This window comes from Medicago truncatula, chromosome 4, assembly GCF_003473485.1.
Source record: "Medicago truncatula cultivar Jemalong A17 chromosome 4, MtrunA17r5.0-ANR, whole genome shotgun sequence".
Taxonomy (NCBI): Eukaryota; Viridiplantae; Streptophyta; class Magnoliopsida; order Fabales; family Fabaceae; genus Medicago; species Medicago truncatula.
In genome coordinates this window covers 61,917,068-61,988,923 of record NC_053045.1, presented here as the reverse complement: position 1 = coordinate 61,988,923, position 71,856 = coordinate 61,917,068, and the positions used below count along the sequence as shown (strand labels likewise).

At 33.6% G+C, this 71,856-nt stretch overlaps 7 protein-coding genes across 9 annotated transcripts; 2 read left to right on the top strand and 5 right to left on the bottom strand.

Annotated features, from left to right (window-relative positions):
- Positions 1–17,276: 17,276 nt before the first annotated feature.
- Positions 17,277–21,155, bottom strand: LOC11440790 (uncharacterized). 2 transcript variants are annotated; one of them, XM_024781408.2, is made up of 9 exons: positions 20,761–21,155; positions 20,509–20,644; positions 20,334–20,420; positions 19,669–19,796; positions 19,415–19,511; positions 19,234–19,311; positions 18,919–19,144; positions 18,301–18,524; positions 17,277–18,167 (listed from the first exon to the last, which is right to left on the bottom strand). In XM_024781408.2, exons 1-9 carry the CDS (start codon positions 20,835–20,837, stop codon positions 18,144–18,146), a joined length of 1,077 nt encoding a protein of 358 aa, XP_024637176.1. In that variant the 5' UTR covers positions 20,838–21,155; the 3' UTR covers positions 17,277–18,143. The 2 variants fall into 2 exon arrangements, with proteins under 2 accessions (XP_024637176.1, XP_003610210.2); XM_003610162.4 differs by having other exon boundaries at positions 20,524–20,644; positions 20,761–21,151.
- Positions 21,156–21,593: 438 nt separating this feature from the next.
- On the bottom strand, positions 21,594–23,243 carry LOC11423932 (F-box/kelch-repeat protein At3g23880). Its single transcript, XM_003610161.4, has one exon. It carries the CDS (start codon positions 23,064–23,066, stop codon positions 21,807–21,809), a length of 1,260 nt encoding a protein of 419 aa, XP_003610209.3. The 5' UTR covers positions 23,067–23,243; the 3' UTR covers positions 21,594–21,806.
- A 3,606-nt stretch (positions 23,244–26,849) lies between these two features.
- LOC11418669 (uncharacterized) lies at positions 26,850–30,402 on the bottom strand. Of its 2 annotated transcripts, XM_013603084.3 has the most exons (9): positions 30,255–30,402; positions 29,660–29,781; positions 29,491–29,577; positions 29,100–29,227; positions 28,286–28,382; positions 28,111–28,188; positions 27,794–28,019; positions 27,365–27,588; positions 26,850–27,220 (listed from the first exon to the last, which is right to left on the bottom strand). In XM_013603084.3, the coding sequence occupies exons 2-9, from the start codon at positions 29,759–29,761 to the stop codon at positions 27,197–27,199; spliced, it is 966 nt and encodes a 321-aa protein (XP_013458538.1). In that variant the 5' UTR covers positions 29,762–29,781; positions 30,255–30,402; the 3' UTR covers positions 26,850–27,196. The 2 variants fall into 2 exon arrangements, with proteins under 2 accessions (XP_013458538.1, XP_024636898.1); XM_024781130.2 differs by lacking the exons at positions 29,660–29,781; positions 30,255–30,402 and having other exon boundaries at positions 29,441–29,578.
- A 1,871-nt stretch (positions 30,403–32,273) lies between these two features.
- Positions 32,274–33,060, top strand: LOC112420979 (uncharacterized). Its single transcript, XM_024780840.1, has 3 exons — positions 32,274–32,335; positions 32,420–32,900; positions 32,992–33,060. Exons 1-3 carry the CDS (start codon positions 32,274–32,276, stop codon positions 33,058–33,060), a joined length of 612 nt encoding a protein of 203 aa, XP_024636608.1.
- Positions 33,061–35,697: 2,637 nt separating this feature from the next.
- LOC11421972 (F-box/kelch-repeat protein At3g23880) lies at positions 35,698–38,795 on the bottom strand. Its single transcript, XM_003610159.4, has 2 exons — positions 37,530–38,795; positions 35,698–35,833 (listed from the first exon to the last, which is right to left on the bottom strand). The coding sequence occupies exon 1, from the start codon at positions 38,742–38,744 to the stop codon at positions 37,656–37,658; it is 1,089 nt and encodes a 362-aa protein (XP_003610207.1). The 5' UTR covers positions 38,745–38,795; the 3' UTR covers positions 35,698–35,833; positions 37,530–37,655.
- Positions 38,796–43,137: 4,342 nt separating this feature from the next.
- Positions 43,138–47,534, top strand: LOC11425476 (uncharacterized). The gene is made up of 9 exons (XM_003610158.3): positions 43,138–43,283; positions 43,400–43,521; positions 43,612–43,712; positions 43,855–44,050; positions 44,175–44,267; positions 45,360–45,419; positions 45,588–45,662; positions 46,035–46,115; positions 47,036–47,534. The coding sequence occupies exons 1-9, from the start codon at positions 43,202–43,204 to the stop codon at positions 47,411–47,413; spliced, it is 1,188 nt and encodes a 395-aa protein (XP_003610206.2). The 5' UTR covers positions 43,138–43,201; the 3' UTR covers positions 47,414–47,534.
- Positions 47,535–51,065: 3,531 nt separating this feature from the next.
- Positions 51,066–59,543, bottom strand: LOC11441797 (uncharacterized). Its single transcript, XM_024780839.1, has 2 exons — positions 59,449–59,543; positions 51,066–51,774 (listed from the first exon to the last, which is right to left on the bottom strand). The coding sequence occupies exons 1-2, from the start codon at positions 59,541–59,543 to the stop codon at positions 51,066–51,068; spliced, it is 804 nt and encodes a 267-aa protein (XP_024636607.1).
- Between the last annotated feature and the right edge of the window lie 12,313 nt (positions 59,544–71,856).

Genomic DNA, 71,856 nt, shown 5'->3' with positions numbered 1-71,856 from the left:
GGTACAATTTTGTGGGTTAAACTACTTATTTTAAATTCAAGGAGTACAACTATTAATTTTTTTTTTTTGAAAGAACTATTAAACAAGATAAACCGTCCAAATCAGTAGAAGTTGTAGTACTACCACTGAATTATTCTCTCCTGAGTAGTGTCACAATTTTTTTCAAGGACGGCACAAAGTTTCAAATTCAACTTTTTGGTAAAACTATTTAAAAATATATACTGTAGTCATTTTGGTGATATTAATTAATAGTATGAGGTTAGCTCATGTGTTAAAGTTTAGATTTAATAAACTTATTGCATGACTTCATGTTTGTTAGGAATGAAAATGAAAGCCTTAACTATTGAGATAGACCATATATATAATCAGATACTACTATTTTTTTTTCTTAATTATTGTATATAATTGACTTTTGGCTTCAATTTGATACTAATAATATTGAATTTCGGCTCTTGCTTTACAGCGTTGATCAATTCATGTCTAAAATACGTAGTCTGGACCTAAAATTAACTTGTATAAATCACCATAATAGATGGTTCATGCTGATTTATAATTTTCTTTTATTCAATTGTTAACAGAGAATATTATTTAAATATTTGATAAAGATGTAAATGAGTTGGTTCATAATTTTCTATATCCGGGTCACGATAATATTTGCTCTTGAAGAATGATGGCATGGCAGAGATTTTGCTTGAATTTGAGTAATTCAAAGATAGTACTGTTCATCTATTTTAATTTTAGTACAAAGATATTTATATGCTACTACTATAAATTAATAAAAATAGTTGTCGATATCACTTTCTGTAATTTGTGATGAAAGAAGAAGTACATTAAATGCATTGAAAATGGTTGTGGCCTAACCTTCCGAGGGCCAGCCGCCCAATTATATCTAGCATTAAATTACGTGGACAAATTCAACTTGGTTTTATATGGACCGACCTTCATTGAATCCACAAAACATCAACCTTTATTAAAGAAGAAAAGGACTTCTTTAAATTTTTACTCCCTATTCCTTCTATTTTTAATTGTTTTAGAAAAATGAAATATTGTTTTGCATTTTAATCCATTTAGACTGAAAGTGACAGTTGGAGCTCATATTATATTACAAGTCAATCAATTGCAAAAAAAACGGAAAAATGTAAACGATTCTGGTGGAGTTTAAAATCTATGAGAGGCTATGAGATTTTAGGCAAAATTATATAATTAGTCATTTAACTTATTTTAAGTAACATTTACATCGTTTATTTATTTGTTTTTTTTTTTATATCAGACTACACTTTCATTTTTTATAAGATTTTTTTAATGACATTTGAGTTTTTATGTTTTTTTTTGACAAAAACAAAACGATATTCATTCATTTAAATCGATAGAGTACATACATCGCTAAAAACGTAAAGGGTGAATCTGCGAACAACTCACAACACCCAAGTTAATAGCATACAACGCCAAAATGCCTACAAATAATATGATAAAACTTAAGTCACCGAAATACTCATGCTTCCGGATCTGCAACGTTGACGTCCAAATCATTGGTTGAATTTGTAATTGACTGATGTAGATCTTTCAATAGGAACTGAACAAACCCCGCGACAAAACGCGAAATCAAACGCCGCACAAGACGACGAACAACAAAACGCCGCATTTAGATGACGAAATGACAAAAAACACAAAAGGAATAACTTGATAGATGTGAAAATCACTTATTTAAATTGAAAGAAAAGGGGGAAAAAGATGTAGAGGGGTGATTATAGGTCAAAAAATGACCTAAAACCACCCCTCCTCGATGAACGAAGGAGGAAGAAAGTTTAGAGAGAAGCTGGAGTTTCTCCCACTAGAAAACTAGGGCTGGCTAACAGACAATAATAACGTTGACATTTGAGTTTCTATGTTTGTATGATGAAAATTTTGGGTTGTTTCTAAGTTTGATGATTATTTTTATATTTTTTTATGATTTTTTTATTTTGTTTTGATAAAAAAAAATGATAACAACGTTGATATTTTTTTATAACATAAAAAACTACAAAGAAAAAGAATAAAGGACAAAAATGTTACTTAACTAAAATAAAAATAATTAAATAAAAATACTTGGATAGGTTGGAATACCTTGTGTTTTAAAAAAGAGCATGGAGGTTTGGTGGTTAGGAAATTGAAGGAGTTTAATATTGTTTTACTATGTAAATGGTGTTGGAGGATGTTAGTCGATAGAGAAGGTTTGTGGTACCATGTTTTAGTCGTCTGTTATGGCGAAGTAGGTGGGAGGTTGGAGGTGGGGGGCCGGAGTGATTCTTCTTGGTAGCTTGATATAGGTAGGACTCGTGATGGAGATGGTGAGTCTGGTGATGGGTGGTTCAGCCACAGTGTTATGTGGAGGGTGGGTGATGGGGCTGAAACTTTGTTTTGGTCGCATAAGCGGATTGGTGGTATACCGCTTAGTGTGCGGTTTCGTCGTTTGTTTGACTTGGCTGAGAACAAAATCATTACGGTGGCTAACTTGTTCTCAATGGGTCTGGCGCGGGAAGGGGAGGGGTGGACTTGGCGGCGCAGATTGTGGGCGTGGGAGGAAGATATGTTAGAGGAGTGTAGGACGTTACTATTTGATGTTTTGTTGGTTCCAAATGTTTCAGATAAATGGGTATGGCTTCCAGACATTGCTGGCGGATATTCTGTGCGAGGTGCCTATGATTTGTTACTTAATTGTGATACTCCTCAGATGGACAAGTCTCTGGAGTTAGTGTGGCATAAACAGGTTCCGATGAAGGTCACGGTATTTGCATGGAGACTCATTCGGGGCCGCTTACCTACAAAAGTTAATCTAGTTATGCGTGGTGTTATTGCAACGGACGACATTGTGTGTGTTTCAGGCTGTGGTCACGTGGAGACAACAGAGCATCTTTTTCTATCTTGCAAAGTGTTTGCATCTTTATGGCAGCAGGTGCACGAGTGGATTGGATTTGTTGGGGTGAATTCTAATAATATTTCCGATCATTTGGTGCAGTTTACGTATATGACAGGTGGTGGTAAAGTTAAACGCTCGTTCATGCAACTTATTTGGCTATTGTGTACTTGGGTTGTGTGGAATGAACGTATCAACCGTCTGTTCAATAATATTGTAATTCATGTTCCCTGTCTATTGGATAAGTCAAATTGTTATCTCTAGGGTGGCTTAAGGCAAAAAAATTCTATGTTTGTGTTCGAAACTCAGAGGTGGTGGTCAAGCCCTTTAACTTGACTGAACATTGGCTAATTTTTCTATTCTCTGCTTTTGTATACTGACTCTGTAACTTTGTAGTGGTTTCCTAGACACACATTGTCCTTGGGAACCGCTCTTTGATTTGATTATATAATTTCAGTTTGGTTTCTTCATAAATAAATAAAGAACAAAAATGTTACATGAAATTAAACCAAACGACGAATTATATAATTTTATCAAGATTTTACAACATAAAAAGTTTAGCTAAAAGAATAGTTCTATCCTACGCTTGCAAGACAAGTGGTGTTATGATATTTGAGGGGGGGTTTGCGATAAAATGCACATGAGAATAGGTGACTAGGTCACATGAAGTATTCCCTTAAAAAAAAAAAAAGGTCACATGAAGTATAACTTTCTTTTTTTTGACAAGACATGAAGTATCATTTGACATTTATTACTTTTTTCATATAATTTAACACACTCAAAAAATATATCAAAGTTTAACCCACATTTTGAGGTGTTAATTTTTTTTCTTAGAAAAAGATTAGCGGTGTTCTTCACTTCGACTTTAATGACTCTATTCACGTCTTTTTGTGCATAAGTGAAGCACCTTCTCAATTACGTTGTGTTTCGTTGTCTAATTAAAAGTGTGAATAGATTAAGTCGGTCGCAAAGAACTATAGCCTACATTAATTTTGGTGTTATCTATAACTATAACAAACAGTTTCCATGGGCATGTCTATTCTAATGATCTAATGAAGGGTACTAGCTTCCATATGAGGATGGTATAGTACAATGTAACACAATCATGGCATGGCATGTTGAGAACTAGTAAGGGTCATCAAATTAATTAATGACGTTGTAGAAGACTCTTAAAACATGTCTCTAAGGGATTAAATTGAAAGTATAAGTTGTTAAAATAAAGTGACTTTGATGATAGTGAATGATTAAATATAGGGATCAATTTGATAGTTTAATAGAATCAAAACCTCTTTAAAATGACAATTTGGTCAATTTAGCGAGGATAAACAGACAATTTGTAACCATCATCAATGAATGGAGAGTAAGAGGACAAATACTATTCAAATATCATTAGGATCAATGTTTAAGGCATGACAAAAATCAATATTAGTTATGTAATATAAAGAATAAATCAAGAAATAAGATAGTTCTCACTGCAATTCCCTTTAGGAGTAAGATAATTTTACTTTGAATATTTCACTCTCTCTTTTCAAGGATGTGCACAAATGTATGACAATTCAAATTCTTTTATTCATGCTTGGATGCATGCAAAATAGGTTTAAGACGGGTTTTAGGCCTTTGATTGAGTTAGATGGGTGTTTCTTGAAGGAATATGTTGGTGGACAACTTCTTTCTGTGCGACAAGATGGAAACAACCATATTTTTGTAATAACGCTTGTGAATGCAGAAATCAAAGAGTTTTTGAAGTGATTTTTAACACTTTTGTATGAAAATTTTAGAGACTATGTTCAACATGGATGAACATGCAAAATGTAATAAATAATTATGGGATCTATTTGATAGTGGGTGACATAATTTAGGGACCAACTTGTTTTTTAATGAATAATTTAAGGATCAATTTGTCGGTGTAACAATTTGTAACGACTTTCCTTTTAAAAAAAGTCTAAAAAAATCCAAAATTTTCGATTAAATTCATCCATGTACATAGGAAGCTGACTTGGAACTCCATGTTAGAGTTTAACGTAAATAAATTGATTCAACATTATAAAGTTCAAGGACATTCTAGCTATTTCGATTAATACCGGGATGAAATTGATCGATTTGTACAAATATGAAAAAGTCTATTCACAGTTGAGATATATTAAAAAATGGATTTGGGTATTTTTAATACCCTAGATGATCAATGTGACGTATGCAACATAGATTTTAATTTATATGCATGTTATTTTTGTTTTTTGTCAAGTAGCTTAGATATTTAAAATTCACCTTCTAATATGAATGTGTTTGAAATTCAAATTTTAATTTCTGCAACATATATTATGCAATATCCTTATCAATTAAGTTAAACTTCCGAGAATTGCATGCATGTAAGTTTATTTTATTAAAATGTGATTAATGTTTTAATTTGTGCATTGAACATGATTGTATATAATTAATTCCAACACCTATACCTTTTATTGGTCCATTCCACTCATTGTAAAAGTATAATTAACAACAACAAATAAAATTATAATATATACTCCACTACATTAAAATTTAAACACGACATAAAGGAGTATGTTTTTCTTTAAAAAAAAAAAAAAACTAACAATAAAAAAAGAAAGGCAGTGTATTTTTATATGAAAAAGAAAAAAATTGAATTATGAGAGAAGAATGAATTTAACAACTGAATGGAACAGATGGAAGGGAATCTATACAAAACAATGTGAATGGACAATAATGGAGAGACTGTACCAACAAAATTTTGTCCATTACGTATTGAAAATGAAAAACAATGTTTTGTCCATATTATCCAATTTTGGGCAACTTAATCGATTGATTTTGATAGCAAAGTTTACGGGGTTAAAACGGGAAGATGAGTGCAAAGTTTAGAGGGTAAGAAGGGACTCTATACTCTGGCCCAAAAACATTTTTACGATAAGGTTCTATTTTATTAATTTTGGTGTCTACAAATTTTTTTTTTTTTTTAGAGTAAATAAATAATTATCTCCCTGAAATTGTAAGTTTCATCAATTATAAATTAACAAAACTTCAATTACTCCCTGAAATTGCACAACTTTAATCAATTTACCGTCAAATTTTTCTGTTAATGAACATGACGTTCATCTAAAGTTTTGCACTTATGTACAAAATGCCTCCGAATTTAAAAATTTATATTATTTCATTTTTTCTATTGTGGCTGGGTAAAAAAAAAAGGGGTGAAGCATGGTATCAAATGTTTATATCTTTTCATTTTTTTTCTCACTCAATTTGTCCTAATCTATGCTTGGATCACATTTCATATTCCCAAGAAATCATCTTTTCTTGCAATTCTCCTTTATTTTTGTTGATCACGTTTGAATATTCTTGGTGATTATTTCCGCAACCGCAATATAAAAGTTTTAGATGTATCCACAACGACATCACAACCATAATTGTGGCAACATTTAACCGTATTTCTCGATAATATCGAGGTTTGCATCGTAATGGCAATCACTACTGCAACAACAATTTAAAATTTCATATTCCTTTTTCAACTTTTTTTTATATGTTGATGCAAATATGTGAAATCATCTTACTCTAGGAAAAACTTCTTTGTACGATCATTTTGTGATAGTAAAACTTTTTTAACCTCCATTTTATATAATAAAACTAGAATTACAATATTCATGCATTTTGAAGAAGTGTATTCTAAGTTAATATTCAATGTATTATACTTATATTTATTTTAGTTTACTATTGTTTAAGTTAGTTCATAACTTCTTATTTAGATCTAATCACAAGTGTCCTACATGTATTATTTATAATAGTGTATTCTTCCATAAAAATACAACATGGTTAAGAAAAAATAAGGATAATTGTTTGCCTTTAAAAAATATATATATATAAATTTTTAAGGTTAATTGTTTGCACATAAGTGCAAAATTTTAGGGGTATTTGCAAAATGTCTTGTTCACTAACAGAAAAATTTGACGAATGATGTAAATTGATTAACGTTGTGCAATTTCAGATGGGTAATTGACGAAATTTACAATTTTATGGGGTAATTGCCCATTTACTCAATATTTTTATTGATCCATTGATTCAAAAAATATTAATTTTGTTTAGTCCCTATTAATTTAGCTTTTGTGACAAAATATTCTTTAATTTAATTATTTCAAAGACTAGTAAAACCTGTAGATAGAAATTTTACCAAAATCATCAAGGGCTATAGGCGAATAATTTTACAAGAACAATTAAATTGTATTTTATTGAGTGGCGTCCGTTGCATATTCAAATGAAGTAATTATCTATAATACTTATTAATCTCTATATCTTTTTAATAGTTTTTTTGCAGAAATTCTTTCATTTCTTCATATGTGTGCATCCAATGATATAACTATCTTTATTTATTTATCTTTCAAAAAATAAAAAACTATCTTTATTTACTTTACTTTCTAAACCATCTAAATTGAGTTTTTATTTTATTTTATAAGCTATGCTGTACGATATCTCTCTTCAATGTTATTAAAGAAAGAGTTGCGGTAACATCATCGAAAACTTCACATGTCTGTCTCCAATGATATAATCTACATATATTTTGTATGTATGTTCAAACCATCTGAATTGAATTTCTATTTTATTTTATAAGATAATTGATATGATATATTTCTTCAATGTTATTACGGAGAGTTGAGGTAGCATCATCGAAAAATATTTGATAAACAACAAAATATTTTATAAGGATCATGAATTTATTTACCTTTCTCTTTTTACCCTCTTTAAATATGTTGGTTGTTTTGTCTCTAGTATTTATGTACTAGTACATCTTAAGCATGTTGCCGTAATTATTTCTCCATCCGAAAAGACTTCATCAGCCTAACACGACACTTTTCTATCTTTTTTCTTCACCAGCAGCAATTTACTTGTTCCCTCTCCCACGCATTCAATTTCAATGTTTCCATCCTTATTTCTCTCTCCAAATTAGTGTTTACCTCGTTGGTATGATTGTCAAAAGGTGTTGTTGTTGCTTAATAGTAGTTGGTTCCTTCATAAGAGAAAAGTATCTCCCACTCCCATGCCTTTTCAAATCCATTACCTTCCACACGGGTAATAGAGAACCTATATGATGATACCAAGACTCCCGTTACATTCATCTAAGTAAAGATAGCAACACCATCCTTTGATTCTATTTCAAGGATCCATCTAAATACTACATTCGTCTCTTAATTATCATAAACAATAAGATAAGATAATACTACTACACATATTTTTAAAATTATAAGCACCCTTCTTAGCAAAACAATTAGTGAATAGTGATCTCATTTCCTTCATGCATGGTGTGCTTTAACAATACAATAATGTTAGTTATCGCGAATTTAAATTTCACGACTTATCCCGATGTGTGTTATCCACCAAACTATTTTTGTTGACTTTCATATTTATATAATGACCCCTCATGAATTCCGTTAGGCCTCCTTTCTCATTGGTGCATTGGTGTTTCGCTGTATATTCGGGAAAACATCCTTCGTTGGATATAGCACTGCTCTTAACAATATAATCCACTATCTAGCCGTAGCTCTACGTGAATGCTATATTTGCATAGACTAATAATTCGAATCAAATATTAGCACACAAAACCAACAAAACTCTATTTCTAAAGCATTAATGATGATAACTAAATTTGAACTCCATATTAATCGTTAGAATACATGTCATTTCATTCAGACGTACGTTCTTTAAGAGATTTTTAATATTGGTTTACATTATGAAATTAATTATGGAATGAAGATGATAAACACATTTTCCATAAGTTAATGATTCTATATGATCAATAGGTGACAGATACAAGGTCTCCCACAAAGGGTAATTGATGGAATATAATGAGGCAAAAGGTCCCATAACACTTTTCAATATTGCAAGGCAAGCCCCACCTTTTAGCAGGTCTTTTATTATTATTGTTATTGAGATATGTAAAAAGTAGACTATAATCATGTCACCAAGGTCAAACTTTAAGCAAACAATGAAAAAAAGCAAATCATTCACAACTGAGAAGAAATTTGAGCCATCTCCTCTTGAAAAGTTTTTTGGTAGCTTCTTGCACTCAAAGCAAGTAGACTTTTGTACCTCCCTTTTTTCCTCTCCTTTTTCAAGTTTAGATTAGAATAAAAGAAAGTGGTTTTGCTTTTTGAAGAGAAGACGATATGAGTCGGCACAAGAGCACCAATCAAGCAAAAGTGGACCGTTGGTTCCCCCTTTTCACAATAGAAGAATTGTACCATCATTTCCTTTTCAAAAGAAACTACTGGCATGAAAGAAAATTTGAATACTATCTTCAAAAAAATGCTAATAAATGTCTTTAAAATATTATCATTAAAATCAAATGCGTTAAAGTTATGTAACAATTATGATGGATTGACAATTTTATTTTATTTTTACAGAAATTGTGTATATAAATCTTGTAGCCTTTTTTTTTTTTTACAAACTTGTAGCCCTCTTTTGATACCTTAATTAATTTTCATTTTTCTATATAAAATAGTTTTAGCACTAACGGTTGGTTTAACCACATATATTAATTCTCTCTCAAAAGTCATGTATTCAAACTTTTAAAAATGTCAAAATTGTTGTTTTCAATATAAATTTTTTATTTTTTAATTTCTTAGCTTGTGGCCTTACAACTATATATTTTTTCCTTATATAGAATTCAACGTGCATTTGTTAGCATTTTCCTTATTTATTTACAAAATCCAAATTTGTTTTAAGATGGATATTGTTCCAAATTGGGTCGATGCACAACACATAAAAGATTTTATCTTTCGCTAAGGTGTTGGGTCGTCAGTCCATTATAATGTACCTTTCTTAAAGTCAATGATCGTATGATTGACAACATAGAGATTCGTGAAATCACGTTGAGAGTCGCTCAATGACTTCAACCAAATTTACCCTAATTCACATGAAAACTTATTTATAAAAGGACCCCTTCACCAGAAGAAATTTGCACATTCTATTTCAATAATATTGCATTATATTTAATCAAATACTAACTTGAGCATCAAAGTGTTTGCAAATACATCATTTCTTTCGCAAAACTTCACTATTGTTCTTCATTGAATGTATTACTTCGATTCCCACCTCTTAATTCTTTATCAAGTCTTGATCCTACACGATGCAAAGAAGATGAGATGCTTGATATTATGATATAGAATACTTCACATGATATACTCAAGGTGAGTTTAAAATAAAAAAATCTCAAAAGTGAAAAACAAATTATTATTTATCAATTGTGGGTGTATCTATTATTCAACAGAATTGCTTTGTAGTATATATTAATTATGACTCATCGTTCCACAGGTAATCATAGATTATAGATTAAGGCTGGGTAGCTCCTTATAATGAGAGGAGCACCGCCCCATATAATACCTATTATTATATATAGTCCACTTAATTTTTCTACATTTGTTAAATTTTCATCATATAAGGGATACGGAGAAGATGCCAAATTCCCACCTCAAAAAGCTTTTGTTTGAATAAACACAAGGCATCTTGATCTTTACTTTAAACTTTTTGATTACTTTGGAATCCTTAAAGTGTTACTAACTATAGAAAATCCCACTTAGATGAAGCCAGATGAGAAGTTACTTTTTCTCCACTAACTAATGGTGATGAAATTTTGTTCATGCTCAAACACTTTACTTTACTAATCAATACTTTACACACAAGCTTTTAGCTATCTTTCTAGCACAAATCAACAAAAGCTCTTCTCTGACGTGAAAATGAGTCACCCGGTTATACATTGAAAAGGGAGCATGCTTTGCATACGTAATATCCTTTAACCATACCACCTAATCCTTTCAATTCAAGTTGTAGTAAATAACTTAAGATTCTTGTAAGCTTCAAAAGCCATGTTTTTAAAAATGTGCTCATTAAAGTTGTGACAAAAATCTTTTAGACACCCATTCCTTCAAGGGACCCACACCAGTTCTTTCAGAGAGATAGTAATATGAACAACCATTTTTTACAACTTTTGTGACAACTTTTTTTTTCATACTCACATTATCTTTTTACTTTCTCTCTATTGCTTTAGTTTTTGTGTCAATACCTCATTTCCTTTGTAAAATTTTGGTTGTCACAAAAGTTGTCACATATATGGATGTTCAAATAACACAACTCAATACCAAAGGCCCTAATAAATTTGACCGTACTACAAGAAAATTACTCTTCTCCCAAAAAAAAAAAACGTTCACTCTCAAACAAACTGACCAAAATACTCTCCACGTGAGTTAACTCACGTTCGATAAGCTGAAGTATAACCTACAAATGTTAACTCACGCTGAGTTATAACGTACATGAATTAACTCACGCCGGGGTTATAACCTACATGAGTTAACTCACGTTGGGTTATAACATACGAGAGTTAACTCATGTAGGACGTGTCAATGTAGCGAATGTGACTTAAGTCACGTTTTGTTTAACATCAGCATCACTTAAGTCACGTGGAGGTATCTTTGTTAGTTTATATGAAAGTGAGTTTTTTTTTTTGTTGGGAAAAGAGCAATTTTCTAACTACGATAGCGCTATCAATAGTTAAATTGATTGTATCCTATTTGATTATTTCACACATTTTATCGTATAATTTTGACTTTTAATATATTTAATTATCTGTTAGTAGAAATTATGAAAAATTGATTTTGAAAAATATTTATTGAAACAAATCTTACAATTGATACAAAAACATTTTTTTTTTATATTGTATTAGAAAAATATGATCAAAATATGTTATATAACTAACGTATATGGTCATTGGTCAAATTAGACCACCTAATATACAAATGAGGTTTTCTTTTTTAGGGTTGTTTAGATTATTTTTAAATAAAGTATTGTTTTTAATTAGGAGTCTAATTTTCTACTACTATTCAAATTTTGCTCTTTCATTTTAATTTTAATTAAACAATTGACTATGCATTCCCAATGATTGCACTAATGCACTTCCATTATTATTTTTTAAATCAAATATTCCATAGTGTACCTCCTTATAATAAATAAAAAAATAATTAACTTTATCTGAAAGACAAATATAATAAATAAATAAAGATCCATAATACTCGCTTTTGCTAATTGCCAGTGTCAATGGACTGGAGATACTCGCTATAAAAGTTGATTGAATTTCAAAAATGTTGGGAATATAGAAATCATTTTTCACATATTTTTTTTTTTGTTACATAGAGAAAATGACAAAATCATTATCATAATTCACACGCAAAAAGTGGAGGTGCCGAAGTTCGAACCACAATAAAAACATCAAATCTAACAATTTTGATATTTTATGAGTTAAGTTAGGATTTATGGTACATATCGGTGAACTTTTAAACTATCTAATAATAATATTTGTAGTGGATAATCAAGAGAGCGTAATTATTTTCCTAAAAAAAAGAGGGTTATTTTTTTTTTTTGAAGGTTCGTTCATTAATTGCATCGGCTAAAAGCATGCTAAGCGACTCAAAAGAAGTATCATAGGAGAATCACTTTTTGCACCCCCAACTTTTGGCCCGAATATTTTAGATTTTTTAAAAGTCACTCAAAAACTATTTTTTTGTACAAAAATAAATTATATATCTAGTAATTTAAAGTACACTAACATTTATAGATAAAATAGTTTTTCAAATAAGGCTTATATTTAGAGTACTAGGAGTATTTTAGAAGTTAGTGACCTAGATGACAGGTAAAAACATATATAGGCCATTTTTAGTAAAATGTACTGCTCAGGAAGCTAGCAATATTCATTGCTATTCTCATTCATTTTAATTATTAGGACCTACACATTAAAAATGCATGGAATATATATTGAGAATTAAACTACTTCCAACCAAATTCATAATTGCATTGGATAATCTCTGTCCTTTGCTATCACCATTGTTGAATACATCTATGGGTTTAGGTGTATATTTAATAGCAGGGATCCCTGGGATAGACGATAACGACATCACTGAGTTCAGTCAAATGATAGATTGATATAGTAAAACTAGTAGCACTCCTATTGTATAAGTTTACAATTTTCATTGTTTCATTTATTTATATTAAGTCAAACCCTTTTAAAAGAGAATCACTAAATGGTTAAACCATACTATTCTTTCTTTTTGAAAGACGATTGGAATAAAGGAAACTATTATTAGAATTAATTAAAGTGACACTGATATTTTTACGTGAGATTTGAAACATTGTTAATCAAGGATGCTAGGTTAAACTAAACCTCATGGACAAACCCCAACCATACTATGGTTCAAGCTATTCAAAATACTATAAGGATCACAATTCATTCGACTTGAAGATTAATATGTGGTTTGGATTGAATTGATTCATTGTGGTGCACTATATAGTTAAGTCATCAAAATATTTTCAACACGGAAAAAGGAGGATAGATATTCAAGGTCTTTGAATTCGTTTTTTGAAATAATTAGGGCAAGTCAACCAGTAGGGTTAATATGCACTTAGCTTATGTCATGCTCATGTAAGATCAGATAAATAAAATAGAGCAATGATTTTTCTTTAAAAGTATATTTAACTAAAAAATCTAAAAATCTAGACTTTCCGCCACCAAAAAAGTCTTTTAGATTTATTAGCCTGTCATACTTAAGTAAATATATGTCATAACTTTTTTTTTTTTATTACTATTATTATTGTATATATTTTGTACTTAAAGTTAAATCATAAATTTTCTAAACTAAGCATAGTATACCAAGCTCAGCTGTCGATATATTTTGTACTTTTATAGTTTGATAATTAACACGGTTTTTTTTTATGGTAATTAACCCTATGGCGTCAGCGTTTTGGTGATTAATTCATCTCACTTTCAAGTCTGACATTCTTTGGTTTCTTCTTTGAAATTTCCTCTTCATCATTATGCTTTGTCCTTAAGGCTGAAGGTATATATACAATTTGATGCCTTTGTCTCTCAACGCAGATGATTGGAATTAAATTAGTTAAGTGGTCGCAATGAGCATCCAATGTTATAGTATATTTTAATCTAACTTATGTCTAGAAGAGTATTTGTAAACTTAAATTTTATACTATTTATTAAATAAATAAATAAAGATCAAGTAAATTATATATCCCCTAAAAAAAATTATATGATACTTTTGTTTAAAAATCAGAAGATTATAAAAAAAAAATAGTATGTCATTGTTGGTACCTATATCACTAATTTTATGTTTTGATTCACGATATTTCTACACGTCCTCACATTTAATATAATGTACTTGTCTAAACTTTCTTTCTGGTTTTGTGATGTTACTTATACTTACTTATATATACTTTTCATTTGCAAATTATATATACTTTTTGTTGGAACATTAGTGTATATTGGAAAAAACTTGGAGTATACTAGTTGGTTTGTGGAGCCTTTGGAATGTAAACACAAGAATGGAGAAACTAGTGTAAAGTGTGAATTGAAAATTTTATGTCCTACATTGGGTAGATCACACACTCTAGTAGTGTTTATATATGTGGGATATCACTTCCAAGGGTGTGCCTTTGGGGTACACACTTTTGTGAACGGAGTGAACGCTTGCAAAAAATTATATATAAGACACACGCGCGCGCAACGCCACCGTCCGACCGGCTTGGGCTTGTCTATAAAGAAATATATTTTTTGGTGCTCAGAAAAATGAAAAATTATTTTTTATTTTTTTGCTCCGAGATTCCCGCCACGCAGAGACCAAGTCTCACACGTTTTCCACACGCGCATGCTTCAGCTCCACGTTTCCGCGTCGTGGGTTACCGTTACGGGTCGTGGGCTAACGTTGGCGGGTCGCGAACCGGGTCGGCGGATAAAACGAGGTCAAATCCCCTCTATAAATAGAGAGCTCGGGATTAGCATTCTTCACTCCAAAACCGAGAATCGAATCCTCTTCTCTGGTTTTCTCCCCTTCTCATCTCCCTCGGTTTGTGTTGACGAACTGTTCTTTTCTTCCTCCTTCTTTGGTTTTTTGAGTGGTCTACGTGCCATATTAGAGTGGTTTTTCGAAACCATATTGAGGTGTTATTCTCGAGCGATTTCTAGCAGTGCAGCCTTTAATCGTACAGAAAGAATCTGGGCTGTTTTATCCTGGAGACGGCGCGGTTGCTAGTCTACCTTGCACAATTTAGGTAGTGCCGCGAAACGTCTTAAAGAAAGCGACCTGGTCGTGACTCACCCCGGTAATAGTTTCAAAGCTCTGTCGTAATTTTAAAATCCAAAAACAACACTTTTCATTTGCAAATTATATATACTTTTCATTTGCAAATATTTGCATTCACAAGTTTTTTGCTTTAATTTATTTAAGAATTTAAAAGCAAATAAAATATTTAAACTTGTTTATCTATCAATATCTTTATAATTAAAATGAAAGCAACTTAATTCAATGTTTTCATGAGAAGTAATTTAATGAATTTGATATTGAGTAAACTATCAAATTAATCTTTGATTTTGTAGTTCACTCTCAAATAGGTCATTGACTTTATGAATATTTTAAAAAGGTTTTTTGCTAGGGACTAAAGTGATAGTAAGTGAATAAGCTTAAAAATCAAATTGACAGTAACTAGTTAAAATATGATACTAAATTGATACTAGTAAGTGATTAAATATGTAGACTAATTTGAGAGTTTAATAGAGTTAGAGATCTTTTTGATAGCGCGGTACAAATTCAAGGTCAAATTTTGTGAATTTTTCAATTTGATATCACTATAAATATTGAGGTTATTTAATTCTTTTAAACCCCTCAAAAAAAAAAAAAAACTTTTAATGTTCACTCTTTTATAATTGCTTCAAATTTTTATTTTTGCCACATACTAAATAGTACTTGAAATTTACAGAATTTATATTTGTACTCCCTACATATCAATGTCTTTGTAGTCACGAACTAAGTTGTCTTAACAAAGAGTAAGGATCTTTTCCATTACATGAGCATGCCCTTGACTTTTTTTTCTTTGATATAAATAATAAGAGCTGTGTTATTTGAACAACTAATTGAATGACAACTTTTGTGACAACCACTAATTTACAAAGGAAAGTAGATAGTGACACGGAAACTAAAACAATAGAGAGAGAAAGTAAAAAAATAATGTGAGTATAAGAGATAAAGTTGTCACATAAGTTGTTGGTTGTCAAAATATCATTTCTCAAATAATAAAGCCAATATTTTCTATTTATGTTGTTGCTCCTTTTGTTTTTCTGTGTAGTATGTTGGAGGACTCAAAATTAATTTTAGAGGTCGTATAATTGACTTTTTTATGTTTGAATTATTCAAGTGAAAATTAATTGTTTTCTTGTAGAATTGATTATAGTAGAAGCTAGAATTTGTAGGTTTTTGACTTCTACAATTGATTTTAGACTAATTTTTTTTAATGATTTAGACTTTAAATTTATTGTTAAATCCATTTTTACATAAATAATATCTAAACATAAATTATTTTGCTTTCGATTCACTTTTATCCATAGACGATTTTACAAAATCAATTCATTAAAAATAGAATTATGTTATGGCATAACCAAACACACCTTGAATCACTTTTCCATTCCATGTTAAGTAAAGTAGAAATTGGAGTGAAAGTATTAAATTCTTGATTCGAAAAATGAAATGGAAACAATAATATTGATTACGAGAGAATTATTACATTAAGTAGCTGTACATTAAAAATTATATAGTCAATTTGATCAACTTTAAAAAAAAAAAAAAAAAATTAGATAAACTAAATCCTAACTAATCTAACTAGGTGATAAAAAGAGAAAGAAAAGTAGGTTTTAGTTAATGCAAAAACGTGATGAGGGTTGCTGCTGGTGTAAATGTGAAAAAATGAAAGAAAACGACATAGATAAGAAAGCAAAATTGATTTGAGCCCTAAAAAATGCACTGTTATGTGGAAGTGTTGACCTAAATCAAAATCCACTCGTAACTGTTGTTTGCGCGTACTATATCAATGTCATGTCACGGCTGTGATTGGCAGATGGATGATTGATCACTACATGTTGCGTTCACATTCAACGAATTTTAATTTTAACTTTTAACTTTTAACTACAATATAATGCCACTGATTTGAAATGTTTATTTGTTTCTGCATCACCTGACAGGATATGGCCACCAGCTTTTATTTTCTTTAAGAATATCATTACTAGTCTGAAATTAATCTAACTATGCATGCATATGCAAGAAATAATACTTGACTCATGGGTGATACTTCAAAAATTAAAATTTCCTATCCATATAAATGAATATTTTCTAAGATCATAATAAATTGTCACCATCAATGTTGTATATAGCATAATAAGTTATACTCCTACAACATATATATAATGAACAACAAACCAATTAGTTCGGTTGTTATAATATTTTTTTAACTCGTAGCGAACAATTATAAGTTGCCAAGCTAGAAATCAGTTCATCTATATCCATGATAACTCAAAAGTTAACTTATGTATAACTATATTTCGTTGAACTTCTTTTAGACAAACTTCTCTTTAACCATTCTATTCTCGTTTAAATTTAAAGCGCAACTTAATTGGTAAGACAAATTATCTACAATCAAATGACAGTACTGGATATGAGTTACGAAGGGGAAGAATGGAGAACATTCTTGACCCCCTTTTAAAAAAATTGATCAAAATTTGAAGTTAAATTTGCATCATAATTATGTGGAGAGTCTAAGTAGCAGTGTGTGGTTGGTTCTGTAAGAATGTTGGCTTAAATTTAATGGAGATGGCGCTGTTACCGATTTTGGAGGTCGTGCAACGTGTGGTGGGGGTTGTCCATGATCAAGACGAAAATTACTCGTGTGGTTTGTCATCTAATTTTGGTGCTTGTTCTATCAGTGGCTGAACTTTGAGCTATACATTTTGCCTTTAAGCGCTCTGGAGTATAAATTTAGAAAGATAGTGGTTGGATCAGATTCTCAAGCTGCTCTTTCGCTCATTTTGAAGGGGTGTGGAAGAAGTCGTCATTGCTTCTTGGTTTCTCAAAATCACCGATTGCGTTTGAGATTTGTCGAGTTATAAGGTGCAACATATTTTTCGCAAGGCTAACCAAGTTGCAGATGCTTTTGCAAAATTTGATTTGAGGTCGTCTGGAATTGTTCCTAGCATTGTGTCGCAAGCCTTGTTGGCTGATCGTAGTTTTGTAACCTTTCCTATAGGCTTCTAGTTTTTCGTTTTTCTTTTTGTCGGGGCTTGCCCCCTTTTCATTCACAAAAAAAGGCCATATGAATTGCATGCATAAATTGTATAGTTTTCTATGCTTCTCTGTCTGAAAAAACAAGTTGGTCTGCATCACCTTGGCCTAACAACAACGTGCTGTCCAAATAAAAACAAGGAAAAAAGTTAGTCAAATCAATTATATAAAAAAATGCATGCCATCATCTTTACAGAATGATGCTAATGCCATCAAAAGAAGAAAGTATAACTGCCATATGCATAATATATATACCTTAATTTGAGTTCTATTATATGTATAGGTGACATGGACTCTCCCATCACTAGCTTGGATAACAGCAGGATATGAAAATTCCATTCCCACAGTATCCTCTAATGTAAGTGCCTGGTGCCATGAATCACCATCATCCTCAGAGAGAGCAAGTTTAAGCACACCCCTTGAAATTGTATTATATGCAATCAATAGACGACCATCTTTAAGCTTAATCCCATCAATACCTAATACAATAAAAGGAAATTTATATTATAAGCTATTAATGCAAGTCGGTCCAGTAGCAACAACGACGAATCACCCTCTTATATATCTTTCATTTAGGTCATTTTTAGTTAACGTGGGACTAACTACGTCTGACACCAACGCTAAACTAACCTTAAGACACCAAGTATATGAATCTTGTAAATCACGTCTCTTATATATGACTCGTTTAGTCAATTCTTAGTCGATGTAAGACTGACTATTCACATTTTCCAACACATGAGGATATTAAAAAATACACATCTTAGTGTAGCACATAACACATAGGAAAACTCACTTAAGAATTTTTACTTGTCATATGATGATAACTTCAACGATATAAATACAAGCAACATAAATAAATTGGAAAAACTTTACCTGAGTTTGGGTTATGAAGCTGTGTAGGTTCTGCGTACCCCCAAGTTTTGCCTCCATCAAAGGATTCTGACATATAAACTCTACCAATTCCAGTAAAGGATCGAAGCAAGACGCGCAGTGTCCCCTTTGCAGTCTGGTATGGTACAGGTTGAATCACACCTAGAGGATTATTCTTGATATAAATTGGACCATACTTTCTCCATGTCTTTCCAAAATCTGTTGTCACCTGTTATAATGCAACAACTAGTGAATATAATTATATTACGAGCTAATATCAGTATTAATTAAATGATTAAGATCAGTTCGATTAGGAACCTCTGCCCATGATCCCCATGAGTTCCAGCTTTCGACAGAAGATCCACAAAGTAAGTCACCATTTTCCAGCAAGATCGGCTAAACAAAAACAAGTTGAATTCACTACTAAGATCATAAATTTTTCATGACTATGAATTCAATACTCCTAGCTAAAAATTATTCTGTGTGGATTTTGTTATACCTTATTCTTTATAGGTCCTAATATACCAGGTGGAAGTTGTTCTCTTTCTGTCCAGGTAATTCCTTTATCATATGAGCGTTTTATAAATCCACTCCATCTAGAATAAAATAAGCCAATTTCTTTAGGTTCATATTGAATCCTCAATTGCATTAATTCAAAAGCACCTCCCTACCATAGATTGCAAAATACACGCGCGCGAGCGCACACACATGCATACATATATGAAAAATGAAATGCAAGGATAGAAATATTACTTTTGAAAATCTTGGCCTATTTTGTAGAACAAGAGTAACACATTTGATGGAAGTTTGAACAGTACAGGATTCCACATAGGAACATTTGGTTCTTCATCACCAATTACAGGTGCTTGCCATATTCCATTCTGCCAACCGAATTTCCATTCACAATATTAAAACAAGCAGTCAAAAACTTAAATTCAAGTAACAATCCCTCCCTCCCTCCAATGTTCTAAACTCCAAAGACAGGAACAGGAAACAAATATAATGCAGAGAGGAGATGATATTGAGCCTGCTCGAATTGGCTCATCTGAGCTTATCCACTGACATAAGTATTTGTGAGACTCTATCGGGAGAACGTATGAAAACAGTTCGACACGATGATAAGTTGTTTTCAGCTTATTTTCATAAACTCTCCAAGATAGTTTATACTAAGTGCTTATCACGATAAGCTTTTATCCTATAAGCTGCAAATGAAGTTATTTAACCAAACAGGGCCATTGTCAACAAATCTCTATTGGGGAATTTGTTGAGCACACACTGAGAGTCCTCCCCTCTCAACCAAGTTTTTTGCACACACAAAAGAGTCTGATTTCAAATCTATGACTAACCAAATGTTGGTTAATTACAGGTGTATATACGTGTAGAGACACAATCATGTAAATTTAACTGTTTATATGTACCTTGTAAGTCTGCAACCATATTTTCACATCAGGTGCACCCTCTGATGTGCCTCCAAAATAGGCAACCAAAAAATGACCCTTCCCAACCTAGTGAAATAAAAAAAAAAAATAAAAAAAAAAAAAAAGGTTTTTTATATTATTTACCTTAAAAATGAAAGGAAAAAAAAAAACACACTTTGTAATGAATGACCTCAACAATGGTAGAAGCATGACAACTATTGAAGGGAACTGATGATTTTGCAGGAAAAGTGAATTCTTCGACAACAAGCCCTTGTATGTAGCCTTTACCATGAGCTTCTGTAGAGTTTAGCCTGCAGAAATTTGTAATGGTTGCTTCTTATAGACAGTGTCAAGCACCTAGGTTAGTGAATATGAAGAAGAAAATTTTATAGATATAATAATGGATCGGCAATGTAAAAATATATACCCAGAAAATGAGTAAGCAGTGTGAATGATAGAAGAGATTAAGAAGACTATATGGAGAAAGGAAAGAAACAGAGACATGGTTGATGATTGGTTTGGTTTCACAGTTCAGCTTACTGAAAAACTAAAGCACCCGTGAGACAAACATGTGCAACGTGTACAACATTGGAGTTAAATAAATAAAGTCAAATAACTCATTTGTTCGTTTTGTATGCATACAAAACTAACATTATATCTACTCTATACTATATACAAAACTAAGTAGCTTTTCTTCCTTGTATTGTATTTAGCCTGGCTTTGCGTTATTGAACTAACTTTTTTGGAAGACACAAACATTATTTCTTGGAAAAAGACTTTCCATGTCTTGTTCATGGTATTGCCAAGATGAAAATAACAAGCCAGGGCAGCGTGGTTTTAAATTATTGATTGAAAACTTTTATGAGAAAAGAAAATACAGAAACTAGAACACAAGTCTATTTTAATTTTTAGTAAGGACGAATGTGTTCCAAGTTGGTACGTAATTCTCAAACACTATTAGCGGGCCTTTTTCTTTTGAAAGACTATAAGGAATCTTTACTCTATTATTTTTATGTTGTAAGATATTTATTAGAGATATAGTACGTGTTTGTTGTGGCGGTGGAAATAGAAAAAAACGCCGTTTGCACAAAAGCTACAAATGGTAGCTTCTTTATTTTCACTTTCAAAATGCCTCGGGACGTGGAAAATGCTAATACACCGCTGTACCAAACAGGTTAATAGTATTAACTTACGTAATACACGTAGAATTAAAATTAGAATTATTGTGGCATACCAACATGGTCCCAAAATGTGAATACATATGAATCATGCTAATCAGTACTCTTCACAATGTAGCAATGTATGCAAACAATTAAGCAATGGTAGTAACCCCCTCCACTACTCCAAAACGCCATTCTGAGATAACTACTGACCAGATCCCCAAACAATTGAGATTCACACTTAGAGGTGAGTGTTTGGTTACACGTTTGAATGCTCAAAGTCAAGCCCACCACATCATAAAGGAACTTCCTTTCAACGAATTGAAGCCAAACTTTCAACATAATCCTTGGCGAAAGACCATATCCTTCCAAGATCTTTAGTTCTCTCTACTCTATTACGTCTCAAATTATAGAGAATTACTTGGCATAGGCCTGGCAGAGAGCTTGCCAATATCAGTGTCTCACCATTCTCAGAAAGACACAATGGGAACATAAATGTCTGATACTGATTCCAGTCACTAAAATTATTATCTACTTGAAGATTCTGAAAACTAATTTTAAGAAATTGAGTCCAAGATTGTTCAAATCCAAATTTTGTCATCTTCCATATAATAAAATGAGTTCTCTTAACATAGTGAGAAAAACACAAACAATCCATTAAGACAGCAATAGTTGGCTCAAAACGTGGAACTACTAAATTAACACCATCACCACGAGGAGGCTGCAATTGTTTGTATGTCTCCGTACCAAGATCAAGCAAGATAATCATATATTGCTCAAGAGTAGTATCCCTCTGCATCCAAGAATAAGTACTACAACTCAAATCATCTTGAAAGGCAATCCAGTTAACAGTTCCATTCAAATACACTCCATTATTCACACGATCAGAGCCAAGAGAAACATCGTGGTCAAAACGAGGAAAACTTGAAATTTCAGTCCAAATATTATCACCTATATTGAAAATTTTCACCTTGCCAGAACACATTAACACTACCTTGTAAGATCCAGTGAAGTTATCATAACCAAATATGTACCTATGCCTATCATGTGCATGATAGTTAGATTGTTGAAAAGATCCTAATTCTTTTGATATTACCCTTGTGGCCGGGTTCCAGAAACGGAAATGAATGTTTGTATGGTCAGATGTGTAAGATTTACGGAGCAAACAGATCAAGCCATGGCAGGAACCAATGACTTGGAATTGGATATTATCCTTGCATATAAATTGGTGGGTGGGAATGGTGGTCGACGGGTTATGCAGTAAGTGATTCAGTGGGAAGGTTAAGACACGGCAATCCGGGCGATCATATTGGACTAGTGCTAGGTTCCTGTTCGGCGTTGATAGCTGAAGGTGCAATTTGACGAATTTGGGATCGGAGATGAGGGAATTCCAAGACTTATTCACACACTTTAATTGCAACAAAGATTTCACTGGAAGCAATGATAGAACTTCCACGATCAGGTCATCGGGGAGGTCTATGCCCCGCATTCTGATTTCTGAGTGCTTTTGGAGGAGTGCCGTGATCCATTTGAACTGGGAGAGATAGAGATGCAGAAACCAAAAAAGTGCCATTCAAAATATTGATGCAGAAACCAACTTACCCTCGTAAAAATTGAAAACAAAGGAGGAAGAAACTAGTGTTGTTGATGGTTGAGATAGTAGTGAACACGGCGGAACCTGAGTTTAGCGTTGGAATTTCATGACAATAAAACGGCGCATAAGATCAGATAAGATAAAGACAGGGAGATGTATTAGGGTTTTTGTTTTCTTCTTGTGAGAAAAGATGTATTAGGGTTTTTTTTATTTTTTTTTATTTTTATAAGAGGGTTTTTTATAATATGATTAATATTTAATATTTTTAATGGTCAATAATTATGATTAATAATTGATGAAATTTGAAATGGGCAAACCACTACATTGATCCCTAAAATGTCCGCTCTTCACTTTGTTAGTTACTTTAGTCCTTAACATTTTCAAAAGTGGTAACTGTTGCAAAATGAAGAAGAAAAAACATTAATTCTTCTTCATCAATATCATTTTTCAACTTCTATCTAATCAAGTTCTCCTTTTCTTTTCCATATCAACATAACTAAAATACTTATACCATCGTCTGTAGTTGGATTGCAACAATTGCACGTTGTCTTTTTGATGGACTCAGATACGAAATGTTATAAGAATGTATAATTGTATATGTAATTTATTATTAGCTATAGTTTGTTGCGACTTGTGGTATTATGAAATGAATGAGAGAAGTATAGTGGAATAATAGAATAAAAAGAAGACGACAATCAAATGACATGGTATGGTATTGATGAATCATACAAAAAGGCCTAGATGTGTGGGTGGAGCGAACGTGTAAGGAGATTCAAAAGTGTTGGGTCACGAGGAGGATAATCCTCCGGACTCCCCATCTTTTTGCAAAGGTGGTATCTTACATGATGATTTAATAAGAATTTGATCGGTTCTTTGTGTTGAAAGTCTTTCTATCACAGTGTTTTGATGGCGTGCTCCACTGAATGTCACACCAACGGTGCAAGTAAGTGTATGTAGATGAAAAAACTTCCTTAAGTGGGAGCATAATGAATTGACATACTTATATTTACACATGAGAAGAAGATTGTTGTGTAGAAAGTGTGAATTAAAAGTTTCACGTTACTTAGAAAAATGGGGATTGAATTTTATAAATTATAGGACCCATAAATCCAATATCTTAAGGTTTTAGGTTAAAGTGTGGTGTTGGACTCACTTATATTGGGATTCCCGGTTCTCACACTTCACATCATAGCAAAGATAGAGTGAGTGGGTACCATTACTCACCACGGTTTCTCAGCCAAAGTTCAACTCTATTAGTTTAAGATGATGAATGAAACACTGCAATACAACCGAGTACTTACTAGCAAATAATACTAATGTATTTCCATGGATTTATGTAATAGAAGAGAATGTTAAATTGAATCAAGATGCTGGAAGTGATTAAATATTGGGAAAAAAATTATTGCAATACTCAAATAATGGAACCGGTTGATTTTCCCAACAAGCATTTGCAAATGAATTTAACGAAGTCCTGGATAGATGGAATGTTTGTCGTGATTGTTGTTGGAATTTTAAAAATAGACCAAGATCATAGATACAAATTCAGGTAAACGTGTACTCGAATCCATTGGCGTTCGGAGTCCAAAGGTATGAGGAGTTTATTTCCCTCCTTAAAGAATGAATATGCAGAATTTGTTTTCTTTGTTGTTCGAGGAGGTCACTCACCTCCTAAGGAGTTCTTTCCCTTCAAATCTCTAATTTTTCTCTATTACTGCTTTGTAGTTGCAGACCCTTCCTTTTCTTTTGCTCCTTACAAATAGTTAAATGAGATTTTAGAACTTGCGTGTAATGATATTTGTCAAAGTGATATAAATAGGTTTGAAAGACCTTAGCATATGCATTTCAATAAACCCTGATTTTTATTTTTATTCAAGGAACTATTAAGTGCTCCCTTGGATAATACTGAAAGTCTGAAACAAGAGTTGACAGTGAAAATAGTTACGTTAGTGAGTAGTGTGTAATTCAGGTACATTTCAAAAAGAAAAAAAATATAAAATAATTTGTTGCGAGTTTAATTGATTTCGTTGTGGTGGCAACTTAACTAATTTAGGATTTGTTATAGTTTACCATTGATCGTCCATTATTTGTGAGCTACTCCCTTCGGTCACATTTATAAATAATTTTTGTTTTTTTTTCCTTTAGATTTATTAAATAACTGATGTATTTAGACTATATTATAATCAAGATACATACATTATTTAATGAATATGAAAAAGCAAAAGTTGCTTAGAAATATGACCGAATAAAATATGTTTTTTTTCTTCTTCCGAAATATACATATGAGCTATGTTGTTAAAATCCCATATGGCACCGTGTAGTGCCAAATCCCAAATACGGTATGGCGGATAGCAAGATGACCGCTATTGTGAAGACTAAAAAACAATATACAAAGTTAACATCCAATTTCGGTGGGCTAAGTCCATGCGGAGCTATGCTCTGGCTTTAAACGGAGCCCCCGCAAATGGGCGGTGGGATTAGTCCCCTCAGATTAGTCGGTTTTTGGATCGAATACCGGGTTTTCAAAAAAATATACAAAGTTAACATAGATTCCAATATGGTACCTAAATACTTGTCATTTCCCATCAAAAAAGATTCTAAATGTAATCAAAACGACATCCCATCAAAATTCCAAAATAAGGTTCTAAAAGTAATCAAAACCATGCTTTCCTATCTGTGTCTGCCTCATCTTCACTTCTATTCTAAGTTCCACCAAATCAATATTATCTTGTTTATCACTTGATTCATAACTCTTGTTCTTCCACATCCAACTCCTCATTTCCATTAGGCACAACTTTAGCGAGTCTAGATTGCTATAGCGGGATAGCAGAAGCAGGATTGTCGCAATTCGCGGTCGCTAGGAGGCGGCTTGTGGGGAGATGGTAATGCCCCAAACACTGCCACTGCTATGCTATTCTGCTATAGTGCGCTATTGATAACATAGCTTATGAGGATTCTTGTCTAGTTTACTTTGCTTGCCAATTATACAAGAGCTGCTACTGTTTTATTTTTGCTTAGTTTTTCTTTTTTTACTCTGGATGTGAAACCTGAGTTACATTTTAAAAACGATAATATCTGTAGTTCTATTTATAAGAAAAACATAATACAAATGTATAATTATTGAAATTCTTTTTATATTACTTTATTTTGAGGCCTATTTTACTCCTATCAAAAAAAAAAAAAGTTCACATTCTTGTACAAGTGAGTTTCATTTAATGAGTGTTAAGGATATCTCAGTGAAAAAATAATCAGCATTAACTCATTTGAAAGTACTCTTTTGGTCTTTGTGAATTTGCAAATAGGAATTGAGGGAGTACTATTTTATCATTTAACCAGAATCAGCTCTTCTAATCTCACTTATGTTAGCGCAGCTTAGAAGCTTGAAACTCAAGCAATGTTCCAGGGTTTTGAGATTTTGTTGTTTTAGAGAGAATGAGAAAAGTTGTCACATATATGGATGTTCAAATAACACAACTCAATGAAAAAAGAGAATAGATGATGAGAATTAAGAATGTGAAATTGTATTATTGATGTATATACAAATGTACAAAGAGGTAGCTTATATACTAGAACTAGTTAGGTTGCTTGAAGCACAAGCTATGTAACAAACCCTAACTATATAAGCTAGTTTCTAACAAACTTGTAACAAATTCTTAACAAACAAAAACACTAAATGTGATTAACCACTGAGTGTGATTATATCACCAAGTAAACTTGAATTAACAACTAAACTAACAACTTACAGTAAAAAAAACACTTCTAAACTCACTTTAAATTATTCTCAAACACATTAATTTTTCAATCACAAAGTTAATAGTTGGGGGGGGGATCCACTTTTGCAACTATATCCATGTATATATATAGATGTCTACTGTGTTCTGTGCAAGGATAATTTTTTGCTTCCGTATGAAATATTAGAAACAAACAAATGTGTGAAGACTGATGCACAAATGTTCTGCAAATATAACATGAATTTAAGAGTTTGTAGCAAACAAACAGTACCAGTAGGATAGTTCTGATAATGAATTAAAATACAGAAGAAATAAAAAACCATGTAATTAGAGACAGACAACAGTACTTGTCTCTGCTTACTTGAGAAAATTTACTCCACATCAATTTGGCCGAAGAGTAACATGCTGCCAAAGAAAAGATTAGGGGGTTAATATTACCAGGAAATACATGAAAGGAATCTCACATTAATTTATAGAAAGACACTCAACTATCTCCAAACTGAAACCTACAGTTTAAAGACAGCTACTACATAAATTTTAAGTGTGTACCTTAATTTGTGTCCTTTTATATGTATAGGTGATATGTATTAGCCCATCACTAGCTTGGATAACAGCAGGATAGGAGAATTCCATTCCAGAAGAATCCTCCAATGTGAGAGCCTCATACCAAGAATCACCATCATCATTAGAAAGTGCAACTTTAAGTATGCCCCTCGATGTAGTATTATAAACAAGCAATATACGGCCATCTCGAAGCTTAACCCCATCAATACCTAGTATACGAGAGTAGGTGGATGCGCCATTAATGCTCGAAACAAATTAAGTAGCAAAGAATTATAAAGGGATACATATGGTGAAGTAAAGAACGTCAAAATCAATCAAATCCATGATCAACCTAGTTCGTATAGTTATAGTTAAATACAACTGTCATAATTATGCAGCAAAAATAGCATGTAATATACAGCTACCAAAATTTACCTGAATTTGGGTTAGGAAGCTGAGTAGGTTTCGCATGTCCCCAAGTCTGGCCACCATCTGATGATTCTGAAATACATACTCTACCAATGCCATCAAAGGATCGTAGTAAGACACGTAGTTTCCCGTCTGCAGTCTGATAAGGTACTGGTTGAATCACACTTAGAGGTTCATTTTCGATGTAAATCGGGCCATGCTTGCTCCATGACCTGCCAAAATCTGACGTGACCTATTGCACACCAAAACAAAAAATGTAACCCCACTAACATTTCAGAGCATCTTTGGAACAACCGCTTAATTAGGATCAGTAAAGTTACAACCTCAACCCAGGCACCCCAAGAGTTCCAGCTTTCAACAGACGATCCGCAAATTAAATGGCCATTTTCTAACAAAATGGGCTGAGAAATAGTAATTAAATCCAGAACTAGTAAGTATTGCTATAAATTCCAAAACTCTTGATATAGATAAAATAGAAGGAAATAGATTCTGGTGTACCTTATTCTTTATAGGTCCTAATATACCAGGAGGAAGTTGCTCTCTTTCTGTCCAAGTATTTCCTTTATCATAGGAGCGTTTGACGAATCCACTCCATCTGAAATTGAACAAACTAAGTATTCTGATGTGAAAGGGAGACAAATAACAAACTCAAAATAACATGGTGCTAACAGCGGGTGTGGGGAGGGAGGTAAGGTGGCTTTTATTTAGAGATAAACAACTTCATTCTAGCCAAAGCCCTTGTTCAAATTGAGGTGTATTTTACTTACAAATATGAAATTACGTGCCGAAACTGTTCTGACATCAGTATTCTATAAATGTTATCATTATTGTAACTGCTGAGTTAACCACATTTCGTAAAGTAGAAGTAATAAGAGGCAAGTAACCCGTGAACTGAGAAAGCTAATAAGATACAGTATTGCAGAGTTTTATCTAGAGCCAAGGCCAGTATCATTAATAATTTCACTCAGGTGACCAAATTATCTTTGTCATATATATCACAAGATTTGCTAGCTGATTCATAATTTATAAATATGCATGTTTTCATGAAATCTCAAATAAATATAAAAATATTTGGAAGAAAAAAAGTCTAATGAAGAAAGCTACAAATAGAAATCTCACGAATGCATTTAAGTCTTTAATGCAATGCAGGATAGCGAAATTGAACAAAAAATATCATAAATGTATGACAAAGGAAAAATAGAGCAAACCCAGCCCAACTGTCTCAACTACCATACATAAAAGCAATGGAACATAAAATTCTTTCACAAGAGAAAAATAGATGTAATAAGAGGACAAAAAATGTAAACTTTACTTTTGAACTTCTTGGCCTATCTTGTAAAATAGAAGTAGCTCATCTGATGGAAGTTTGAATAGTACAGGATTCCACATAGGAACATTTGGTTGTTCATCAGCAATTACAGGTGATTCCCATCTTCCATTCTAAGCACAAAATTTGTGTTCAGAAAGTTAATGAAGCATTCAAAATGTCAGAGCTTAGTACTCTCCTCCTATACATATTGAAGGTACAAAGACATCATAGTTTATGACTGACTAATTACAAATAAAAAAATTAGTCTCCAATTTTTCAAAGCACACTTGACATTTATAAAACAAACTATTCACAGATTAACATATCTATATGAGAATGCCTACATTCATATGATTGTAAAGACATGGGGCGTACGGCATATAAATTTATTTACTTTGCAAGTCTGCAACCATATCTTGACATCGGGTGCCCCCTCTGATGTACCCCCAAAATAGGCAACCAAAAAGTGGTCCTTATCAAACTGCAGAAATCAACATTGTATTGATTCCAATTTCCAGTATAACATTTTTTTGAAGGGAAAATTTAATTTTTTATTCCATAACCTCGACAATGGTAGAAGCATGACAATTATTGAAGGGAGCTGAGCCTTCAAGAAAAGTTAACTCCTCTGTCAGTGGTCCGTATATTGGACATCTATTCTCCATCCTAAAAGTTAAACAATCTCCTGCAAAAAAAAAATATATATATATTTCTTCTAGTTTTAAGCCATATACTTGTTTTAGTGGTGGAAAAATGAGAATGTGAAAATTGAGTGAGATAGTGATGTTTTGATTTGGATATGGATTCCTTCTTGTTTGATAGGGAGACCAAAACCACTTCCAAATCATATTTACCGTGAAGTAATTTATGTTTGAATATAGGCTTATTCCGAGTTGAAAGATATATTTGAGTGTAAAAATTATGTTTGAAATCAAAATCTACAAATCCTGGCTTCAAATTAGAATCAATTCTACTCAAAAAAATCCAAACATTAAAATCAGTTCTACACCTTCAAGTACTCGTAGGTTTGAATAGTAGTGTTGAAATGCATTGACTTCAAAAAATGGTGTTAAAGAAATAAAGCGAAAAGAGAAAAACATTGAAAAAGACAAGAAAGTGAAATGCAAAAACAATGGAGAAATGTGTAACTAAACTAACCACACCACACGGAATAGCGAAGTAGGGAGGCTCCGTTTCAGATGGATCCGGTGATTTAGATTGTCGGGTCAAACTCACAAACATCTCAGGTGGGAAAAAAATATCTGTTAGAAACTGTGTTTTTTTTTTGTTTGTCACATACATAAAAGTTTTTTTTAGGGGATATTACATGTGGAAAGATGTGCGTGGCAAATCCTGGCTATCTCTCAAAATAATCGACATATTTCGTACTTCCGTCCCGTTCTTAAATACATGTCGCAATTTAAATAATAAATCATTGATATTCAGTACTTTTATTTTTTTTAATAAATTATATGTTTTATTTTGTATCAAACTTATTGTTTTACCATATTTGTATAATAATTTTATTAATAAAAAATTTTCAATTTTTAATTTAGATATCTACAAACCGACCAAAATTAACCCATATAAATTATATCGAATCACATCTTTTTTAAATTAGTCATCCAAAACCGAATCAAACTGAGCCACATATAATTTAGAGAAATGATATTTGTACAACTATTTTGTACAACTTTTATACAATTTTCTCTTTCATACTCACATTATCTTTTTAGTCTCTCTCTTCTTTTTTCTCTCTCCATTGTTTTTGACCAATGAAAAGAGAGCATAACAAGGTTGTCCCAAAAGTTGTAGCACAAAAGTTGTTGAAATATCATTACTCTATAATTTATCTTAAGATTGGATGAGATTTTGCCTCAAAACCAATCCAAAATATGTTGAATTGGTGTACCCAAACAAAAATATTGAATTGAAAGTGATGCAAGTAGTATTAATGAGTAGAGTTGAAAAAAAAAAAATTGACAAAAAAATAAGTAATTCATGTTGTATTAAAAATTGAAAAGTCAATTATTTCATAACAATTTTTTTTTTTTTTTATGAAAATAGATCAATTATTTCGGGTAAGTGGGATTATGAGTTATACAAGTCTCACATTGTTTATCCCTCAACAAAAAAAGATGCATGTTGCTTAGAAAAGTGAATGTTAAACACTTTATAAATAAAAGACACATAAACCAACTGCCTTAGGGTCTTAGATTAAAGTGTGATGTCCAACTTAATTTTTATTTTTGTGACAAATTCAAACTTACATATGTGGTTGCTCTAAACCAAATAGTGTCATATAACAAATCCAAGGAGAGATAGAGTGGTGGCTCTTCGACCACAATCAATGTACCGGGAAATTTGCTCACAATTTCGCTATAATATATATGAATCTCTTATTCGATGAAATACATGTGAGTATCACCACTTTTCATGAGACTCATTCATAAAGTGGTGTGACCCACGTGTATTTCACATAATAACAGAATAAGTGTTAAGAAAAATGTGTTAAAATGAGTGTTGCTAGTATTACACATGCTTGACATGCATGCACTAAGCAAACATTGAATTGACAAAAACGAAATTCACCAACTCAGACACTCCCGACCACACAACAAAGTTAGAAAGAACGCTAAAACAAAAAGGCCGGTTCCCACCAAGAAAAAGCGGTGGCTTTTAGCGTGGGCACCGTGGAGGAGAATGTTGGGGAGTATTTTTTTCTTCTATATATGGAATCTTAGATTTGGGTCTCAAACATTTAAAAATTAGTACCTATTAGGTACACCCATTGGTGAGAAAAGTTTATAAGATGCAAAGTCTTACTTAAGACATCAATCTTAAATTTCCGCGTTGTAGGTGAGGAAAGTTTATTTTGGTTATAAGATGCAAAGTCTTACTTGAGAAAAGTTTATAACCTTGCTACCCCCTCCCTCACCGTTATGGCGAAGTAGGTGGGAGGTTGGGGGTCAGAGTTGTTCTTCTTGGTGGAGGGAGGTTGGACGGATTAGAGATGGGGGAGATGATTTTGGTGGAGACTGGTTCGGGGAGTGTGTGTCTAAGAAGTTAGGGGATGGTTCAGACACTTTGTTTTGGTACGATAAGTGGTTAGGTTCGGTTTCTTTTTGTGAGCGGTTTCCTAGGTTGTTTGATCTTTCTGAGAACAAATCCATTACGATGGCAGGTTTGTTCTCTCTTGGTGTTGAGCAGGGTGGGGAGGCTTGGAAGTGGAGGAGGAGGTTGTGGGCATGGGAGGAGGAGGAATTATAGGAGTATAGGGCTTTATTGACTGATGTTTCTCTGCAAGATTTTGTTTCAGACAGGTGGGTGTGGTTGCCAGATCCTATTCAGGGTTACACTGTTCGCGGTTCATATCACTTGTTGACTTCAAAGGACGTTCCTCTTAGGGATCCTGCAACATCTTTGATCTGGCATAAACAGGTGCCGTTGAAGGTATCTTTATTTGCTTGGCGGTTGCTTCGTGATAGATTGCCTACAAAAGTTAATTTGGTCCATAGACGGGTAATTGACACAGAAGCTGCTATGTGTGTTACGGATTGTGGCATGAGTGAAACGGCGCAACATTTGTTTTTATCATGTGATGTTTTTTCTTCTTTATGGCCTCTGGTGCGCCATTGGCTGGGTATCGTAGGTGTTGATACCAATGTTCTTCTCGATCATTTTCTTCAGTTTGTGAATTTGTCAGGTGGTGGTAAAGCGGCTCGTGACTTTCTTCAGCTTATTTGGCTTTTGTGTGTTTGGGTTTTATGGAACGAACGCAATAACAGGCTTTTCAAAAATGTTGTAACTTCTATTCCCAGGTTGTTAGATAAAGTTAAATATTTGTCTTTAGCCTGGTTGAAAGCCAAAAAAGTTGTTTTTAGGTTTGGTACAGATAGGTGGTGCTAAAGTCCCATCCAATGCTTGGGCATTGCTTAATGGTTTGTTTTGGTTGTTTGTATGACTATGTTCTTGTAAAGTAATTCTTTTGGCACACCTTGTGCTAGGAGAGTTGCTTTTGGTGTTTTAATATATATTTCATTTTTTATTGTTAAAAAAAAAAAACTTAAATTGGATCCACACTTTTTTAATATTAAAAAATTAAAATATAATGATATTAAGTTATTGATAGTTGATTAATGAGCATTATTTAAAAAAATTGTGTGAGATCCCACAATTATCTTGCCATACAATTGTAAGGATCCCACAATCACTCATAGAAAAGACAATGAGACACCAGCTTAACACCAACTTAACATCTCACACAAATTTATGAATGAGTTAGTACACGTGATACTCGTTTAAGTACCAAAAAATGAGTACATGCGTTATGAATGCTCTTAGAGTCACATTTGTATTGATTTTAAAAAGGCTTAAATATGCAATTCGTCCTTGTAAAAAAAAATAAAATTAAAAACATCCCTGCAATTTTTTTGTTTTGTTTTAAAAAGGTCATTGACCCCACTATTCAGTTGAAGTGGCATGGTTTTAGCCACGTGGCAGTTGCTGACTGTGCAACTTTTGCCAGGTGGCACCACATAATTAATTTTTTTCAAAATTCTAAATTTTTTTTTTTAAATTAAAAAATTGGAAAAAAAAACTGAAAATAAAATTTTTCGATTTTTAATTAATTTTTTTTTCTTTTCAAAATCGGAAAATTCATTTCGAAAATTCATTTTTTTTTTAATTTTGAAAATTATATTTTACATTTTTTTTCCGAAAATACTAAAAATTATATTTTCAAAAGTTATAAATTTTGAGATTATATAATTTTTAATTTTATTTTAAAAAATTATTTCCAGATTTAAAAAACACTAACTGGCAATTTTTTTCTTCATATTTAAAAAAAAAAAATTGGATTTTTTTTATGATTTTTTAATTTTAAAAAATAATTTTCAGATTTTTTTAATGACATGGACTGCCACGTGGTAAAAGTTGCACATTCAGCAACTGCCACGTGGTCAAAGCCATCTCATGTCAACAAAAAAGTGGGGTCTGGGACCTTTTTAAAAAAAATATTTTTATAAGAAAGAAAATCAAAACGCGTCCAAATTACAGGGACGAAATGCATATTCTTTTTAAAAACAACAATGCTATGTAGCGATGGATTCTAGGGTGAGGGTCCATTTAAGTCCCTCACCGGTGGACCACGAAGGAAATATCGTTAGATTAAATGAATGGATCCGATTTGTTAAAAATAATATTGAGAATATTTACATCTATTTACGCACAATCTTGTCCCATGATCTCTTCCCCTCTCCTTCCTCCTGTCAGGCTTCCATCAACCTCCACCCTTCATTTTTCTCATATTGGGGAACCTCTCGTGGTCATCGGAGTATGGTTCTTTCTCCCTATTCCATTGATTTTTCTCTCTCTGTCCAATTAATTATTCTCTTAATTGCTTAAATAAGCTTTGGCATGAAATAAAAAATGAAGACGAAGGCTTAATTAATTAGTAGATGATGCATGGCAGTGGCGTGGGTGGAGTAGGAGGAAAAATTATGCTCAAGTTATGGTGAGAGGTTATCTGATTTGATAAAAATGAAGGGTGGGGTGATGGAAGATCAGCAAGTGATAGGAGAAGGAGAAGGAGAAGGGAAGATGTGGGACAAAATTGTGTGTGAACAAATGTAAAAGTTCTCAATATTATTTTTAACAAATCGGAACTATTCATTTCATCCAACGGTATTTCCTTCGTGGTCCACCGGTGAGAGACTTAATTGGACCCTCATCCTAAAATCCACTGCTATGTAGCACGTGTAATGTAGAAAAACCATGAAAATCCACCAGAGAGAGAAGCTAGCTGTTACCGTTTTTAATTTTTTAAATTAAAATTACATAATTTTGGTTTTAGTGGAAATCATGGGTGGTTGTTGTGGTGTAATTGGTTGCTTTTCGTTGGTTCTTCAAAATTACAGATTTTAACAATTTACAAATCATGACTCACTATTTATTTGTTCTTCATTCTCGGTATATATAAACAGTACCAGTTGTCAAAATAAGTTTTATAAATAAGAAAGCAAACAAACATCTAAATTAAACTACTTGTTTGTGCATTTCTAAATGAAATTTATAGCTCTAATACAATGAATCTGTACACAACATGGCCAATCTGGAGGAGAGTGATGGTGGTTGGAAGAAGATAAGCATAAAAGTGGAAGAGAATGGTTGCGAAAAATAGTGTGAAAATTTTTAGTGTTGAGTGAGCATAATAAAACAGTGTTGTTTATTTGATCTAATGGTCAAAAAGTGACTTGACCATAGCTGGGAAGTTATTACATCCCCATGTTAAATGCTTCAGATCAATTATTTAAATTAAGGAGAATTGCTGTTTACACATGTTATAAGGCTGAGAAACACTAGTAAAACACTAGATTCTAAACTTCGGTAGTTAACTGCCGCAGGGGCATTTTCGTCTTTTACTAGTGTTTCTCAGCCTTATAACATGTGTAAACAGCAATTCTCTAAATTAAGAGCAATCCAAACCAAACACATGCTAGTTTAAACCGAACAAAGAACTTTGTTTGTTTTACATAATCTTTACAAATTCATAGAAGAAAAAAATGGGTAAGCAATTTTTTCAATAAATAAATAAATCGGTAAAGCAAGTGTAAATCTATCCAAACCAAAATGGTAATATAGTCTTCAATTCTTTGCTAGTAGCTCCTTTGAGCATTTAGTCGGGGCTTGGGAGTAGGAATAAACATGGCTTACTCCTGATAGTGTTCAATTATATCCTGCAAATCACATGCAATTATGTTATTATCATAGCCAGGAATAATAGAGGTAAACAATGTATTATATTAAAAAAATTGATTTGAATAGACAACCTATAGTAAACTAGAAAACAACTAAGCTCTGCCATTATAACATATATGAGTATATATCTGAATGTACCAGTAAACACATAATTCAAAAAAAGGAGGTATGCTTTATTGCATAGTAAACAAGGGATGAAACAATTCTCATCGTTTTCACGAGTCTTGCAATAGCACCCTGCATAAAGCTTTTATAATTTATACAGTGGAACTAAAGAGGGGACATAAGGAATTGGCTTGGTGGCCGAGGTAGAGGAGTTAAGAAGTGGAGTTATAAGGAGGTTGAGAGTTCAATTCAATCCCCACTTCCAACATTATACCGAATCATTTGAACTCCACAACCATGTTTTGCTAGTTAAATATTTGCCCATAAGAAATAAGAGAGTGCGGACTTTCAAATTGCTAGCTTGAGCCGAAGAACACAGCCAGCCCTTTGGGCACACCACAAAAATCTGCATACCCAGCACTGGCCAGACTGCTAATGGCAGCAAAAACACCGCACTAGCCGAAGCCAAGAAACAACAGCCAAAACAAGGAAAAAATCCCCAAAACAAAACTGAACCTCCAGGTTACCAGCAATGCCTGCACCATCCAGAAAATCAAATCCAACATTATCTCGCCATACAATCGTAAGGATCCTACAATCACTCATAGAAAAAACAATGAGACACCTTCATTCTACTTAGACCCCATATCCATTACAGAACTTGTATCCCGTTCACCATCTCCTGAGGGTCCGCATCTCCATTTGCAAAGATTATATTTCTCGCCTTCTAAATCACCCACAAAGTTTTGTGCATTCAACCAAAATAAACAAAGTTGGGTGCTTTGAATAACTATTTTAGTGATGTTCCCAGTCCTCTGGCTCCATACCTTTATCTAGTCTATGATACAAGGTTGAATATATGTGACTTCCATTCCATAGAACTTTAACGAGTAATGAATAGTTTGTATTCTTGCGCACTAAAATGCACTCAAGCTTAGAATTTGGTTTCTAACTTCTATGCATGCTTTTGGCTGAGAAGGTTGATCTAATTTTCTGTAGTCCATGGCAGATAGCAGAGTGTAGAGGCTGTGCCCCAAAACGCTATAGCGGTATGAACCTACATCGAAATGCAGGAAACAATACAGCTATATATTCCGGGCATACGTGGTATTTTACAGAAACTTCACTTACAACCTCTATCTGGCTTCTATGTGGTTTGCTATTGGCCGTGTTACAACGGCTACTAAAAAACACAACTTAGAGGAGTTTCACGTAGTGCCTAAGGGATGCTACGCTGTTATAACATCCGCTGCCAACTACCAAGATCTAATTGTAAATAAAAATTCACTAACCCCTGCTACTTATAAGCTAAAGAAAAATTATTTTTGTACCCCCATATCCATTTAACACTCACGAGAGTGATATAAATGGAGTATCTGATGTGATAGGAAGAGCAATAGAGAAAAAGAGGTGTTGAATGTCATACTAAGCTTACAAACAGCCTTGGCATACTAAGAGAGAATTGAAGTTGGCACTAAAAGAGAGAATCATTCAACAATACAATCAAATCAAAACTATCATATAAATTAACACAAATTCAAACAAGTAAATCTTGGAAGAGGAACTTACTTTCAACACGTTGATACCAAGCTTTCAACATAATCTCTAGCAACACACCACCAAATTCTATTGGTTTTTTCAATTTTCTTTACTTTGTTATCTCTCAGGTTATAGAGAACTGCTTGGTTTCCTTTTTTAATTGCCAATCAGTGTTGCACCATTCTCAGAAAGACACACCGGAAGCACTAGAAAACCATTGCGACCAAGTATATAATTTATTCCAAGATTCTGATAACTAATTTTAAGGAATTGAGTCCAAGACTCTTCAACTCCAAATTCCTTCATTTGCCATATAACAAAATGAGTTTCTTTAAAATCATAAGAAAAACAAATACAATCCATCAACGCACAAATATTTGGATTATCAAATGGCAATTTAGGGAGTTGCAACTGTGTATATGTCTCTGTCTCCAAATCAAGCGAAATAATCACAAATTGTTCGGTTGTAAGATTCTTCTGTTGACATTTATAACGGTGGCAAACCAACCAGCTAATACTGTTACTCAGATACACACCATCGTATTTAATGTCATCCCACCTACTACGGAGCGCCAATTCCACCGGAAAACTACTTTGAATATCTCTCCAAATACTATCACCCAAAGTGAAAACTTTGACCACGGCAGTTCTCATACGATTTCCTCCTAGGCCTTCATCCATGGTAATTCCGAACATTACCGTCTTGTACGTGTCTGTTGAGTTATCATACCCAAACCCCAACCTTACACGATTAAGATACGAGGGAACATACAGTAATGTTTTAGATTTTGACCTTGTGGCAGGATTCCAAAAACAGAAGGAGTGCTTTTTATACCCAGAACCATGAAAACAACCGTGCAAGCAGATTAATCCATTGCATGAACCAATGATCCCACAACAGTCAACGCAACTGAATTGGTACTGAAGATCGTCTGCAATTGGGATAGAACTCGTCGTACTCTCCAGCAAAAGACTCACCGAGGTGGGTGCGACAGTAACAGTATAAGAACATCCACGTCCACCCGCGCGAATTTGCAGACGTAGGTTTTTGTTCGAGAAAAGTGCGAGCCGTAGGTTTCCTTTAGATTTAGATAGTTTAAGGTGCATTTTGACGAAGATGGGATCGGAGATGAGGGTGTTCCATGGCTTACTCACAAACTTCAGTAGCATAAGAGAATTCACGTCAGGCCGTAATAGTATTTCGGTGGTAATAAGTTCGACGGGAAGAATTTCCGATATGTTCATGAGAACGGCGCGGCCTTATTTTTATCCTGTTTTCCGAGGAACGGTGCACTGCAGTTGGGTTATTAGAGTTGAAATATAACAACCCTAACCTAGTCGTGAGTTGCATGTTACCGTGTTTATATATAGACATTTGCTAGAAGACACCAACTAATTTTTATGATGGTGTCTTTTTAGCAAGTTATAACTAAAAAGTTGATAATCACACCTTGAAGTGTTGATTGCTAAAAGACACCTTCACGAAGGGTGTCTTTTAGCAAAACCTATATATATATATATGAGTTAGGATCCGTTGACATCAGGTGTCAACGGATTCGTTGACACCAAATCTAAGCCCTCTATTTTTATCAATCAAAGGCTATTAATAGTTCTCCAAATGAGTTCCGTGGCTAGCTATTTTAACCAAACACACTGGATTTTTTTTTAACAGATTTACTAAAACTCCATTAGAAAAGCTTTGTTTTCTTTCCACTAGATCCAGTCGTGAATAAATTAAAGGTGTGGGAATTCGTTCTCGATCTTCAATCTTCATTCCTCTTTGTTAATTACTTATATGGATAGCAAATCCAAACATAAAATGTATGCAAAGTTTAATTTATGAAATCGAAACAAAAATGAAATTAAAGGTGTGGGAATTGAGTTTATGAATAAATTAAAAATATTAGGTAGTGAATCATGAATCATGGTTGGTATTTCAGTTTATTTACACAGTATCAATCGTAACAAATATTAGGTAGTGAATCATGAATCGTGGTTTCCTTAAAAAAAATGAATCATGGTTGTTGTTAATTTCTTCTATTGAGTATATGAATAAATTATAGGTGTGGGAATTGAGTTTATGAATAAATTAGAAACAATAGATAGTGAATCATGGTTGTTGTTGATTTCTGATCCTGAAAACGAAAGAGGGCGTAATCATAAACATGTCAATTGCACATATTCATATGGCATAAGAATGGCAGAGAAAGCAATAGAGAATTGGGACGATAATCACATGAGAGTGGTTACATGGTATTTTTAAATGAACAAACAAAAGCCTTTGGATCAAAAGAAATCAACGATTAATATTTGGTGTCAACGAATCCGTTGACACCTGGTGTCAACGGATCCTAACTCTATATATATATATATATATATATATATATATATATATATATATATATATATATATATATATATATTTCTTTTTCTAAATCGTTGGTTGACATAAAATTTAGCATGAAATCTTTTTTCGAGGCTCGACTTTGCCTCTTGGTGGTAAAAAAAAGTCGATTTCGAACGATTCCTTCAAAATTCGGTTGAAAAATCAGAAAAAGAGTAGAGGATCGCGATCCTTTCTAATTGAATTTTTCCATAAAAATCCAATATTTGTTTGTTAAAATTTTTTTCCGACGCGCCGAGGTTGTAGCTATGCTTGTTAGCTTTTCAACGAATGTTCATAAGCTACGATCGTGTAAGGAAACCCCAAGTTATGGCCGTTTAGAGAAATGGTCAATAACAAGTAAAATCCGAAAATTAATAAGATAATTCATTTGGCCTCAATTTAACCCGAATTTTCAAAGTTCTTAAAATCAACCATTAGTCATGTGAAACATACAAAATCACAAACTACACAATAATTGGTCAATAAGTTATGCGAAAAATGAGATAAATGAGTTTTTCATAAATGTTTCGTATGAGATATTAAATGTATCCTATGAGATTTCTTTTTCTAAATTGTTGGTTTACATAAAATTTAGCGTGAAACCTTTTTTCAATATAATTTAGTCTCATGTTACGAGGCTCGACTTCACCTCTCGACGTTAAAAAAAGTCGATTTTGAGTGATTCCTCCAAAATTCGGTTGAAAAATAAAAAAAAAAGGAAGAGGATCGCAATCATTTTTAATGAAACTTTACCAAAAAATCCAAGATTTCTTTGTTAAAAAAATTTCCGAAGCGCTGAGGTCGTAGCTATGTTTGTTAGCTTTCCAACGAATGTTCACAAACTCTGATTGTGTAAGAACATCCCAAGTTATGGCGGTTTTAGTGAGAAAGGTCAAAAACAAGTAAAATCCGAAAATTAACAAGGTAATTCATTTGGCCTCCATTTAACCCGAATTTTCAAAAATTCTAAAAATCAACCATTAGTCATTTGAAACATAAAAAATCACAAACTACACAATAATTGGTCAATAAATTATGCGAAAAATGAGATAGATAAGTTTTTCATAAATGTTTCCTATGAGATATTAAATGTATCCTATGAGATTTCTTTTACTAAATCGTTGGTTTACATAAAATTTAGCGTGAAGTCTTTTTTCAATATGATTTAGTCGCATGTTACGGGGCTCGACATTGCCTCTCGACGTTAAAAAAAGTCGATTTTGAGCAATTCCTCCAAAATTCGGTTGAAAAAAAAAAGTAGAGGATCGCGATCCTTTTTAATGAAATTTTGCCAAAAATATCAAAGATTTCTTTGTTAAAAAAAATTCCGACGCGCTGAGGTCGTAGCTATGCTTGTTAGCTTTCCAACGAATGTTCACAAACTCCGATCGTGTAAGAACATCACAAGTTATGGTTGTTTTAATGAGAAAGGGTCAAAAACAAGTAAAATCCGAAAATTAACAAGGTGATTCACTTGACCTCCATTTAGTGTTCCACCCTAGTTCATGAGTGGCGGATCCGCCTCTAATCTTTGTATTTCAAAATCAAAGTGGTGAATTTTTCTATTTTGAGCTTGAAGGGACTACTACATTATAATTGAGCAAATGGTCACTTTAGTCCCTGACTCTGCACCTCGTTGTCACATAGGTCCCTGACTCAGAATTAAATACAAAGAAGCCCCTGACTCTGCACTTCCGTTATCACTTTAGTCATTGACGTTAAATAATTCTGTTAAGTGTGCCACAAGGACTAAGTGAAAGTAGAAAATTGTCACTTTAGTCTCCGAACCAAAAATCAATATCCCCAACTTGAATCTCAAATCCCTAAATGCCATCCCTAAGTCCCTTAAAATGAAAATCTCAAATTCATAATTTATTATCTTATCTGACAATATTAATATAACATTTTTTTGTCAAAATATAGCGTTCTTTTATTTAAAATTAAAAAATAGAGATTAATAATATCAGCATATAGCATTCTTTTATTTAAAATAAAAAAAATAGAGATTAATAATATCAGCATATTTTTTTTTTTTGCACAATTGGTTGTTTAATATTGTGGACAAAGTTTTACCGTTAAGCATAAAAAAAATACATAAAACTTTCAATACAATATTCAATACATGTGAAGAAAAAAAGTCGACAATATTTTTTTTTAAAAAAAGTCAATTTTTTTACAAGAGAAAAAAGTCACATATTAGTGTATATTTTATTTAGGGATTTGATATTCAAGTTGGGGATATTGATTTCTGCTTTAGTGACTAAAGTGACCATTTTCTATTTTCATTTTAGTCTCTGTGACACACTTAACAGAATTATTTAACGGCAGAGACTAGAGTGATAATGGAAGTGCAGAGTCATAGACTTCTTTGTATTTAATTCTGAGTCAGGAACCTATGTGAATGCGAGGTGCAGAGTCAGAGACTAAAGTGACCATTTACTCCATTATAATTAGTTGATAAATTAATCCTAAAAATAAGCCTAAAAATAAGTACCAGACATAACATACTTTTATTGTATCAAAGAATTATTTGTGTTTGTTGGATATAACACTATTTTTATATTTTGGACAACTTGTATCTAAAAAAATGGTTAATTAAGTACATGGTCCCTATAAAATGCTAAATGAAAATGTCACATGGATTAAAAGGTGTAATTTTATTTTGTAAGGACTAAAAAATAAACTGTAAATATTTTTATAGGGATCATTTAATTAATTAACCCGAAAAAATTGTGTTGTGATTTAATAAAATACTAAAATTTCAATTTATGCCGTGTCATTCGCCATTGTTTAGCTATGATCATCCACAACTTATTATTATTATTTTCTTAGTAAATTATATGAGAGATCCTTTAAATTATTTAATTATAATAAGTTGATCCTTTAAGTGCTTTTCGTACCACCTACGTTCTTTAAATTATTTAATTGTAATAAATTAATCATTTAAGTATTTTTCATACCACTTAGGTCTTTTAAATTATTTAATTTTTTTACTAAATTATATCAGAAATATTTAATTTATTTAATTATAAAAAGTTTTTTAAGTATTTTTCGTATAACTTACGTTCTTTAATTTGTTTAATTATAACAAATTAATTATTTAACTATTTTTCGAGTTCGGGTATGCTCTATTTACTTGGATCCAAAACATGTAGCAAAAAAAATATTTAACAGTTAAAATTTTAAATAAAAAAATAAATATTTATTTAATAAAAATACATAATAATAACAAACAAATCATATTTTGTAACTTCTATTTTTCGTAAAGCTTAAGTCTTTTGATTTCAGATGGGCGATAGATCGATGCGCAGGTAACATGATTTCAGAAGCAAGATGGTTGGCAGTGACGACCATTACATTAACAACACTCTCCGCCGCCATCTCCATCTCCATCTCTGGTAACTAACTATGCACACTTCTCTTCTTCTTCATTATTTTTCAACCTCAAACTCTCACTCACTCTCATGCCATTCAACTTCTTTTTTTTTTTTTTTTTTTTTTTTTTTTTTTGCAGCTTACATATTCAACCGTAAATGTAACGCTCTCAAATCCAAAATTCATGAGTTGGAGTTATCTCTCAAGTCTTGCTCCGATAATTGCGCCTCCGAAAGACAAGGCCGAATTAGGGCTCAACAGGTCTCTGTCTTCCTTCTTAATCTTAATCATATCATATGTTTTTACTTTTCCTTAATTAATTTATAATTATTTGAACTTGAATGTTTGCAGATGTTGAGAAAACAACTAACTCAACCTAAATCTGAAAACCTAAACCTCACTTATTATCCCATGATTCCTATTGGCACCATTCACTCATGCTTCTCTACCAGGTTCAATGTTTATTCATTATTAATTAATTTGTCAAATTAATATCCATCTTTGATTATTAATTATTTATCTGTGCTTTGTGAAATTGTTATTTGTGCAATGTCTTATGCATGATTAACGAACCATTGTTTTATATTAGTGTAGGAATGGAACACCAAGGCAACCATTACTTGTACCACTTGCTAGAGCATGTTTGGTTTTCAATACATCCCGTGTTCCTCCAGCATCGCTTGAGGGTTTAGCGGAATATTCTCATTGCTGGATTATATATGTATTTCACTTAAATACCAATCTTGAAAAGCTATGGAAGCATCCATCTCAATCAGGGTTCAAAGCAAAGGTGTGTGAGTGCGCGTGACTCCATTGTTAATTGATATTTTATCGATATAAGTAATCATCTTTTTGCCTCAAATATCAATATTTGTTTACTAGTAATTTTTACTTACGGATCAGTGGATTTATAGGTGAGGGTCCCTAGACTTAAAGGTGGAAAAATTGGAGTTTTTGGTACGAGATCTCCACATCGTCCGTGCCCCATTGGACTCACAGTTGCAAAGGTAAAGACACATGTTGGCCTCGTGGTCTGATATCCCTCAGAAGGGACAGTTTTTTTGTACAGTTCTTGTGATAAGTATCACTCTGTTTCAGTGCATATTATTCATTTTAGAGACCTACCAGTATTTTGAACAAACCGCTATTGTTCCATGATCTGCTATATAGTACAACGTGTTGTCAAATAGCAGCTATTTTCCGCAAACCGCGATCGACAACATTGAGATCAGCGAACTACAAATAACTTAGGCCCTGCTTACTTCCATTGGTTCCTGTTTTCAGTTTCATTGACAATACTAAGCATCGAAGAATGCATTTTACACATTTTTAAAATGCACTCTCCCTAGTTAGCCATCCATCTTCTCTCTGTCACAACTATTCGATGCAGTAACCTTCTTCTGTGGCATGATGAAAGGAAAATTGAACCTTGGAGGTGTTTAAAGGCAAACATGCCTTCAATGTTTCAGAAAATATCACTTTATCTTTTATTCTCTCTAGAGTGCTATGCTATTATCTCTTAGCATGGCTGGATTGTTGCAGACCTATGACAATTATTCCTAAAGTAGAATTTAGGATTCCATACCCTTCTTACGAACTACAGGTTTCATTTTATTTCCTGAAAGATGCAATCCAGTACTTTTTAAGTAAGTAATTTTAGTTTCAAGGTTTATGATAGTTATATGCATTAATTAAACTCTCTCCCCCTACACAAAGTACAGGTTAGTATAAATTATTGTTATACAGTTATCGATAAACTATCAAATACTTTTTATTGTGAAATGCATGTGTTAATCACATCCAACATAGAATTATGATGTTTTGAGACAACCCTTTAGAAATTAGAAATAATATATATAAACCAATGTTTTGTAAACTAACTAACTATTGTCTCCTCACAAAGAAAAATCAACCCCTTATCCTCACAAAGAAGTTGTGTCCCGCTACTATGAATTTCATCGGTGAATATTTTATCGTGTTATATCTGTTGCCTTCTCCAACCGATCCCTGAGTTTCAACTTTTTTGTCTCAGAATCAACCAAAATTCAAATGACGGACTGTGCAATGTAACTTTTGTTTGGTTTAACTGTGTACTATAGGTAGAGGCTGTCCAGGGAAATATGATTTTGCTTTCTGGTGTGGACCTGGTTGATGGAACTGTAAGTCTCCATTTTCTAATCTCTGCTTCTTCTGCTAAATGTACTGGAATTATGTGCCTTTTTGGTTATTGTTTATTTGCTTTAACTATGAATTGGATGTTTTTTTTTGTGAATCTGAAAGCATGATGCTTTATGTGGACTTATTTTCTTATTCTCATCCATCAACAGCCGGTTCTTGATGTCAAGCCTTATTTACCATATTGTGACAGCATCCAAGAAGCTGCAGTGCCAAATTGGCTTATGGTAATGCTCCATTATCTTTTAGCTATATTTGAATGTGCAAGCTCTTCTTTTTTTAAAAAAAAAAAAAAACAGATTTTATCATTTTGATTCTTCAATGATTATTGCTAACATCAAGCAATTCTTACCAGAATATCTAATATAATCATCCCACATGCAAAGAAGGAAATATAATCAAGTAACCAATCATAATTAGTTGCTACTAGTCCTAGAACCTTTATTATTCTGATTTCCTGACTCTAGAATCTTTATATATGGCCCATACCAAAAGTCTACAAAGAAATGAATGAGTTGTATTGTTTTTTCTTCCTCATCTTTGTAGAAGGTTAAAAAATGATTATCTCATTCTAAGAAAAAATACTTTCATTTCTTCAGGAGGATAACTTACTTTCAGTAGCTTCTGTCAGCTTTTCGGAGGAATTCATTTCATCACTTGAAAGTTGCTGGATAACAGCAGTAAGTTTTTTTTTTTTGAACAAATAACGGCAGTAAGTTGTTAATGTCTTGCTTGAAATATTGTGTTTCTGCATCATATCCATCTTTCTCCTGACCCCCAAAAGGGTCTTTTTTTTCATTGATGCATTAAGAACATTAGCAAAGCAAGCCTTGAGCTATTAAATTTGGATAACAGCTAACTGTGAAGGTTACATTTCAAAGATTGATAAATTAAGTGTCTCAATTAAAAGTTCAAAAATCAGGGACTGAAATGAACATAACCTAAATTATAGGAACTAAAAATTAATCAAGTTTTGATTAATTATTTGTTTGAAACTTTCGTTAGTAAACCAGAAGATATGCATGCACCCCATTGGGCTTTACTGTGTAATTGAACTCTTCATGGGTATAACTTCCTTCCCGTGTACATATTTCATAGGTTGAATTGCTTTTTGTTAAACCTTAATCATTTGGTGCTGATTTCACTTGCTTATATTTCAGTCGGCAGCGTACTGTATTTGAAACTATTGTTTTAGCTCCAGAGCTCTTTAAATATTCTGGTCCAATATTAGTTTTTGAGTAAGGAATGAGAAGAATACTAAATCACTAATATAATTCCTAGTTAGAATAGTTGCTCCGATGCTGGAAAGCCCATTAAATAAAGGTAGAGAATGACTAAAATATGCTCAGTAAAACTAATAAATATGACTAACGAACTCTCTGAAGATTTAGTTCTCAATAGTACATGTAAGTATCACTCGGTCTATTTGGCCAGCCCCACCTGTTGTAAGAAGACTTCAATTGTTGTGTCATGTTTTAAAATGAGTTTATGTTATTGAACATCTGGTTATTTTTCTTTTTCTATAGCTACAAACAATTCTCAATCTTATTGTTCCTCTTATACAAATCATTTGAGTAATAATTATCCCTTACCGTTTTAGGAAAAGAAGTCACTCTATGCATCACCAGGTGAATTCCAAAGCTTAGTAATGCAGGTTCTATCATGGGATATTCGATCATTGAGTCAGCGGAATAGGCCTCGTGATGCTATCCGGAAGAAAGAAAAGGGTCAACTTTTGTGTGATACTTCTGATGTAGATGATGAACACCTAGGGGAAACAGCTATTGTTCACGAAAGAGAACAAAATTCTCTAAATTCTATGGAAGTAGTTTATCACCTCATTTTGGAGGGACTTGATGTCTCATATAGAATTGATCATGATGGTAATGTCATTGTAGAAAAGGTATCAACCTCTGCTGTCTTGGACAATAAGCTTGATTCCTACAATTACTTGACATGGAAAGACAAGCTGCAGTGATTTCTATTGTTGTACCTGATTACTTTATTTATTTTGACAATTACCTGATGACATTTTTTTTTTACCAAAATTACCTGATGACATTTTAAACCTTGTTGAATTTGATTTACTTTTTTGATAATTTGTGTCCCTCTTTTATAAATAAATCAGGAGAAGCGTAAGTTTAGACGGTGTTGGTTTGTTATGCTTTCATTTAGTTAATGTGTTTTCATTTTAATTGCAGAAATTTCATTTTTTTTTTTTAATTTAAAAAATTTGTGAAGGAATACCAAACACCATCCTAAAGGTTTTGTTTGGAAGTTACTTATGAGGATAAGAGTGGAGAGTTTTGGAGGAGAGGGGAGAATGAGAGAAAGGGAGGAGGATCCCTCACCTAATCTGGGAGTGTTTTTGAAAAGGGTAGAGTAAACTACTCATGAGTGCTATTATATTTGTTTCGACTTTTGTGAATACAATAGAGAAAAGAAATTTTGGATATTTATTTTAAATACTGCAAATTCTCTAATGTAATTTTTGAGTTCTCTCATTGAAGGATTTTAGTCCAATGGAAAAAAAGCATTGATAATTTAATAGAGTTAGGGACATTTTTGAAATATTCATAATGTTATAGACCTTTCTGAAGGTGTTCTACAAAGTTTTTTTTTTTTTTTTTGAGAGGAGAATTTTATGCAAAGTTAGACACTAATTATGTTGGGTTTAATGTCATCGCCTTAATCACGTTAGGGTTGTGAACTAATTATATTTTTTGAATTGAAGTTGTAATATGATAATATTTCGCGAATGTAGTAAAAATTTGTTTCCTCTTTTCAACATAAATGAATGATGCAGGATCTTGATTTCAAAATGTTATCGTTATTTTGAAATTACTAATTTGGACTGATGCTATTTTGCATGTCGATTGGACCCATAAAAGATCTTGTATTCCTTTTGGTGATTCTCCTGCATTGTACTATTACATGTAAATCTACCTTCGTGAATAAGAACACTTATTTTTCGAATGGTGAAACAAATCTTATCGTGAATCTTAGTATTTTACTAATAAAATCACGACATTGTTAACTAAAAAGAATACATGACAAAAATTAAGCTAATATAACATATATGAACACAAAATAATTCAATATTCAAGTCATAAATTAAATGTTAAGACAAGTGATTGGCTCTAGAAAGTGGACACAAGAAAAAAGTGTGCATGGTACATCACTAATTTTCTGATTCATCAGAATGAACCGATATTCATCAATCATCGTAGTAAATCAAGTTTTACCATAATTAATTATGATTATATTTCAGGCTTGCAACTGTGAGGAAGATGGTTTAGTTACTTCTGATTTGATTAGTTATAATAGGTATATAGTACTCGAGAAATTATATTTGTACAATCATTTTGCTACAACTTTTGGACAACTTTCTCTCTCATACTCCCATTATATTCTTATTCTCTCTCTTCATTTTTCTCTCTCTATTTATTTTGACCAATGAGAAAAAAGAATAATAAGGTTGTCCCAAAAGTTGTTTAAAAAGGGTTGTACAAATATCATTACTCATAGTCCTTACACACAGACACGTGCAAAATGTTAAGTATTATGTGATTGATCATTTATTTTAATTTCATGTTGGCATTTGAATGCTGCATGAAAAGAAGAGGGGGCTAATAATGCACAAGACTCAAATAGTAGTGTTTTCAACTCATATGAATGATAAAGAAGTGTTCAAATTTGCAATAAGAAATGAGCCACAGTCAATTGAGTTGACACTTGAAAAGGCTGGTTTACCTGCATCATACATTGGTTGGGAAATTCTCCACCAGATACAATAAAATGATGTGCAAATAAAATTTATATATAAAATTATAGGCTAATTAATCAATAAAAAGGAAGCAGTAATCACTCAGAGTTAGTATTAGCTTGCCATGCCACTGCCAGGCAGGTAAAATTAGATACTGAAGCAGGATGAGAGCCAGATAAGCTAACCACGGTGAGTGTAGTTGATTCAAAGCGGGATATGAAAAGGAACCGCTTCTAGGATATTGAGGACTGTCCTCACTGAAACTGAAAAGAGAGTTAATCCATTCATCCGGTGAAGTGATAAAATCTTTCAAGGCTAGGTTTTTGGTTGGCGAACAAGCTATAGCACTAGAGAACGGGGCTTATGACTAAAGCAATTCCATTTCAGAAGACGGATAATTGGACTCAAAGGTGAGATGCAATTCTCACCTTGCAAGTGAATTTTATATGGTTGAGTTCGACAAACCCAAATATTAAGATGGTATTAGAGTCTATCTAAGATTTTTTGGGGCATATGTTATCGGATCACACTCTAAATGTCTAGTCCTGAGTATAAGGTGCATTGAAAGTCGAACGTTCTAAGTTATCTGCTATTGTCATCATGATATTCAGATGCATCCATTGGAATGTTGGATCCTTGTATAACCAGTCAGATTAAATGCAGTTAGAGCCCCGTTTATATGTCGCCTGCTTGATATCTTAACACATTCCATTGCATCCATGTAGAATTTGCTTTTGAAATGAATGACAATTCAGTGAATATGCAAATTATTACATGCATACACTTTAGGGGGCATCATTTTGTCTAAGCAACTGACTTAAGCCAATGATTTAAAGTTCCACTGGATACTTTCAAACCATTTAAGAACCTTGTGGATATAGATGAATTTAACTATTAAAACCTCGATTAGCATAAATGTCATTTACAAATGCACATTGCAATAGCAGAGGTTAAGATCAGGATACCTCCCTTAGCTTTCCAGGGCTTCTAGGAATGCATCTTATTCATGTGAGGTTTTGCAAGATTGCTGGTATTGTCCCTCTTTATGCATTTCTCTAATTTCTGTTATTGTTTATTTATCTATTTTTAGGATTCTGTAAGGGCTGTGAGCAAAGAAGAGGGCTTAACCCTTGCTAAAGATTCTTTTAGACATGAACAAACCAGAACTTTTTAGACCTGGTTAAACCAACTTTTTTTTATAGACATGATCAAACTAGAGTATATATATATGATCAAACCAGAATTTATATATCAAATCTTCCATAGTAGTTGCTAAATTAAAATTAGAATGACATCTAGTCTGCCATAGTATTTGGCTGAATAAAAACCAGAATTACATCAAGTCTGCCATAGTATAGTAGTGGCGGAATAAAAACCAGACATAAAGCAAAATTATCATTCGAAAATGGTGTAATTAGTGTGTGCACGCTAATTGAGAAGAAAAAAAAACAACTTACATAGTTCAAACTTTCATTACATGACTTTTAAAATACTAGCCAAGAAGGCATTAGTTGTGTGCAGTTTTCTTCCACATGTTTCACTCCCTTGTCCGTGACATTATCACAATGTTTCAGTAATATTGCAAAAGCCCACGACAATTCTTCGAGATCACAGAGTGTTTTATCGTTAACTTTCGTAAATGACAAGTTCAACGCCTCTAGCTTGGGAACTACAAAGTTCATTCCAATTAGCTTCACTCTTGAACACTCGGCTAAGTTCAAATGCCTAATGTTACAACATCTCCTTAAAACTTGACAAATACCTTTAGATATTCGATCGCAAGAACTTAAATCAAGTAGTTGCAACTTGCAAATTGGGGAAAATTGATGCAAACGTTATGATGTTTTCATCACTTAACCAAGAATTATTGCACAAATTGAGGGTATACACCAAGCTCCATCGAAGATTCAGAATTCTCTACAATCTCATTCCCTATTCTTTCCATTTTGATCTCACTAAGTGAAGGACAGTTTTTAGCAAGTGCAAACAAGGCCAATTTTGTGATCTTATAACAACGACTAAGGTTTATGGACACCAAATCACCAAGAAGCAAAGACAAATTTACAACATGTTGATTGTTCAGAAAATAAGCATTTTGAAGGACAAGACTTGTCAAAGGAAGACATTCCTTTGCAATAGAGTAGAGCAACTTATCTGAAATTCCTAAATGCTGCAAATTAAGAGAAGTCAAACCCTTCAAACTCACCAACGACTTAATAAAATCTGAAGTGATGTCCCACACATTAGGAGTAATGAAAAAGGAGAAAGACGTCAATGTTGGTCTTTCACGGAGAGCAGAAGCAATTCCTACTTGAGTTATATTTTTACGATCACAGTTAAACAAGATGACCTCTTGAAGAAGATTACAATTCTTCAACAAGTGGAAAAGTGATTGTTCGATTATGGTTAAGCCAGAAAGATTAACCTTACGGAGTTTGAAAAGTGTCTCTGAAAGAGCCTCTACCCCATAAAGATAGTTGGTGTAATGTTTGCAGCCTGAGGGGTAACTGAGGTCGAGTTCTTCCCGCAAAGGGAAACATTCCGCGATAACCAGCAAGTCATTTGTACTCAGACTTTTAATTTTAGAACAAGTGAGAGAGGTCAAAGTCTTAGAGTGTGTTTGAATGGGGGAATGTTTTGAGGGAATTCAAATATTTTGATGTGAATTCTATTGTTTGGATAATAATTTGAAGAATTTTTAAAATGATGGAAATTTATGAAGTATTTTGTTCAAGTTAAATTTAAAGAATTTCAAATGACACCAAAAAGTTAAGAAATTCAAAATTCTTCATTGTTATAATTTTTCAAATTTTGCATTTTGACCCTCAAATTTTCCAAAATTTTCAATTTGACCCCAATAAATTTATAAAAAAATTCAAATTGGCCCCTCAAATTTTCAAAAATTATAATTTGACCCCTCAAAATTTTTGAAATTTGCAAATTGACCCCTAATTTCATTTGTCAAATTTGGCCCAAAAAAATTAAAATTTATAAAAGTTGCCCAAAGATTATGACAATATTTGTTTTTATTTCTCCATCCAAACAATAATATTTAGGAATGAAAGCAATTTAATTGAAACCTAGAATTATAAATTCTTCAAAATTTCTCAATTACTCCATCCAAACACAATCTTAATGTTTTGGAAGAAAGCTCGCAACCCATTTGCATGGATAGTGGATTGGTTGGAGAGATTGAGTGATGTGAGTTTCAATGGGAAACGAGAGATTCTGCGAAGAACCTTGTCAAGGTCAGTGTAGTAACTGTAGTAGCGTGAGAAGTTGAGGGAGGTGAGGTTGGTGTATCTTTCGAGGAGGCGACATAGTTGTGTTGGACCGTAGATATTGAGTGAGAATCGGAGATGACAGGTAATGGATAGGAACACTGTTTGGAGACGACCGAGAGAGAATTCAAGTTGTGACGGTTGTTGTTTTTGTCCTTGTTGTTGATGACGAGTTTGAAGATAGATTCCCAGCACTCATCAGGTAAATCTGAATGTGTTTCTGAAACCGTTTGTTGTGATGATTTCTTCCTTTTCATTGTGAATTTCAGGGTTTAGGTTAAACTTTGTAGGGTTTCAAATCCGTGAAATTAGGGTTTTGCAGAGACGTGAAAATTGAAGGAACCGTGAATTCAGAAGTTGAATGAAGCTTCGGTGAATGACAATTGAAAAGATATAAAAAAAGGTGAATTGGATAAATTGAAGAAAGATTGAAGTTGATTATTTTCGAGGAAGACGATGGTGAAACTTGTCTAGGGTTTCTGTGATGATTTTAGAATGCGTGTTAGGTTTTTCTGTTACGTTTTTTTTTTGTATTGGATGTTTTCATTGGGCCACCAACATATAAAATTGAAGAGATTTCCTTTTTTTAATATATTATGGGTTTTTTGTGTGCCCTACAATATTTATGGTTTTATAATTCTAACATTGTAAAAACACGTAGAAAACAACATTCAAGACCTATCCTTCAAAAAAAAAAAAAAACAACATTCAAGACCTATTTTATCAAAAAAAAAATAAAAACATTCAAGACCTACGTGTTTTTTTTAACAAGCCAAAGACCTACTCATTTTAAATTTCATAATCTGAACGAGGTGAGAAGGGTAAGAAAAGAAACTATAAAATAGAATAATTTTTAACTCAAAATATTTTTAGTCTAAATAGAATAAATTTTTTTCCTCAAAACAAAGAAGAATTATTTGCATGGCTGCTCTATACCACAGTCCACGAGTAACTACTACTAGTGTAACACAGGAGGGGAAAAAACAGTAACATTGGAGCAGAATGTGCGAAGATCTAAATTAAGAGACAGGAAAATGGACGGTTAGCGATATTCGTGGGATTTCATCGATTTTTTTTTTTTTTTGTCATGTAGTCTAGCGGTTAGAGAAATTCATCTTAGTAGTGAAAGTGGAGTGTCCGGGATTCGAACTCCGACCCCTGCATATATATGCATTATCCCTTACCAATTGAGCTAAACTCACGGGACGATTTCATCGAATTTATAATTCGTACACTTTAGCATTTTCCTTATAAAATTGATATTATTAGAAGCTCAATTGATATTACTAAAGGTCTATTTTTTTCTTCTTCAAAAGAATATAACATTTTAAAATGAATAGTTACAATTACATTTTTGAAAACCATTGCATATTCTAGAAGGTCAATTTATTTTGATAGAATTGATACTATTAGTATTTTTTCGATATAATTCTAGAAAGTCAATTTATTTATTCTTTGGATTACTCTAGAAGGTCAATTTAGTGTCAACCAAAGCTAGCGGAGCCAAATTGACGATGGTGGGGTATTGATAAAGTCCCCGTTGTTGTCCGCAAATAGGGACAAGACGAAGAATAGTGCACATAGCAGTCGCAAGGTGGGGTGGGCACCAACCTACGGAAAGGGTTCAACTTCAAATCAAGTGTTTAGTAACTGTACTTGTACTTGTATTTAACCTAAAAAGTGTTTGAAAGAGGACTGTTTTCTACATTTGTACTTGGTTAAGCCCTAAAGCCAGTATCAGAATAGTCGCAGGGAAGGAAAAAAAAATAGGAAGTGCATGTTTTTATGGTAATTTAAGTTCTATTTGCTGTCAACAAAAAAGTTCTATTTAATTATACTGAGAAGTTTGTGATGAGGCATTCCTTTTCAACACATTACCAAAAGAACATAGAGTTTCATTAGAAAATGAAAACAACACTATCAGACCAAAATCAAGAGTCTAAGAACATCTTTAATGGAAGATGTTTTGTCTAATAGTATATACTCCATATCTTATTAACTACTTTTATTGAAGAAGAAATAAGAAGGATTCCTATTAAGATGCATGACTTATACAAACATTGTTTCTCTTGTATAAATGTGGTTTCATTGCATTTTTATTTAATTCTTTTTTTTATTATGGTCTCATAATTTTAAAACGTCTCAATTTGGTCCCTTATTTCTATTTCCGTTAATCAATTTAATCCTCTCGTTAGCTTTTTCGTTAAAACCGTTAACTCTTGGCACGTGTCATTTAAGATTGATGATCAAAGGGTTGGATTTAAAAAGTACTCATAAATATACAACGGACTCATAGTATATGATAATTTATATTATATCAGCAACAACATTTCATTATTTGAGGGAAATATGTGAGGGAATGGCAGAGGTGTCTTTTTGCAGATAATGATGCAAAAGAGATTGAGGTGTCCCATAACAGCAACCTTTTAAACTGATTGAATTTTAAAGAGAAAATATGTGAGGGAATGGCAGATTGAGGTGTGTCTTTTTGCGGATATGGATGGCCATGGAAGAAGAGGGAGTGAGAGAGAAGAAAAGAGATCTGGTCCATTTAGAGAGAGGGAGAGATAATATAATAGAAATTATGTTGAGAGTCCGTTGTAGACTGATGTGTGCTTTTTAGATCCAACCTTTGATTATCAATCTTAAATGACTTGTGGCAAGACTTAACGGATTTAATAAAAAAGCTAACAGAGAGGACTAACTTGATTAACGGAAGTAGATTAGAGGGACCAAATGATCAATTAAGTCTAAATTCTTTCTTTATATTTTATATAAAAAATTAAGTGACATGTGGCAAGACTTAACGGTTTTAAAGTTATGGGACCATTTTAAAAAAAAGAATTAAGTTAAAGGGACCAAATGATCAATTAAGCCTAAATTCTTTCTTTATATTTTATATAAAAAATTAAGAGCAATGATATTCACTACAAAAACAAAACAAACGAAAACCACAATCACTAAGCGGTTATCACAAACATTATTTAGTGGAAAACACCAGCTATCACTTGTGTAATTCATGTTTATTATGGATTGGCATATGGGAAATGGTATTTCCCAAAAAACTAATGCAAGAATTCAATATTAAAAATGAGATGATTTTTTAAGATTTTTTCTTTTTGAATGGCAAAATATATTATATATAAATAAGGGATTAGATCCCAAGTATTACATCAAAATAAAATATTATACACAAAAACACTCAAGGAAAAATCAACAAACATCAATTCTCCATCACCACCGACGGAGATAAAAAAAAAAAAGCAGCCAACGATGATATGTTGCTTTCAAACGATCCGATATGTCCACCACTCAACTTAGATATGTCGGATGAGCCACCAAAAAACCTAAAATAACTTGCTTTAAAAAAACTAGCTTCCGATCTCGAATCAAAAGTGATCGGCCCACCAGACTTCGATGCAAATCAATAAGGCACCCTTCAACTCACGACACACCAAAGCAGCGTTGAAGCGAATAAATACTTATTAGACGTTAAAATAAAAAATGAAATAAACGTCTAAAAGATCGTTACATTGAACTAACAATAACTACACAATTAAGTACGACACCCTATTTTATCGTTCAACATTCATTTTTTCATTCAAATACTTCTAATTCACGTCTTAGTTTTATTTATCGTATCTCTATTTCTCCAACCCAAAAAAGTTAGGTGTTTTCCTTGATTCAAAATTGTTTTGACATATTTAATTCAATCTATGTTCTTTCTAAACACTGATATAGTGGAAATCCCATTTCTAACTCAGTTCAGTTCCTGTCATCACATACAGATTATACCGTCACCGAACCGCCCTTGAGTTTTCAACCAAACTACAAAGAAGCCCTTTATGGCTGCATGTTACTATTAAATTGAATCATGGGGGTTTGATGAAATAAATGGTCATGGCTCGTGCAGTGCCCCCATTACATGCATCATATTCGCCAATTTATTTCAAGTTGAAAGGTAGGTTGAGGGACAAAATAAAGACGAGTAGGATTATTTAAAAAAAAAATTGTCGTTTCTATAAGACTATTTATAAATTTCTAGATATACTTATTATTCGTTTTTTCAAGTATACTTCTAATTAATAATTAATGTATCTTAGAAAATAAAAAGTTAACATTAAGTATATAGAAAAATTAAATATATCTATGTACAATAGACAATTTAAAAATATTCATATATATCCGTGTCAATTTTATTACTCCAATAAACAATTCTTAATGCCTGTGATTTTTATAAAGTACTCTTGTAAAAAGGGACGGAGGGGATATTTCATTTTCTCAAATGAAGAGTGTTCAAATAAAAGTAGTTAAAATTTAATTGATATACGTATAAATGTTTTATACTTTTAGCACATTTCAGTCAATAAATATGAGTAATTTTAAAAGTACTTACAAGAAAGATCAAACATTTTAGTGAGCTGATGCTTCTTTTGTAAGGAAGTGAGTTGATGCTTATAATCGATTGATAATGTAATTATTTGTTTTTACAAAAGAGGGTGAAACCTAAAAGAAACATAATAACACTAGTTAACCAACATTTTTAGACATGTATGTAAGTCTTGAAAATGTCATAAAAAGGTGACAATTAAGCTCACTATAAAGGGTTTTCAGTACAATTAAATTCCAAAAATCTACAATAAGACTAAAATTAGTAAGTCAATCAACACTTCTGTTTTCTTCTAATCAAGTGTGACAAACTTGAATGCGTCAAATATGATTCAAGAAATTTTGAAATATGCCGAATCAACGAATGGATTGTCACATAAATCTTTCACTTATTTGTAACAATGTAAATGAGCAATTTATAGAGCTAATTCAAAACCTATGCTCAGACCTCATATTTCTAAATCAAGAACATCTCAAGTACCTATCTTACGCATGAATCGTTTGAGCTATTTGCCATGAAAGTCTTGAAGACGACCGCCACAACTCACATGATTTCCATTTTCTCTTAAGAACATTTATGATCAATAAAGATGATTTCAATGTGTCAAGGGGCCAATTTGAAGATGATTACAAGTTCAAATTTGTTACCATAAAAACTATTTAAACCCACGGTGTGTATAAATCAAATCCCTAACTATTTTCAAAAGATCATATTTTGTAATAAAAAGATCTCATTTCATCCCCATCCCTATATTTTACAATTAGAAATATAATAAACTTCATCATCTCATCATATTTTGTCATCTTTATTTTTAAAATAATTTGTCCAAACATTCATCAATTCTCAAATTTGAGTGAAAAAAGAAAAACAAACAAAGGGGTTGGATAACTTAATTGATTTGAACTAAAGGATAAGATAAATGTCCCAAGTTCAAACTCGAACAAAAATTTAAATATTAAACTAACAATTAATTAGTAATATTTATCATTAAAAAACAAAAAAATAAAAAATAAATGAAGGACTACTTTAATGTTTAAACAAAAATGGTTAAAACTTCAACATTACACATTTATTAAAACTAATAACTATATTGAAGGTGGAATTGAATTTTCAGTTTCAATTCCTTAAGTTTTAACCACCAACTACTTAATTTTTTAATAAACCACCAACTACCTATTATGTGCACCTTATCATGATATGGAGTATTATTATTTTTCACTATAATATTATCTGCTCTTTATCTTGTTTGTTCCTTTGTTTGATTGTAGTTTTGCTTTATATCTAAAATGTTGTTGTTATTTATGGTTATTTTTATTATTGATTGACATTGATACCTACCCCACACATTTATGGTGTAATTTTATGTTACCGTATTCACAACACTTTGTACAACTTTTAAATACATAAGCTGTGTTTTTTTTTTTGGTCAGGATATAAGCTGTGTTTTTTGATGATATAGAAATTGTGTAATTTTCACACAACATATAAATAGCGTGGACCTGACAAAAACAAAAAAAAAAACAGCGTGGACCTCAAATACAAAGAAAGAGAAACAGCCTAAAAAAAACCGTACCTTAAAAAAAAACAACATAAAAAACTGTAAATATGCGGTATACACATATATTTTTGTTGAGAAACACTTTTTTAAGGATTTGACAAGAAAAACATGTAAACCGACATAATGTATCCATATATGATATATGTTTTGCTAACTAGTGTAATCAGGCCAATGGTTAAGAAAACTTGTAAATAAAAAATTGTCTTGATTAAATAATAATTACACCATTTTTTTATAATTTTTTTTTTTTTATTCCTTAACCAATATTTAAAGGATACTATTTAACATTCTACGTATTATATATACGTATGACAGCGAATCGCCATAATGTATATATGAAAGTGTTTTTTCCATTAATAAGGATGTAACCTTTTTGAATAATTTTAAGGAGCAGCTATGAATGTTATTATATTTCGTGTAAAAGGACATTTCTCTAAAACATTTATAACGAAACATATTTCTTATTTCGATTATGATTTATAACGAAATAGACGGAGTAGTACAATGTGGGGATTGAATAAAAGCAACAAACAATAATATGAGTTGGTCCCTCAAAAAATAATATGAGTTGGTGGTACTGAATCGCTAGAACGGTGCGGTGGTGGGGCGTTTAGGGTAGCAATCAATTTCATTTCCTTCCACTACGGTATATACGTCATAATATCCTTTTTGAAAGAAAGTGATATATTGCCTTTTAAGAGTTATTAATAATTGACTTAAATATGTGTTTCATCCCTATAAATAGTGCTCGTTTGAATTTTCGTCCCTATACTTATTAATCCTCCCAAAACTTTCCTGCAATTACTAATCATTTGACTTTTGGTCCTAATTACATCTAAATGCTTACGTGGCACGTGATTAATGACATGGCAATGATGTGGCGCCATCTGACTGGGACATAACCTTGCTGACTCAACATTTTGTACCTGAAGTGACTCTTTTACCCTTAATGATCCAAGACATAAGTAAAAAGACCATAATGCCCTTGACTTCATTCTTCCCTCTCTCTTCTTCTCACCTATTCTTCTTTCCTCCACCACCACCAACACGAGATCTGATTCCATCACCACCACCACCAACATCATCGAACTCTTCAATTGACACAACCAACATCGTCCATCTCTTCCATCACTAACACCATCGATGTACGTCGTCGAAGTCTTCCAATAGCGGATTGCTCCATCTTCCAACGATTGCGATTTTGCTTTTACGGTCGTACACCGGCGGCGGCTCAACTGGATCCCTGTTATTCTGATGCAAAGGTATCATTCCATTGTTGATGTGACTCTTGAGCTTCGTAAGGTTGTTGAGAAGAAAATTGAATCGGTTGAAGGAGTGAAGAAGATCGATGAGGAAGTGGTGGAAAGTGTCGGATATGGCGGAGGTGACGGTGGAAGATGATTCGCCGGTCAGTGAGATCACTGATTCAGGTAATGAATAGTACATCGATCTTCTCTTATTTATTTGTTTTTAACTTTTCAGTAGCATTCTTGATTCAAGCTTCTCTTATTGAACATTTTTGTTGTTCTTGTTCCATAAGCAAAAATAATCGATTTTAATTTTTCTTTTTTTGGTTTTGTGAAAGTGACCATTTTGATAAACTAAATCATTCTCCTGAAAAATATTTAACAGAGAAAGATAGAAAGTGGTAAGAGTTGTTGTTGCTGGGTTCATTGAAATCCATGGTGTTTGGTGGTGGTGATGGAAGAGAATGAAGAAGAAAGGGGCAGAATGGTCATTTAACACGTGTGTAGTTTCATTAAGGGCAAAATGGTCATTTCGTGTGTAATTTGCCTAGTCATCCATTTTTTTTTCCAGTCAGATTACGCCACATCATTGCCACGTGACTAATTATGTGACACATAAGTAATCAGATGTAATTAGGACCAAAAGTCAAATGATTAGTAAATGCAGGGAAGGTTTGGGAGGATTAGTAAGTATAGAGACGAAAATTCAAACGAGCCCCATTTGCAGGGATGAAACACATGCCTTTTCTTTTAAAAAAAGAATTATGAATAATTTATCAATGAAAATATAAAACTTTGCAGCTGGATGATAAAGCCTTGCTCGACTGTAGATTTTACTATACTAGACATTTTCATATGAGTTCGAAAAGATAAATGTGGATCTCAATTTCAATCGATGTTTGTCCTTTTATCTAAAGATAAAAAAAATCGCAAGTGATTTTTATAAACTTTTTTTATTTTATTTTTTATTTTTATAATTTATAAACTATCTTTCACTTAGATTACAAATTCATTTGTGTTTAGATAAATTTTGAACCAAGTAAAAAACCTTGCTCTAACTCCATTTAATTGCCACATTTCCTTCTTCAATTGGACTTCCATCGTCTCCTTTTTTTTATGACCTAAGAGAGTGTTTAAACATGGTGAAACTTAGCATATGTTTGGTTAAGCTTTTACACCGTTAGTTAAAAATAATTCTAGCAATCTCAAAAGGTAAAATTAATAATTCCAATATGTTATCCCTCAAAAAATAATTCTGATATGATTAGTTCAACTTCTCATAAATAATTTTTTTTTTTTTTTGAAAAAAAAATTTGCAAGTGATATTTACAAACAAAATTTTACCTCAATTACACATTTACTTATAGCTGAGTAAATCTGTTCAAAGTTACATCCTTTATTATAAAAGTTAGACTTGTCAAGCTAGCATGTTTGCCCTAATCCATTCTCATTTTCCCTTCCTAAACTGTAGTTAATGTTAATCAACTCAGTCAACCACTCTTTACATCTCAGCCGTAGATCTCATAATCTTTCATGTATATTAACGATTGCATTTAATGTTAATCAACTCAGTCAACCACTCCTTACATCTCAGTCGTAGATCTCATAACCTTTCATGTATATTAATTATTGGCTAAATTACCTTTTTGGTCCTCTAACTATTTAATTGGTATCAGATTGGTCCTCTAACTAAAAATTGATTTATTTCGGTCCTCTAAGTTTCTCACTGTTACTACATTTAGTCATTTCTGTTAGTTTTATTCAAATAAACGTTATGATTTGTGTTATGTGGGTCCTCTAACTTTATTTATTAGTATAATTTTGGTCTTATGCCTTGTTAAGGTATTATGATTAAATAGTGACTTATATTATTGGTAACTGTTATGATTCATATGTATGTGTGAAACAGGAGGTCAGATACCTACATAACACAAACCCTAACGTTTATTTGAATAAAACTAACAGAAAGGACTAAATGTAGTAACAGTGAGAAACTTAGAGGACCGAAATAAATCAATTTTTAGTTAGAGGACCAATCCGATACCAATTTAATAGTTAGAGGACTAAAAAGGTAATTAAGCTTTAATTATTCATTTCAACTCAGTCAACCACTCCTTACATTTCAGCCGCAGATCTCATAACCTTTCATGTATATTAATGATTCATTTCAAGAGAAGTAGTCACTGAACCCTTAGCTGGAGTTTCAACAACCATTTCTCCTTTCATATCAGACACAATCAAACCCAGTTTATAAGCACATTCTAAAGCAATGAAACAATGAGTAGCACCAGTGTCTATAATAGCAATTAAAGGAGTACTATTAAAGAAACAAGTACCTCTGATGAGACGGTCCTCATTAGCAGTCTGTGTACCAGTCAAAGCAAAAACTTTTCCACCAACTCTAACCTTCTTCGGCTGTGTGCACTGAGTACTGATGTGGCCCTCTTCATTACAATTATAGCATACAACATCACCGCGCTTGCAATCGGCTAGCATGTGACCCTTCTGTCCACATCTGAAACACTTCTTCTCATCCTTGGTACAAACGTTACTCTTGTGACCTTTCTCGCCACACTTAAAGCACACTATCTCAGCAGGAGCATCCCTCTTACTCGGCCTCCTCTCATCATTAAGTCTCTGCTTACCCTTATCAGTCGGGGCACTATACGGTTTAGGACGATTCTGATGTCCCTTACCTCTTCGCTCACTCATCACTTTATAATGAGCTTTGGTGTCCTCCTCGTAGATCCTACAGCGACTCACCAAATCAGAGAAAATTCTAATCTGCTGGTATCCTATGGCTCTCTTGATGTCAGCTCTCAAGCCATTCTCAAACTTTATGCACTTGGAGAATTCAGCTGTCTCCGGGGCATAATGGGGATAGAACTTTGCAAGCTCCACAAATTTTGCAGCATACTCAACAACAGACATATCACCCTGCTTCAACTCCAGGAATTCAATCTCCTTCCTACCTCGAACATCTTCCGGGAAATACCTATTCAGAAATTCCCTTCTGAACACTGCCCAGGTCACTACAGCTCCATTCTGTTCCAACACTGGTAGCAAACTTACCCACCAGTCATCTGCCTCCTCAGCCAACATGTGCGTCCCGAACCGCACCTTTTGCACTTCAGAGCACTGCATGACTCTGAAAATCCTTTCCACTTCCTTCAACCATGACTGGGCACCATCTGGATCATACCTTCCTTTGAATGCTGGGGGATGATTTCTCAAAAAGGTCTCCAGCATCCTCACTTCTCCATTACCAGCTTGCGGTTGCTGTTGAACAGCTTGAGCTACAGCCTCAAGTGCAGCAGCAATAGCAGCATCGTTCCTACCAGCCATCTTAAGATTCTACATAATGAACAACAGTTCAGAACAACAATAACAACAACACAACAACACAACAATGTTAGAGTTGACACTCTATTCTAGGTGGCTCAACACGACTCTACTACTTGGCCGGACGGACCAACCTGCTCTGATACCAATTGTAACACCCCGTTTCCCAAAATCAATTTAATTATAATTATAAAATCAGAGTTCCACATTAAACGGCATGTCACACTACAAAATATGATTTCTTAAATAGATTAAAACTATTTAACAACATCCTTCATTAAACTGCAGCGGAAAATTCTTTAAATTAAACTCCATTATCCAAAAAAAATCTTGGCATTAAGCCGCAACATAAAAATCAACGATAAACATGGACTACGTTAACTTGTTCCAAAATTTGATACATAGGTAGAAATTTAAACTATAAATCCCATCCCACGCATCAGAGTCCTAGACACATTGAGCCACCACCAACTACTCAGGATCACCTGCAAGTTACCCATAGGAAGGGCAACATTTTCAAGCAGAAGGGGTGAGATTCACAACAAAATATAGATAAAGAATACATCAATTGAATCTAACACCCTATCATAATTCATCCACATTATTATTAATTTCATAACATCATTTTCGCATATTATTAATAATATTAATTCATACACCTCTCAACAATATATGCAACTTATCACCACTCCACTAAGACTCCTCTAAACTCCCATGCATGTGGTACCATAAATCAGGGCCGTGACCCACACCGCTGTCGAATGGTTAAAGCATTCTCAACAGGACATAAGTCCTCACCACTACACCACTTTGAGTAACTAGTACTCCACCACTTTGAACGACTAAGCATTCCAGAGCCGAAGCTCTCCCACTGTTATGTTAATGCAACTAATCCCCATAGAGTATATCTACATACCAACCAACCTAGACATATACATATATATGATTCACCAACCAACTTACACCTTTAAGGGAATTTAATTATATACAACACACATCAGTCAGCATCCATTCATCAAAACCAACCAAGCATCCAGGGAAATATATATCAGCATACAAGCCATGCAATAATTCAACAAAATACACATTCCAAACAACAACAGAAATTAACCAACCAAATACTGGGCAGCTCGCCTCGCGAGCTCATCTACTCGCTATGGCGAGCTCAGAAAAACAGGTACTCGCCATGGCGAGTTGGAGGCGAACTCGAGGCGAACAGAAATACGGTGCTCTCGGGAAAAATGACATTTTTCTCACTCAAACCTCAATTCTAAGCTCCCTAATCATCTTTTACACTTAAAACTTGCTCTAGTCCTCTTAAGAATCATCTAGGTACACAAAACTACCCAAAATACGGCTTATAACAACTTTTTCAAAATCCAGATTTTTACAAGGTTACTCGCCATGGCGAGCTGTATCACTCGCGAGGCGAGCGATGAAGTTGTTCACTCGCTATGGCGAGTAATGGCTACTCGCGAGGCGAGCGATGAACTTCTGTACGGGCAGAATGCAGGTTTTTCCCAAAAATCCCATTTTTCCTCAATCACTCCCCAAATTAGTTTACAGATATGAAATGAAAGGTTTTATGCACCCAGAACCCATTTCTACCTTCAATTCTATGATTCCTACACCCAAAACTCCTTAATCAACAAAAACCCAATTTCTCCCAAATCCTCACATAAACCTGTTAGAACACAATCAACATTCAGAATCTATATAATTGCGGTAAACCTCACCCTTACCTTAGAATTGCAGAAAAAATACAGCAGCAAATGATTCCTAAGCTTCTCTCCCTTGCACTAGCTTTTCTCCCAAAACCAGACTGTTTTCACGTAAAACTGTTTTCTCTATTTTTCTTTCCTTTTCTCAACTCCCAAAATGTAACCTCCCACTCCCTAATTAGCAATTAACTCCCTACTAATTATGTTAATTATTTCATAACCCCCAAGATAATAATTAATCCTATTCTTATATTATTTTAATTATTTAATAAAATAATCATATAATAAATAAATATACACTACATAAATCACCAAAAATCACATAAATGACACCACACAATTAAAAATAATTAAATAAAAATTAGAGTGTTACAACTCTCCCCAAATTACTGAATTTCGTCCTCGAAATCTTACCTCAAACAAACAACTCAGGATAAGAGTCCCTCATCTTACTTTCCAGCTCCCAAGTCAAACTTTCACCAGTTGCTCCGCCCCAAACGACTCTCACCAAGGGTATTTCCTTGCCCCTCAATGCCTTTACTTTCCGATCATCGATCCTCAACGGCAAAGTCTCAACTGTGAGATTGTCCCGAACCTGTACATCATCTCTCGGAATAACATGTGAAGGATCTGCTACATACTTCCGAAGTTGTGACACGTGAAACACATCATGCAAGTTCGATAGATGTGGTGGCAAGCCAACTCTATATGCCACCGTTCCGATTCTCTCTGAAATCTGATACGGACCAATGAACTTCGGAGTCAACTTTCTCGATTTCAAAGCACGTCCTACACCCGTCATCGGAGTCACTCTTAGAAATACATGATCACCCTCTTGAAACTCAAGGGCCTTTCTCCGCTTGTCATGGTAACTCTTCTGTCGACTCTGTGACGCTTTCATCTTCTCTCTGATCATCTTGACTTTTTCTGTAGTCTCCTGAACCAAATCCGGTCCCAGCACAACACTTTCTCCTGACTCAAACCAACACAACGGAGTCCTGCACCTTCGACCATACAAAGCTTCGAATGGTGCCATTCCTATACTCGAGTGATAACTGTTGTTGTAGGTGAACTCTATCAATGGTAGGTGACTATCCCAAGCTCCACCCTGTTCAAGCACACACACTCTCAACAAGTCTTCCAATGATTGGATCGTTCTCTCCGACTGACCATCTGTCTGAGGATGATAAGCCGAACTCAGCCTCAACTTCGAACCCAAAGCGTCCTGTAAACTCTTCCAGAACCTAGAAGTGAACCTCGGATCCCTATCCGACACAATACTCGAAGGAACTCCATGTAGCTTCACAACACTATGTATATAAATCTCAGCCAACTGAGCTACCGGATAACTAATGTTGATAGGAATAAAATGTGCCGACTTCGTCAACCTATCAACCACAACCCAAATCGAATCATGTCCCCTCGGAGTGTTTGGTAAACTCGTCACAAAATCCATAGAAATGCTATCCCATTTCCACTCCGGTACATCCAATGGTGTCAACAATCCTGCAGGTTTCTGGTGTTCAACCTTAGACTTCTGACAAGTTAAACATGCATACACAAAATGAGCAACATCTCGCTTCAACCCAGACCACCAAAACAGCTTTTTCAAATCATGATACATCTTCGTAGCTCCCGGATGAATGCTTAAGCTACTCTTATGACTTTCCTCTAGGATTAACTTTTTCATTTCTTCATTATCAGGAATACAAATTCTACCTCTGAATCTCAACACACCCTGTTCATCAACCTTGAAGTCACTATCTTCAATACTATTACCAGTAACCATTAGATCAACCAACTTGACATCCACTTGCTGTGCTTCTCGAATACTATTCAGGAAATCGCTGTTAATCTTTAGCATCCCCAACTGTATGCTTTGAGGCGACAACTCACACACCAAACTCATGTCTCTAAACTGTTCCAATAAATCAAATTCTTTCATCATCATAGCAGACATATGGAGTGTCTTCCTACTCAACGCATCCGCGACTACATTAGCTTTTCCCGGATGGTAATTCAACCCAAAATCATAATCTTTTAACAGCTCAAGCCATCTCCTCTGCCTCATATTCAATTCCTTCTGGTCAAACAAATATTTCAAGCTCTTGTGGTCACTGAACACTTCAAATCTGGAACCATACAAGTAGTGTCTCCAAATTTTCAAAACAAAAACCACCGCAGCTAACTCCAAATCATGAGTGGGATAATTCTTTTCGTGCACCCTCAGTTGCCTAGAAGCATATGCTACCACCTTGCCATCTTGCATCAAAACACCTCCTAAACCCAGCTTAGACGCATCACAGTAAACAACGAATGGCTCTTCCGGCTTAGGTAAGATCAAAATAGGAGCAGTTGTCAATCTTTTCTTTAATTCATTGAAACTACCCTCACACCGAGCATCCCACACAAAGGACTTACTCTTACAGGTTAACTGAGTCAACGGCAATGCTAACTTTGAAAATCCTTCTATAAATCTGCGGTAATAACCAGCCAAACCCAAGAAGCTTCTGATTTCAGTCACCGACTTCGGAGTCTCCCATTGTGATACTGCATCAACTTTTGATGGATCAACCGCTATACCATCACCAGAAATAATATGACCAAGGAAACTCACTTCACTTAGCCAAAACTCACATTTCGACAATTTGGCATACAACTTCTTCTCTTTCAAAACTTGCAGCACAATTCTCAGATGTTCTGCATGCTCTTCTTCAGTCTTCGAATAAATCAGAATATCATCAATAAATACCACCACGAATTTATCCAGAAAAGCATGAAAAATTCGATTCATATACTCCATGAATACACCGGGCGCATTAGTAACACCGAAAGGCATCACTTTGTATTCGTAATGACCGTATCGTGTCCTAAAGGCCGTCTTCTGCATATCTTCATCTTTCACCTTAATTTGATGGTAACCTGACCTCAAGTCAATCTTACTGAACACCTTTGCACCCACTAGCTGGTCCATCAAGTCATCAATCCTCGGAAGCGGATATCTATTCTTAATTGTAACTTTGTTCAATTGACGATAGTCAATGCACAACCTCATACTACCATCCTTTTTCTTCACCAACAACACAGGTGCTCCCCACGGCGAAACACTGGGTCTTACAAACTTCTTATCAAGTAAATCTTCCAACTGTTTCTTCAATTCAGCTAACTCAGAAGCTGACATACGGTACGGTGCCATCGACACCGGCTTTGTTCCGGGAACCAGGTCAATTGAAAACTCCACCTCCCTTTCTGGCGGCACATCAGGAATCTCATCAGGGAACACCTCCGGAAACTCATTCACCACTGCTAGCTTGTCAATCACAGCTTGGTTTTCTAACGACAGATATGCCATTAGAGAAAACATCAGAATTCCATCACGTTCTAACTGCTTCATCTGCTTTGTAGATAAAATTTCAACTCCACTCTCTTCTTCAGCAGAAGAAAAATGCACAGTCTTGTTAAAGCAATTGATATGAACTCGGTTATACTCTAACCAATTCATCCCAAAAATAACATCCATTCCCGTCAGCGGCAAACAAACTAAGTCTACTTCAAAATCTCTACCAAACATAGAAATTGGACACCTCAAGCAAACAAGAGAAGTAGTCACTGAACCCTTAGCTGGAGTTTCAACAACCATTTCTCCTTTCATATCAGACACAATCAAACCCAGTTTATAAGCACATTCTAAAGCAATGAAACAATGAGTAGCACCAGTGTCTATAATAGCAATTAAAGGAGTACTATTAAAGAAACAAGTACCTCTGATGAGACGGTCCTCATTAGCAGTCTGTGTACCAGTCAAAGCAAAAACTTTTCCACCAACTCTAACCTTCTTCGGCTGTGTGCACTGAGTACTGATGTGGCCCTCTTCATTACAATTATAGCATACAACATCACCGCGCTTGCAATCGGCTAGCATGTGACCCTTCTGTCCACATCTGAAACACTTCTTCTCATCCTTGGTACAAACGTTACTCTTGTGACCTTTCTCGCCACACTTAAAGCACACTATCTCAGCAGGAGCATCCCTCTTACTCGGCCTCCTCTCATCATTAAGTCTCTGCTTACCCTTATCAGTCGGGGCACTATACGGTTTAGGACGATTCTGATGTCCCTTACCTCTTCGCTCACTCATCACTTTATAATGAGCTTTGGTGTCCTCCTCGTAGATCCTACAGCGACTCACCAAATCAGAGAAAATTCTAATCTGCTGGTATCCTATGGCTCTCTTGATGTCAGCTCTCAAGCCATTCTCAAACTTTATGCACTTGGAGAATTCAGCTGTCTCCGGGGCATAATGGGGATAGAACTTTGCAAGCTCCACAAATTTTGCAGCATACTCAACAACAGACATATCACCCTGCTTCAACTCCAGGAATTCAATCTCCTTCCTACCTCGAACATCTTCCGGGAAATACCTATTCAGAAATTCCCTTCTGAACACTGCCCAGGTCACTACAGCTCCATTCTGTTCCAACACTGGTAGCAAACTTACCCACCAGTCATCTGCCTCCTCAGCCAACATGTGCGTCCCGAACCGCACCTTTTGCACTTCAGAGCACTGCATGACTCTGAAAATCCTTTCCACTTCCTTCAACCATGACTGGGCACCATCTGGATCATACCTTCCTTTGAATGCTGGGGGATGATTTCTCAAAAAGGTCTCCAGCATCCTCACTTCTCCATTACCAGCTTGCGGTTGCTGTTGAACAGCTTGAGCTACAGCCTCAAGTGCAGCAGCAATAGCAGCATCGTTCCTACCAGCCATCTTAAGATTCTACATAATGAACAACAGTTCAGAACAACAATAACAACAACACAACAACACAACAATGTTAGAGTTGACACTCTATTCTAGGTGGCTCAACACGACTCTACTACTTGGCCGGACGGACCAACCTGCTCTGATACCAATTGTAACACCCCGTTTCCCAAAATCAATTTAATTATAATTATAAAATCAGAGTTCCACATTAAACGGCATGTCACACTACAAAATATGATTTCTTAAATAGATTAAAACTATTTAACAACATCCTTCATTAAACTGCAGCGGAAAATTCTTTAAATTAAACTCCATTATCCAAAAAAAATCTTGGCATTAAGCCGCAACATAAAAATCAACGATAAACATGGACTACGTTAACTTGTTCCAAAATTTGATACATAGGTAGAAATTTAAACTATAAATCCCATCCCACGCATCAGAGTCCTAGACACATTGAGCCACCACCAACTACTCAGGATCACCTGCAAGTTACCCATAGGAAGGGCAACATTTTCAAGCAGAAGGGGTGAGATTCACAACAAAATATAGATAAAGAATACATCAATTGAATCTAACACCCTATCATAATTCATCCACATTATTATTAATTTCATAACATCATTTTCGCATATTATTAATAATATTAATTCATACACTCTCAACAATATATGCAACTTATCACCACTCACTAAGATTCATACACCTCTCAATCATGCAATTTAAAGCATTCTCAACAGGACATAAGTCCTCACCACTACACCACTTTGAGTAACTAGTACTCCACCACTTTGAACGACTAAGCATTCCAGAGCCGAAGCTCTCCCACTGTTATGTTAATGCAACTAATCCCCATAGAGTATATCTACATACCAACCAACCTAGACATATACATATATATGATTCACCAACCAACTTACACCTTTAAGGGAATTTAATTATATACAACACACATCAGTCAACATCCATTCATCAAAACCAACCAAGCATCCAGGGAAATATATATCAGCATACAAGCCATGCAATAATTCAACAAAATACACATTCCAAACAACAACAGAAATTAACCAACCAAATACTGGGCAGCTCGCCTCGCGAGCTCATCTACTCGCTATGGCGAGCTCAGAAAAACAGGTACTCGCCATGGCGAGTTGGAGGCGAACTCGAGGCGAACAGAAATACGGTGCTCTCGGGAAAAATGACATTTTTCTCACTCAAACCTCAATTCTAAGCTCCCTAATCATCTTTTACACTTAAAACTTGCTCTAGTCCTCTTAAGAATCATCTAGGTACACAAAACTACCCAAAATACGGCTTATAACAACTTTTTCAAAATCCAGATTTTTACAAGGTTACTCGCCATGGCGAGCTGTATCACTCGCGAGGTGAGCGATGAAGTTGTTCACTCGCTATGGCGAGTAATGGCTACTCGCGAGGCGAGCGATGAACTTCTGTACGGGCAGAATGCAGGTTTTTCCCAAAAATCCCATTTTTCCTCAATCACTCCCCAAATTAGTTTACAGATATGAAATGAAAGGTTTTATGCACCCAGAACCCATTTCTACCTTCAATTCTATGATTCCTACACCCAAAACTCCTTAATCAACAAAAACCCAATTTCTCCCAAATCCTCACATAAACCTGTTAGAACACAATCAACATTCAGAATCTATATAATTGCGGTAAACCTCACCCTTACCTTAGAATTGCAGAAAAAATACAGCAGCAAATGATTCCTAAGCTTCTCTCCCTTGCACTAGCTTTTCTCCCAAAACCAGACTGTTTTCACGTAAAACTGTTTTCTCTATTTTTCTTTCCTTTTCTCAACTCCCAAAATGTAACCTCCCACTCCCTAATTAGCAATTAACTCCCTACTAATTATGTTAATTATTTCATAACCCCCAAGATAATAATTAATCCTATTCTTATATTATTTTAATTATTTAATAAAATAATCATATAATAAATAAATATACACTACATAAATCACCAAAAATCACATAAATGACACCACACAATTAAAAATAATTAAATAAAAATTAGAGTGTTACACATTCCCACTATCATCGACTAACATCATTTTTCCGTCAAAACATTTTAGACTTAACAATGGAAAGTGATGCACAAACTCTCTTAGCCTTGCACTGCTTGAAGGGTACAAATAACACAACAAAATCTAACCATGTTTTATCTTCGTTCTTGATCTCTTATGTTATGTTTCATACATATTTTTAAACTTGCACTAATTTCTTTGAATTTTTGATCATTTTCAGCTTCATTAGATCCAAAAGGATAATGGCCTTCGATTGCACTAATTTCTCTGATCCATTGGAGGGGATTGGAAATTT

Excerpts from the sequence above, each read along its gene's own strand:
- LOC11421972 (XM_003610159.4), bottom strand. The coding sequence starts at position 38,744 with ATGAACATATCGGAAATTCTTCCCGTCGAACTTATTACCACCGAAATA.
- LOC112420979 (XM_024780840.1), top strand. The coding sequence starts at position 32,274 with ATGGCAGGTTTGTTCTCTCTTGGTGTTGAGCAGGGTGGGGAGGCTTGG. Across the intron at positions 32,336-32,419 it reads GCTTGGAAGTGGAGGAGGAG|GTGGGTGTGGTTGCCAGATC; the intron begins GTTGTGGGCATG and ends TGTTTCAGACAG. Across the intron at positions 32,901-32,991 it reads ACAGGCTTTTCAAAAATGTT|ATAGGTGGTGCTAAAGTCCC; the intron begins GTAACTTCTATT and ends GGTTTGGTACAG.
- LOC11441797 (XM_024780839.1), bottom strand. The coding sequence starts at position 59,543 with ATGTTGGTTGTGTCAATTGAAGAGTTCGATGATGTTGGTGGTGGTGGT. Across the intron at positions 51,775-59,448 it reads GGTGGAGGAAAGAAGAATAG|TCTGAGTACAAATGACTTGC; the intron begins GTGAGAAGAAGA and ends TAAAATTAAAAG.
- LOC11440790 (XM_024781408.2), bottom strand. The coding sequence starts at position 20,837 with ATGTCTCTGTTTCTTTCCTTTCTCCATATAGTCTTCTTAATCTCTTCT. Across the intron at positions 20,421-20,508 it reads TTGAGGTCATTCATTACAAA|GTTGGGAAGGGTCATTTTTT; the intron begins GTGTGTTTTTTT and ends TTATTTCACTAG. Across the intron at positions 19,312-19,414 it reads TAGGACCTATAAAGAATAAG|CCGATCTTGCTGGAAAATGG; the intron begins GTATAACAAAAT and ends GTTTTTGTTTAG.
- LOC11423932 (XM_003610161.4), bottom strand. The coding sequence starts at position 23,066 with ATGGCACTTTTTTGGTTTCTGCATCTCTATCTCTCCCAGTTCAAATGG.
- LOC11425476 (XM_003610158.3), top strand. The coding sequence starts at position 43,202 with ATGATTTCAGAAGCAAGATGGTTGGCAGTGACGACCATTACATTAACA. Across the intron at positions 43,284-43,399 it reads CATCTCCATCTCCATCTCTG|CTTACATATTCAACCGTAAA; the intron begins GTAACTAACTAT and ends TTTTTTTTGCAG. Across the intron at positions 43,713-43,854 it reads CACTCATGCTTCTCTACCAG|GAATGGAACACCAAGGCAAC; the intron begins GTTCAATGTTTA and ends ATATTAGTGTAG.
- LOC11418669 (XM_013603084.3), bottom strand. The coding sequence starts at position 29,761 with ATGGAGAATAGATGTCCAATATACGGACCACTGACAGAGGAGTTAACT. Across the intron at positions 28,020-28,110 it reads CTTGGGGTGCCTGGGTTGAG|GTCACGTCAGATTTTGGCAG; the intron begins GTTGTAACTTTA and ends GGTGTGCAATAG. Across the intron at positions 27,221-27,364 it reads ATAAAAGGACACAAATTAAG|CATGTTACTCTTCGGCCAAA; the intron begins GTACACACTTAA and ends TTTCTTTGGCAG.